General features: G+C 40.9%; 2 protein-coding genes across 4 annotated transcripts; one reads left to right on the top strand and one right to left on the bottom strand.

Moving 5' to 3' along the window:
- Positions 1-2,846: 2,846 nt before the first annotated feature.
- On the bottom strand, positions 2,847-8,123 carry dkk3a (dickkopf WNT signaling pathway inhibitor 3a). Its single transcript, XM_071515849.1, has 7 exons — positions 7,926-8,123; positions 7,489-7,614; positions 7,312-7,395; positions 5,598-5,690; positions 4,153-4,297; positions 3,195-3,351; positions 2,847-2,934 (listed from the first exon to the last, which is right to left on the bottom strand). The coding sequence occupies exons 1-7, from the start codon at positions 8,121-8,123 to the stop codon at positions 2,847-2,849; spliced, it is 891 nt and encodes a 296-aa protein (XP_071371950.1).
- A 10,039-nt stretch (positions 8,124-18,162) lies between these two features.
- mical2a (microtubule associated monooxygenase, calponin and LIM domain containing 2a) lies at positions 18,163-58,533 on the top strand. 3 transcript variants are annotated; one of them, XM_071515776.1, is made up of 20 exons: positions 18,163-18,277; positions 28,779-29,149; positions 35,099-35,306; positions 35,985-36,101; positions 37,789-37,890; positions 40,195-40,350; positions 41,202-41,302; positions 42,235-42,492; positions 43,189-43,304; positions 44,223-44,349; positions 44,507-44,597; positions 45,381-45,528; positions 47,424-47,623; positions 47,908-47,910; positions 48,381-48,484; positions 48,665-48,733; positions 48,828-48,962; positions 55,458-55,635; positions 55,748-55,824; positions 56,158-58,533. In XM_071515776.1, exons 2-20 carry the CDS (start codon positions 28,889-28,891, stop codon positions 56,578-56,580), a joined length of 2,874 nt encoding a protein of 957 aa, XP_071371877.1. In that variant the 5' UTR covers positions 18,163-18,277; positions 28,779-28,888; the 3' UTR covers positions 56,581-58,533. The 3 variants fall into 3 exon arrangements, with proteins under 3 accessions (XP_071371877.1, XP_071371876.1, XP_071371878.1); XM_071515775.1 differs by lacking the exon at positions 47,908-47,910; XM_071515777.1 differs by lacking the exons at positions 40,195-40,350; positions 41,202-41,302; positions 42,235-42,492; ... (10 more) ...; positions 55,748-55,824; positions 56,158-58,533 and adding an exon at positions 38,851-38,971.
- Positions 58,534-61,577: the final 3,044 nt, after the last annotated feature.

Genomic DNA, 61,577 nt, shown 5'->3' with positions numbered 1-61,577 from the left:
GTGTAATTGTGCAGACATTGACCAACTATTAAGAAATGAACCGGCTAACTGACACATCATTCTTAACATAGCAGGTCTCAGGGTTTTTGAACACACATGCATGATGTGGTACCAAATGGGGAGTATTCAACATGTTCAGAGTACCACAATGTCATCAAAAATCTAGGTAGAGCCTACTTAAAATATAAAGAAAGTCAAATGAAAATATCAAATCAAATTTCAAAAATTACATAACATTGGAATTCATCACAACATAGCATAGTGCACAATGCCTCCTCTAGTGTCGTTTATAATGATGGAGGCATCACATCTATGGCTACAACAGCATCCTGTACAAAAGTGCATCTTGCTAAATTGAATGATAATCTAAGAACGACTAGGATTAAAGTAAAACGATGCAGGTCGAGATGCATTCATATTGTCGGACAAAACATTCTACACTGACAAAGAAGCAATTCCAACAATATTGGAGAAGCCTGTCAGAGGTTTAGGAAGATTATCATGTGAACCTTACAGCCAAAGAGCAGGTTCAAGGGTTAAGAGGGGATGTGTAAGAGTGCAGAGAGAGGTCAATCTTACCAGACAAGCTCAAGCTGTGGTTTCTACACAAGTTACAGACAATAAGCTCAAATCGTTGCTGTTGTGTGAAAACCTCATGACTGCTATTTCGGCGATTTTCACGTGTTAACTAAAATTGATTGGGATTATGAAGCCTTTTCAAAAACCCAAATACAGTAAAAAAAAAACCTATAAAAATGCATTGTCATCAAGTGAAAAACAAGGCTGTTTTTCACAAAAGTTGACATTTTGGAGATACAAGGTTTTCGCCTGACAAAAGCGATATGTTAGGAAATAGCTATGAGTCACATACTGTCTAGTCATTGTAACACTGTATGGGAAGGGCGTCCTTGGGTTACCTTCATCTATCCTTGCAGATGAATTCAGATGCACAAAAGGAAGACCGGAGTTGATGCTATCAATACAATGCACAACAATAAACAGTGTATTGCCTATCCCAGCACCTTGATGGAAATGGACCCCTACACACAATCAGTACTTGTAAAGAGATGTTGTAGGGTTCAACATGGTGGTTGATGCCTGGGTCTTGGCAAAAGCAAACCTCCATGGAACAATGCAACGTCCTGAGAAACGAGGACATTGGCATTGGAGCAAATATATTGCCAGGATGAAGCAGCAAGGTGTGCCAGTGTCTCAAGGTAAGCAGGGACGACAAATGAAATGGTGAAGTGTAGAGGAAGAAGCTTAGTTAGAAAGAACTTTGGGATATGGAAGCATCTAGGATTATATTAATTATTGAAGCAACATATGATGTGTCGTCCCCCCCAAGACCAAGGTGAGGACACATGTCTGTTTTTGGAGGCAGCAACACTTAACCTTTCAGGATGCAAAGTTACTTTCCCAAGGGCGACATAATCAAGTGTTGAAGTCTCTGGCAGCAGCAATTTGAAGTAAACAAACAGAATTCTTTCCAGAAAACTGGCTTTGTGTGTGAAGGTGGACAGGTCAGGAAATAATTATTCAGTAGGCATAAGCCAGAGGCTCAACAGTGAGGCTGCAAAACCATGGTACATCCTGTCTAAGCTGTATGCCATGGATTTGTAGCCACATCCACCTCCAGTTTGCTCTGGGAGTAAGGGATTCATGGCCAGGGTGCAAAGGCAGGGTGCAGCAGGCAGCGGGAGCAGCAGAACGGAGCAGCCAGTAGCTCTGGTTGGCAGGAGAGCAGCCAAAGTGGAAGTTTATCTCATGACTAAGACAGGAAGCCTAATTTATCATATGATGGCTTAGCTATGGTAGCAGAAGTGGGCAGTCATATACTGTCCTCAACTTCAGGTATAATTGCTTTAAATAGTTAAGCTTAAAGTCATGAAATGAAAAATGTCTTTTTTTCCCTTTTTAGCTCATTCTATCATACCATACACCTATTTAACAAATCGTGTACCGTACATAAAATTTCCAACCAATAAAACCATCACAGATTTTTGAACAAAAAAATCTAATAAATCTGTGTTTTTCTCCCTAACTGATGTCCCATTGGTTTACACTTTTGAATGATTACTTCTTAATTATGTCCCGCCCCAGCGGGACGTTTCAACAGGAAATACATCACATTAATGAAGCAAGATGGTCTCAAAATGCTGTTTCATTGTGACTTTAACTGTTTGCTGGTGCAATTCATTTTCTGAACTGCTGAGCAGGCTGTTTCAAGACTGAGGGGTCAGCCATCTCTTTGGCCTTGTTGAGATCAGTGGTGAGGTTGGAAATTAGGTGAGATGTTATGGACTAAAGATGTAAGCAGAGATGTAAGTGCAGGTAGGTCTGATGGGTGTTGAGGGGAGTGGGTCTGCGAAGCCAAAACATACTATCACACATGAAGCATCATTTTGTCTGCTTCCTGGTTCCTCCTACTGCACCGTTAATGCCGTGAGACCAGGAACTAGGGGGCTGCATGGTAATGTTGTGTTTTTTGTCAATTTATATCTGACATTTTCAGAAACCTTTACAAGTGAAGGATTGTAATTAAGCCTCAGGTCTCAATTCCAGCAATTGTACTTTAAAGCACATTATACTACTTAGCACTCACATTTCTTCAGGAATTCAGGTTCAGTCATGTCCCATGCTGTAAAGCTCTACTGCTTTGGGTAAAGTTATCAAATTAGAAATGCTACTACTCTTTGCAACAAAGCACTGAATAAGCAATGACCAAAAGAGCAAATCTTAAATGTGAGGCACGGACAGGGGGGTGAACATCTTCAGTGCTGGAGTGAGTGGAGACCCCGCTGTCTTATTGTTTACAAGGCAATCTGAACCAAATCAAGCTCCGTCTAGACTATGTAGTCTATCTCTGAATAAAGAGAATCTGTCAGGTCCTCTTCACTCGAGTCCTGTCCCTTAAGACACAGCGACCCTCGCCTGTCAAAAGGGGAGAGTACAGTTTTTGAGAGCTGAACAGTGTAATATGAATGATAAAAGTTGGTGAGTGACATGCAAGAAAAGCTTCAAAGATCTTACACTTATCTGAGATATCTAGAACCATTTTTCACATATTACCGAATCATTCAGTCAATACCAAATGCAAGATTCAAGGTGTGTGGTGTCATTTAAGGATAAAATACAAGGATCACATTTTTGTTGACAACAATGACACGTGAGGCAGCGGCCGCTGTACTCACCCAAGGGGCTGGCACTGCAGATCCCCAGCACAGGGGCAGTGCTCCCTGGGCCCCTCTCCATCCATGTCCCAGGACAGCAGCTCCATCAGGTGGTTGGAGGCGCCAAGGCAGCGCTCACGCTCAATGGGCTTGGCCGAGCAGACGGGGAAGAGCAGGGCTGAAGCCACAAAGAGCACACACAAACAGAGAGAAATATTAGCTGATCCATGAACGTAAAACATGAATGCATAAATACTTTGAGAGGCAAAGTGAGTGAGGCAAAACATTTAATTTCTTCATCATGACCAAAAGAAAGGACGCAAAGCAAATTCAACATGGTATGACTAACTAGTATATACACTACCTGTCAAAAGTTTGGACACACATTTTTCTTTATTACCTCCGCGAAGGACGTTATGTTTTCGGTGCCGTTTGTTTGTTTGTTTGTCTGTTAGCAGGATTATGGAAAAACTACTGGCCTGATTTTCATGAAACTTTGTGGAAGGATGTAGCATGGGCCAAGGCAGAACCCATTAAATTTTGGAGCGGATCTGGATCCGCCTCATGAACAAGCAATAATAGCACGAACCTTGGCGGAGGTCTGCGCTCTCCGAGTACCCTTCTAGTTTTTACTATTTTGCACATTTTCGAATACTATAGACATCAAAACTATGAAATAACACATATGGAATTATGCAGTGACCAAAAAAATGTTAAACAAATCAATATTATCTTATATTTTAGATTCTTTAAAGTAACTGCCCCTTGCCTTGAAGGAAAGGAAAAGGCTTTGGAAAGAAATTCATACATAGGCTTCAACTTCACTATTTATATTTGTCTAAGAAACTAATTTCAAGCATTTAAGCATAAGCCTTTAGATCAAAATGGCTTTAACATAATACAAAACATAGTACATTCAATCAGGTGTGTCCAAACTTTGGACTGGTAGTGCAATTGTCGTTCTTGGGGGGAGATGTACCTTTATGGAAAGCACAACAGAGATCTGTGCTGCAGTCATTCTGGTATTGGCAAATGCTGCCAGGTTCCCCTTTTGTGGCGTTTTGGCTGCACTGGCCCCACACACACAGTTGTTCACCGCAGCACTCCTCATCCTTGGTACAGGGCTGAAACACACAGAGAAGAGCTTTAATGACATGATCCTAAGCCTCAGAGTCTTGCTGCTGGATTTATAAAATATAAATGAGATAATGAAGACACTGCGATCAACTGATCTCTGTCCAACAGTCCAATAGAAAATCTCCTATTACTGCACAACAGTGGTGGTAAAAGTACTCAAATCCTTTACTTAGGTAAAAGTAGCAATACCTTAATGGAGAAATACTTAATTAAAAGTAAAAGTTCTGCCTTCCACAGTTTACTTAAGTAGAAGTATAGAAGTATTAGCAGTAAAATGTACTTATGTATCAAAAGTAAAAGTACTCAGTCTGGAGAATGGTCTGTTTCAGAGGGTTAAATTATTAATGCATTAACCTGTAAGAAGTATTTTAATGTTGCAGATGGTCCAGGTGGCGCTAGGTCTAACTACTCCATATACTGTTGGGAAGTTTAAACTCTAACAATGCAACATATTTCATGAGCTTATTCTATGGTTTGAATGTCAAACCTTATTCTGCAAAGGAACTAGTAACTACAACTGTCAAATAAATGTAGTGGAGTAAAAAGTACAATATTTCCCTCTAGAAAATAGAATAAAAGTATAAAGTCTCACAAAATGGAAATATTCAAGTAAAATGCCAGTACCTCAAAATTGTACTTAAGTACGGTACTTGAGTAAATGTAGTTAGTTACTTTCCACCTCTGCTGCACAGTCTGTGCAAACCACAAACACAGGGATAAAATTAATGTACTGGTTGACACGATGCAGTGTTTTTCAGTGCAGCTTTGACAGCACACAGACTCGTCCTGTGTGTGTACTTATTATCCCAGATGGGTGGATTGCCAGTATCTTTATCCCATTGCTTTTTACTCTGCCTCACCAAGACCACTTCCTCCAAAGGAGACACTAGAGAGTTAGTAGTAATAACTAACACAGTCTTAAATAAGACCAGCGGGTATGTCTCTACTCTCATTACCATTGTTCTGTCTTTTCTGTTTGCCCTCTGAGAGCAGAGGGAGAGGAAGAGCTTCTATTTAACCTTGACACACGTGGTGTCCTTTGACGTGAAGCTCGCAGGACAGACTGCCCACAAACGATACACTCCAATTACACTTGTGGACGCACTGCAATGCAGTCAGAGTGAAAGACCGGCTGCAAATGAATGACTGAGTAGGTGTGTGTGTGGGCGTGTGTGTTTGAAAGAAAGACCGACCCATTATAGAGAAGAATTTAGAGAAAACTGGTTTAGATATTGACCAAAATAGTGAATAGTGAAGTGAATATACAACTAACATAAATTCACCTACCACATCAATAGCTTTGCAAGGCAGACACTTTGAGTTGTGTGTCTCATAGAGGCAGTACCTCCCCTTCTCACAGTCCTCATCAATGATGCACTCCTAAAGAGGTGGGAAAGGAGGGATTCGATAAACATTCAAGCCACGCTATGTTGAGCAGAGGAAAATGCTTAGGATTGTCATCAAGGGTCGAACAAACCTGTCATTGCAAAAGCATAAATGTAACATGTAGAGTAGGGCTAATATAACACCGAGCCCAAAGATATCCTTTTAAGTAACAGGCTTTGCTGCACATATAGGTGGGCAGGGAATCTATATTTATGAAGAGTCACGCATCTCTCCAGTATTATTTGTGTCTCATGTGAGTGGCCTTGCTGTTAAAACTGGGACAGACTCTTGTCCCAGAGTTAGCTAGCAAACATCAATTTCCCTCTCATCTTCCTAACACATACTGTATCTGATAGCATGCCATACAAAGCTCTCTCTCCTGCCAGTGAAGAGGTTTCACATGAAATATCCCTGAGTTATAAAAGCAATCAAATGAAAAGTACAGCATATTAATTGTATCATCGCTATTAGTCTGGGAGGTTGTTTTAATTAAATGTCACACACTGTCTTGCTTCATCTATTTTTGGAAAGCACTTTGTACTTCTTTGTACAACTCTCTGCTTGTAAAGAACTATATGAATGACGTTATCAAAACATTATTATTTGGCCATTTTACTAGTAGCCTACTGTGTTTTGTATCACATTCATACATTTGGATGATGGATAATAACTTTGCCAAATGCTGTGTTGTCTCAATGCCTAAGGATCTTTTTCCTTCTTTTGGAAACTTTAATGCTAAAAGTAAATTCCAGTTACAAGCAGCAAGAGCACAGAGCAGACATTGGGCTTATTAATCAACAAATTTGTATGTTAAGCATTTTACTACATGCACTGGAAATGTCAGCTGCTACTTAGACAGTGCCCAGCCTTTAAAAACCATCTGGCTCTACATTTCAGCATTGTTCATCTTTCGTTTTATACATAGACAAACACCGCCCCATTAACTGAAGACATGAAATAACACACAGTGTGTAGCCTACACAGACACACAGTCAACTTTTTCTTTTATCGATCGGTTTGACTAATTTCTCAGACATTATGCCAAATCAGCAGCTGTGATACTGCTACCTCACATTATGAATGGACAGCATGCAGCCTTTAAGAGGGTTTTTCAGCCAGCTAGTGCCAAGTACGTTTCACTCTGCTTCTGTACTTAAAGAACTTAAAGGACATGAATAACACCAGAGAATGAAAACTTATGATGCCATTAGCAGGCCAGTAACAATAATCATCAAAAATATGTTGTGATACAAAAAAGCAACAATGTGCACCATAGAAATTAAAAATGTAATGGGGAATAAAATCGTAATAATATATTTTTAAATTGTGTTAGTAATAGGGTGTATGTAAAAGTGACTGTACTCTCAAAAGTGCTGTTCAATCAAAAGAAACAGATTGATCATGATCAACCATCACTGACTGAGACTCTGACTCGAGCTTCAGGAGAGGCTTTTTCAGGTTCACAAATTAAGACAGAACAGTCAAAGATCATGGAAAGAACATGAATTTTGTTTCAGGATGGATTATCATTTTGATGTATGTGTGTAAGGCTGTATGGGCACCAAGTTGTATAACCAGCAGTTAATGCAAGTCTCATAACACAGACTTAACTTACATGGTAAATATTATTTTCCTTGCCACTGGACTGGATGGTTGTAGTCAGGTGGGTTTCCGTTTCCCTAGTTATGTTATTTGTCCCCTGTATGAGAATGAGACAGCAGTTTAGTTTGTATCATGAGGGAAACAGACTCTTTTCTACTTTTGTTTGCCCTTTGTGCAGGTAAAGACCTACCTGTTCTACTGTTTCTGAGCTCTGGACAGACTGATTGCCGATTTCTTTTTCAGAACCACTTTCATTATGATGACTTGAAGGAAGGTTATGGGGATGGAGGCTGAAATTGCCACTCTCATTGTCGCTCTGTAAGGATTGGATAGATCGTTTCAGGTTTCAGGTGCAGAAAATCAATACATGCATTGAGAAGTCACTTATGCGTTTCTCCTGCTACCTGCTCATATTCCAGTTCCCTACCACTGGTGCCTTTAAGCTTATTTGAATTTCTACTTAGTCACTGCAAAACTGATTAAAATGTTTAAAAAGTATTCTCAAAGGATCTTAAAAACACTAGTCATCAGTCATTAACTTCCAATAAAGGTGATGAGCAACTGAGGCACACTGATATACTGCTTTATCATGTGGATGAGATGCTGAGGTGTGTGCTGGCTGCTTACCTGCTGGACCGCGTCCACCGGTTTCTGCTGCGTGTCCTCCATCAGCTGCTCCACCTCCACATACATGTTGTTCAGCGCCGTTTGCCCCTGGGATGAATTATCCTCCAGGATCTGACTGATGCCCGAATCCACTATTTCGGGCAGGATGGCGCTGATGGGTGCTGTGAGACCCAGGACGAGCAGGGCGAACCGCACCATCATGCTGCTGCTGCTGCTGCTGCTGCGGCGCACTGAGCAGGGTGTGGTGATGCTGCTGGAAACATCAGCGTCACACAGCTGAGGCTCGTCTCCGTCACTGCAGGGTCAGCATCTGTAGAAATCTATATTTTCTGTAACAACTCGTAAATAGAAGTGCATATTAATCTCTGTTGTGCTGCTTGGTCAAAAAAGTGATAAAGGACCAGATACCCGTTTCTCATTTCAAAAGTTGCCTGTTATTCGTTAACTTGATACTCTCTGGGAGCAGTGATGCGTTACTCGTGACATTACTTCCCCATTATACCCCCCAGAATTGGCGGTTGCATCCTCTCTTACCGCCTGGTAGGACTTGCCTATACTTCCACAACTCTTGGTCACACAGAACGCGCACAATTCAAATTTTAATGTGTTGTAATACATCGAATATTTGCTTAAGAATAGAAAAAAATAATTGAGAAAATTACAGAATGTATGTCCATTAGCCTCCTTTTTAGATTAGCTACTGTAACATCATTACTGAAACTGAAATATTAATTTGTTACAGTATTCATCTCTGCTATAAGTAATACAGATACTGTAACGTCGCCTACTGAGTAATGCATTACCACTCACACTCCTGAGAACATCAATGCGCAACTGGGCACAAAGTTTCCCATGAGCCATGGATAGTTTAATCTTTTTTTATATATATATATATTTTTTTATTGTTTTTGTCTTTGCCATGCGACAAAGGTCCTATCCCGGTAGCTACATGGTATGCGCCAAAGCCTTAGCCAAATGGGCCACCAGGACGCCCATAGATAGTTTAATTCTACTTTTCAAATAATTGTGCCCAGCTGAAGGGAGCTGGGAAACAAGGGCGCGTAATTCGGACACCATCTAGGCTAAATGTTAGTCTAACTATAGTTAACCTACCTGGTCATTGCATCAATACAAATAAGATTCACTTCTTAAACCAGACTTTCTATTGGAGGTGCATGTCGCTACTCTGACCACTAGATGGGCTACTTGCCTTATACTGGGGGACTGGAGTTAGGCTACCACCAGGGAGTGCTGACTAGGCTCTGCAGTGTGCGTGCGTGCGTGCGTGCGTGCGTGTGTGTTTTGGAGAGAGGGTCTCACACTGTAAAATGTATTGTGTGCTGATGAAATCATTGGTTGGGGTCCGGGGGACTCCCAGTTGTCCCAGCTGTCCTCCCCTGCAGGAGGGACAACTAATTTACACAATGAGAGAATCAGGGTGACTGTATTGTAGGTTTCCCTCTCCATTACAATATAGACACTTGCTTGAAATTCTAAAGTTCTATTTCACGTTTTAAATCAAAAGATTCATGACTGTTGAAGTTGAATGCTACTTTGTTTTTTTTAAAGACCCTTTTTGGATGAGAACTTGCTCCTGCTGAAAGCCCTAACAAAAGTGAATTCCTTGTCAGAATCAGAAATGGTTTAATTCGCCCAGGACAACGGGTGCATTAGGAGTTTGACCTGGCTCCTGGTTTAGTGGTGCTGACACATTTCAAGACAGTTACACAATACAGGATTGACACGTTGTAGGTGCAGGACAAAGCATATCTATTACAGATCACATTTAGTGGAGACAAGACATTCTATATGACAGGAGACTAAACAGAAACACTACAAATACATTTACAGCTGAAGAATTGCTCCATTGCTCAACTTTTAACAAGTCATTTAGTCTCATATTCAGCCTTCAAATCGTATTTTTCTTAAACCAAGAAAACTTTCTGCCAGTGGGGTGAGATAACTCTTGAAACAAGTCAGAATAAGGCAGATCGCTGCATTACTATCACGATCATGTCGCTTGATTCTACAAAATTCTTGAAACAAGTTGATTTGCATTGGAAACTGAAATGTGAAATTATCTAACACCACATATGACAGATGTACAAAATAGCCTGAATAGTCTATTGCTATATACATGTGGCACATTCAAATTTTGGTTCACTTGCTGTTATTGGGTCAAGGCTGTATTGTGACCAGCACTGAAAAATATTTAGACTGACTCTGATCCAGATATTTAAGAAGCTTAGAAAAATGAAGCTAGTATTCTATTGTTTTAGACTAAATGAGCTTGGATCAGACATTACAGAGAAAGACAATTTTTATTTGGTGCCTAAATAGACTTCTACCACTGTCAAGCTGAACAGAATGACTTCCGATCACCATTTTCAAAATAAAACCCATATTGCTGAACATGCTGTGAGTTACAACTTTTTTGAGGACTGCAAAACACCAAGGTGCTACATGTAACATTTCAGTATCAATAACTAATTGCTACATTTCATTTTGGGCTTTTACTCATTTGTAGATTATATTTATGGAGGACCAAAATAGTCACAATTAAATAAATAAATATGTGTCAGTGAAATAAATAATTACATACATAAATACATAAATAAATTCATAATTGATTGATTGTTTTCCTTTAATTGAAAACAATATTAAATAATTTTATTTCATAATTGTTGTTTTCATAATAACATGACTATATTTAGTCCATCACTCCAGAGCCCCGTAGGCTTTGTGGAACTGCTTAATTTAACATTGATTGATTGATTGATTGTTAGGCTGACTCTAGTCAGGATTTTCATAGTAATCCTCGTTTTTTTTCATTGTGACCATGGCATCCCAGTTCTCAAGACTATTCTTGATGAAACTACCTGCTCAAGCCTTCGTTTGACATTTAGTCAACTGAGAGTTGCCTGTCTGTTTTACCTTGCATCTCAAACCAATGAATGGACATCACGATCAAAACAAAACATTTAATTCATGCATTGACTTACCTGCTATAGGTAAAATACTGATCTCCTGTTAAGTGAATGTCCACTGGCTGCAGCAAGGATCCTGTCCATGTGTGTGACCTCTAGCCTACTGCCTGGTGTACAAGTCAATCATGGGACATTTGGCATCTGTCAAATTCAGCTGAAACCATCTAAGTTTAGGCTAGTTGCTGTGGGTTGTTGAGTCTCGAAACATTTTGAAGTAGTTTGCCACCTTTTGCCACCTTTTACCACCTTTCACCTTTTAACCACTAGACCACAACAACTATAACAACTTAAATCTGGAGTCAATCGGATTTAAGTTTTGGTCGGTCGGTCGGTCGCATGCAACACATGAAATGAGTCATATTTTGGGCTCAAACATATGGGAGAGTCGTACACTTTTATTTTAACACAATACGTTCTTCAAACACAAAATGTTTTATGGTTTAGTACAATAGCCTCTTACTGTAATGTCTGACAAGGTTGGAGAACACTTTGGGAGGGACCGTGCCTCCATGCAGAACATTTCAAGATCCTTGATATTCTTAGGTTTGTGCTTGTGGACTGCCCTCTTCAATTCAGCCCGCAGATTTTCACTAGGTTTCTGGAGACAAGATGGCCATTGCAAAACATCAATTTTATGTTCCCGTGACCATTTCTGTGATGATTTTGATGTATGTTTGGGGTCGTTGTCTGATTGAAAGGTCCTTCCACGGCCAAGTCTCAACCTCCTGGCAGAGGCAACCAGGTTTTGGGCTAAAATATCCTGAGACTTAGTGGAATTCATTATACCATCGATCTTAACAAGATCTGGACCACTAGCAGTAAAACAGCCCCAAAGCATCAAAGATCCTCCACCATATTTCACCTTGAGCATCCTGTGCTTTTCCTTGTATGCAGTCGTCTTTTGTCGCCAAACATGCCAATGGTGTGCATGGCCAAAAAGTTCCATTCTGGTCTCATCTGACCACAACACACAATTTCAATTGTAGTTCCAGTGATGCTTGGCAAAGTTCAGGCGCTTCAGTTTATGGGTTGCACTCAGTAAAGGCTTCTTTCCTGCAACCCTTCCAAAGAGCTTGCTGACATGGAGGAGGCGTCTGTTGATTTTGACACTTGATAACCTCAGCATTCCACTCAACTGTGCAGTTGTGAAACTGTGATCCTTGGGTTCCTCTTTGCCTCCCTCACCATCTTCCTCCCTGTTCATGGGGACCTCTTCCTGGTGAATTTGCAACTGTTCCAGATTTCTAAAACTTTTTGATTATTGCCCTGACTGTGCTTAGTGGTATTTTACTATCAGTCTCCTCTGAGTTGAAAGCTCTTTGATTTTCCACAAAGTGATGGATGACAAATGGATTTTACATGTGCAACCTCATATTTTGACCCCAGTGAAACAGTAAATGATGAAAGCAGTACAGTTTCTGGATTCTGAGATCAATAAAAAAAATACATTTTATTCATTTTATACAATACATTTTGCTTATTTTCATGAAGGGTGACAATAATTCTAGAGTTGACTGTATAGATATGTATCATGCAATTCCTGTATGATAATTTCAGAATTTTATAATGCATCAATTCACAGTAAATGACTTGACTGACACAGACTGATTGCAATGCAACACTGAATTTATTTTTTGCAGTGGGATTTCAGTCCCTCTCTGTTTCCTCAGCTGTTTTCCTCAGTGTTTGGAACAGCCGACGGAAGAAGCGTTTCTTCTTCTTGGTCTTTTTGATCTCTGAAAAATAAAAGAGGACAATCAATGCCTCAGTTCATCTTCATGGAAGTAGACATGAGCTACAGTGTGAGCGGACCTGATGAAGAACTCCTACCTGATGTGGTGTCAGAGTATTGTTGCACCTCCTCCTTCTCGTCAGTGCCAACCAGGCTGCCGGTCAAGCCTTCCTGGACTGGAGTAATGGCAGGTGCTTCAGTAGGGATGGTCAGAGGAACCAGAGGAGCTTCAGTATAGAGGCTCAGAGGAACCACAGGAGCTTCAGTAGGGAGGCTCAGAGGAACCACAGGAGATTCAGGAGGGAGGCTCACAGGAACCAGAGGAGCTTCAGTAGGGAGGCTCAGAGGAACCAGAGGAGCTTCAATGGGGAGGCACAGAGGAACCAGAGGAGCTTCAGTAGCGAGGGTCAGAGGAACCACAGGAGCTTCAGTAGCGAGCGTCAGAGGAACCAGAGGAGCTTTAGTAGGGAGGCGCAGAGCAACCACAGGAGATTCAGTTGGGAGGCTCAGAGGAACCAGAGGAGCTTCAGTAAGGAGGCTCACAGGAACCAGAGGAGCTTCAATAGGGAGGGTCAGAGGAACCACAGGGGATTCAGTAGGGAGGCTCACAGGAACCACAGGAGCTTCAGTATGGAGGCTCAGAGGAACCACAGGGGTTTCAGTAGGGAGGCTCAGAGGAACCACAGGAGCTTCAGTAGGGAGGCTCAGAGGAACCAGAGGAGATTCAGTTGGGAGGCTCAGAGGACCCAGAGGAGATTCAGTTGGGAGGCTCAGAAGAACCAGAGTAGCTTCAGTAGGGAGGCTCACAGGAACCAGAGCGTCAGTAGGGAGGCACAGAGGACCCACAGCAGCTTCAGTTGGGAGGCTCAGAGGAACCAGAGGAGCTTCAGTAGGGAGGCTCAGAAGAACCAGAGGAGCTTCAGTAGGGAGGCTCAGAGAAACCACAGGAGCTTCAATAGAGAGGCTCAGAGGAACCCGAGGAGCTTCAGTAGTGAGGCTCAGAGGAACCACAGGGGCTTCAGTAGGGAGGCTCAGAGGAACCACAGGGGCTTCAGTAGCGAGGATCAGAGGAACCACAGGGGCTTCAGTAGGGAGGCTCAGAGGAATCACGGGAGCTTCGGTAGCGAGGCTCAGAGGAACCACAAGAGCTTCAGTAGGGAGGCGCAGAAGAACCACAGGAGCTTCAGTTGGGAGGCTCAGAGGAACCACAAGAGCTTCAGTAGGGAGGCTCAGAGGAACCAGAGGAGCTTCAGTAGGGAGGCTCAGAGGAACCAGAGGAGCTTCAGCAGGGAGGGTCACAGGAACCACATGAGCATCAGTAGGGAGAGGAACCAGAGCAGCTGAACCAACAGCAGAGTCCATTGCTGGGCTTGGTGTTGTGTCCTCTTTCAGGCCGGGCTCTTCGCTCAAATCTCCATCAAGGGGGGTGGAGTTCACGGCTCCATCCACTACAGCTGGCTGGGTGGAATCATCTAGTTCCACCTAAAGAGGGAGAGAACTGGTTTGAATTTTAGAAAATATTTTGTTTTTTTCTTTTCTACTATACAATATCTTATCCAGCTACTTGATCATACATCTGTGCAGGTCTTCTTACCTATTTGGAACCAGGCTAGGGCTGGATGCTTCTTAATCACAGTATATCTAATCCACACTCATCTGAGCCACACATACTTAAAGCCACACATACTTAAAGGACTAAAAGTGAGATTTAGATTATATTATTATTATTATTATATACTTGTGCATATATTTTATGATAATATGTGCATTTTACAGTGTATTTCATTTTGGCAAATGACTGCATTTCCTATGCTAAGTTTGAAAGGAGGATTTTATTTGCAACATGAATATTCATGTAAAGAATACATAATAGGGATTTCTGTGCACTCCTACCACTGACAATTGGTTTTCAAAGTATGCTGTCTAATGTCACTTGAATGACACTTCAATGATAGATATTCTACACCTGTACGGCAGGTGGCACACTCCTACAAATTTTAAGTGTAACTATCTGCCACTTGAGTACGAGTTGAGTATGAAACTTGGAATTTCATGAACATTTGCATTTTAACACTCAATGATTTCCTTTTAAGTAAAACCATTTTCCTGCTTTTATTTCAGCCCAACTTTAAGAGCCACAACAAGAAATGGCTGCCCACCAATAGCTGTGGGTTTTTACATGAATTGCCTTGTCACAAAGACAGCAAACCATAAGTACGCTGAATCTATCTGCAGAGCTGTAAGCAACAGAGACAGCACTGCACTAACATTGTTAAGTGGAGCCAAAAAACAATCTATGCACTGTACTGTAAGGTGCTTTGGACAGAAGCATCCACTAAAAGACACATATTATATTAACAAATATTGTGCAAGCCAAGCCCATTTCCACTCACATTGTTGATCCAGGAGATGTAGGCACTGACGCGGGTGAAGGTGGAGGGCTTCTTGAGGTAGTTGCAACCCATGCTGGAGCCGAAGCTCCCCACACCATGGACGTCTCAGGAGCCGTCAGGGTTCTGGCAGTTCAGGGGGCCACCAGAGTCTCCCTGAGGGGCAACAGAGCCAGACGTGATGTTCAGGCAAAGGGTGGCAAAAACGTTTAGTAATTGTACATATATAATAATCATTATGGCACTGTGTAAAACTATTCTAAACTGTAAGGCTGGTATATTTTCACAGGAACTCCATTTCTATATTACATGAGACTGTAGAATAAAATTTAGGGTTTGTGGGAAATGAATGTGACTCACGTTGCAGCTGGCCAGCTGTCCATCTCCTCCAGCACAGATCAAGTTCTTGGTGACCAGGCTGCCCGACCAGTCAGGCTCGGTGCAGTTGGAGTGGCTGACCACAGGCAGGAGGGCCTGCTGTAGGATGTCAACGATGGGACCTCCAGCTGTGGAAAAGAACAGGGCATTCAAATTTAGCGCTGTAGTCAACACCACCTTAATCGTCAAGTCAATTCCAAGACCAGGTCCACTTGAGTTCAAGTCAAGACCAGGTCCAAAGGGCGTTGAGGCCAAGTCAAAGCTAAGACCAAAATAGGTCATGTCTTTCCAAATGTAAAAATAAAGCTTAAGGAGTGTTTTAAGGATCAACAGAGATGATAGCTCTGGACTATACCCTTCAACATCCAACTAATTCATGTATTTTTTAACATCATTTGGCCCATGGGGCAAGACCAGCCTCAGAGCCAGGAAAAATAATCGATTGCAAAGGATTACCCAATCAGCAAATAGATCCCGCCCCATTCACTTTGACTGACAGACGGCTGAGACATTATGAAAAGTGACATTATGAAATGAAAAGAGTCATTATGAAATAAAAATATTTTTATTTAAAAATAAAAAGGGAAATAAAAGAACCACTTTGAAAAATGTAATTCTGAATAATATTATGTAATTGAAAATAAAAGCCATTTGAAAAATAAAAATAAGTTTTATGAAATATAAATACAACTAAATATAGTCATGTTATTATGAAAACAATTATTATGAAATATTATTATTGTTTTTGAAATTAAAGAATAAAATCAATCAATTATGAATTTCATAGGTGTCATTTACACTGGGGACACTGGGGACATGTCCCCACCACTTTTAGAAATGGCCGATTTTGTCCCCATCACTTTTTAAAAGCATAATTTGTTAAAAAATGTTCTGAAAAATAGCTTGCACCAAGAAATGTTAACTAACAAATGAGAACGCTTTGAGAAAGGTTTATTTGCACAATAAGAAAACATACAATGCAATGTAAATATAGAAGAAACAAATGCGCATTGTCCAAAAAAAGTAACATAAGCTAAAAAAACAAACAAAAAAAAAATCGCATATGTTGGAGACCGTTTAAAAAATGTTTTTTCATCTGAGCACTTATGTCCCCACCACTTTTCAACACAAAGTGATGCCCTTGATGAATTTATTATTATTATATGATATTATATATTTCTGTATTTATTTATGTAATTATTTATTTTACTGACACATATTTATTTAGACCACTTTTAATTTGGCTTTAGTTGAAAGACTTAAACCTGCAATAAGCGATTTCTGACCCTGTAACCAATCCTGAAACTAACGTGTACTATGTGGAGATTTCCATGAGACGTAATGATGTAAACAAACAGCCACACACACGGACCAGCTGTGTTGCTGTTTTCACTTCTTTCCTAAAGCTTGTTGTCAAAGTCGCCCCGAGTAGTGGCGAATCGATGAAGCGAGCGAGTAAACGTTTTCAACTAGTAAACTTGCTACCTTCCTCTTCACTTGTCCTTGTGTAACCTTCAGCGGGAGAAAAATCTGGCAAAGAGAGACTGGTAGATATTTCTCTGTAGGTACGTTTATTTTAGCCATTAGCCTTTATGCACGGTTTGTCCTTAAGGGCTTCCGTCGCCCAGTAGTTTTGCTGTGTGTGTTTACAAAATGTGTTACGGTTTCTGTCACCCTCTAGTGGTCAGAAAAAATCACTTATTGCTTTAAACTGAAAGTAATATTTCAGCATCTTTATTTTATTTGTTTATTTTATTAGTTCTGGAAGAAGTGATTATGGTATTAGGTTTCAGTTTGTTCATCACTCCAGTTTTTATTTTAGTTTACTTTTAGTCAACAATAAAATCTGATTTGAGATAAGATGAAACTTGATCATTTTGCCGCAACAAAAGTAAAGTGATAGGATGCAGAATGGAAAAAGAAAATGAATATAAGCGCAAAAACAGAATATAAAAGAAGCAATAAAAATTTGAACAATTCAAACAATAAAAGCGCTAAAATCATCTACTTGTGAAAAGTAGGGTACTGAAATGGCCATCTGCTATTGGCTGATCTTTGGTGCCAGGTGATGTCACCACCTGTTGTACTCTATAGAAGGTGACATCACCTGGTACCAAAGACCAGCCAATAGCAGATGGCCAGTGCAGTACCCTACTTTTCACCGTTAGATTTCAGGCTTCACCACAGATTTGGGTTTGGGGTTCAGTTAGCCTACTCTTTAAAGGGAAAATCCACCCTATAACACTTAAAACACTGTTAAAAAAAACAAACAAAACCCCCCCAAAACAACGTAGCCTACTTTGAATTTCTGTACTTTCCATTTAGTAGTTTGTTGTATTTTTCCTCTTGTTGGATAACTGGCCAATCGTAGACGAGATGAGGTCACTTCCAGATATTTCCACGATCATAGATGCATCCCAGTGTTCACAAACCGTTGGCTAGCTAACTAAACTAGGAATTGCCCATGAAACCACCTTTGATTACCCATTTTCTAAGGGTTGTCAAAAGGCATTCTGGGAATGTAGGAAATCACTAACTGCGGCAGAAGTAAACGAGGCAAGTTGAGGGAAAGTGTCACAACACTTAACAAAACAACAGCTGGAAATGCATCACAGATTGATGAGATGCATGAGAGAGTCTGAACCTCTGGATGAGACAGCAGCCGCGATGTGGGATGTGTCGGACTTTGAGCACCGCCCTCAGATAGTAGAGGCAGGCAGGTCCGGTACACAGAAACTACTGCTGCCTGTCAGACTGAGTGAGAGCTGAGGACTGAACTGAGAGACTGACACACTTCACCGCGCGGAGCCCAGCGCCTTCTCTCATTGGAAGAACTGCCGATTTTTGTTTTTGCGGGAATATGAAGTAAGTTGTTTACTCATTTTACTCGTCTGTCCAAATCGCTGCAAGTCAGTGGTCTGAAATTGAGACACCTGGCAGGAGTCTCAGCTGTTTGATCTATTTCTGTTACGAAAAAACAAAATAGTAGCATATTCTTACAATCAATTTTACATGGATGCTATAGAAATATCACAGCAAACCTATAAGTCAAAGTAGGGATATTATAATGATAACATAAGAGATGACAAAATGGGCTATCATCAAGTAGCCTACGGTAAGGTCACTAAATTTAGAAACAGTTATCTACCTATAGGAATATTAGGCTACAGGAATAAACTATTTGTATTTACGGCTGCCGGTTAGGTTATGTAGCGTTTTTCTGGTGAGTTTGGTGTCTTATCAAAACATGGGAAATCTTACGTTTCATGGTGAGTGAACGCTGTCCCAGGAGTAAAACATCTGGGCTGTTTCCCTGCTCATAGATAAGAGATCTGAGCAGCTCTCTCTACTTGCGCAACCCGCATTTTTGTTATGCCGATGTACAGTATGTTTCTGCGCCGTAAATCAGTTTTGAGTGCCTATGGTTGGAGTGTGTGTTAATTTACATTGACACCCGCTCAGTCTATTTCACGAGTCAAATGCGTTTAAAACAGGAATGGCAGCTTCTTTGTCTCTGTAACATTAAAATGAAAGAAAGAAGAATAGAAGAATTTATCACCAAATGTTAGAGACAGGTAAAACGACTCTCAGGCTTTTTTATTTAAATCCGACGATTATAGTATGACTGACCAGAAACGATCCTGTCAGTAGGCCTATCCAAGTTAATGAACTCTAGTCAGTGTTTCAGTTGTTTTCCTTGTTTCTCACACACACCCCCCACCTGGCCAGCAGCTTCCAGAGAAACACAGCTGTAAATGTAAGGAAACAGGTGTGGTGTTGACACTACTGTCAGCTCACTGAAAGAGCAAGGAGAGAGGGATTATGGATGAAGATCAGTGAGTGACAAAAATAAGACTCTTTTAAATGTTTCCATTGTGACTGAGTAGGTAGAAGGTTAATTGTCAGTGCGTGCTGTAGACGGCCTGCTACTGTACAAACAGAGATGAACTTGTGATAAACTTTAGACTTTTGTGTGTGTGTGTGTGTGTGTGTGTGTGTGTGTGTGTGTGTGTGTGTGTGTGTGTATTTGTATTGTACAGTATTGACAGTATTGTACCATACTGTCATAAGGACATGGCAGTGTCAGGATTGGATCAGAAAATTTTGGTTGACTGACAAAAAAGCTAAGGAAGAAAATCCTCTTCTATGATTAATATTTCCGCTTGTGTAAGCTATTCAACAGGATTAATCTGCTTCATGCTCTTCCATATTTCATAACGCTGCACGAGCCTAGTCTGGTCACAGTCTGGTGTGATTCATGATTCATGTCTTAGGAGATGATGCATGATTTGTTCAGGAACATTTAGAGAAGCTGTAGCAGGAGTCACACAAACAGTTCCAGTTTTTCCTCCCCGCTCTTGAGTGAGCAATCATTTCCTGTGTACTTTATGACTGCTGAAGATACTGCATGCCCTTCTCCGCTCAACTGTAAGATTCAAAGTCCTACTTTATTACAACGTGATTCACTGCCTTGCCAGTGAATGTGTTAACATCTAAACAGTCTCTCCCTAAACATTCAACTGTAACCACATTCTTCTCGTCTTTCTGGAATTTCCCGTATAGTGAGCCTTTTTTTTTGGTCATTCATGTGCTGCATAAGAAAAGACACAGTAAACAATATTGCTCAACAACATAAGTTTATTCTCTGTTGGCACATGCTTTGCTAAACAGAGTTTCTTGTGCTTTTGCCAAATAGCTGTAAGGCTTATGCTCACAACATGCACTGACAGATTAAGCCTTAAGGTTTACCTGTGATTCATGCTTTTCTCCTTTCAACATATATAATTTTGCCTTAGAACAGAGGGGATATTCAAAAATAATTGGACTTAGTTTATTTCTTCAAACCACATTCATTTAGAGACCACAAGGCTGTATATATGTAGAAATGTAATCATTATGGCCGGTCCCTAGAAGCAGGTGTAAAGATCAAACACAGACCAATTCATTAAGCTTTGAGTGGACATTTGCATGCAAGCTCACAAAGATTTTTCAACCTGTGGTGGTTGACTGTTGCCAAAAAGTAAAAAAAAAAAAAAAAGAACTCTTAATATGAAAATCTTAAAATCTCAGCACATTACAGAGATGCTTCTGTAGCTAATGCTCAAGAAGTAACTTCCACAACTGCAAATGTCCCTGCCAGCCTCTTATTTTTAGGTTGTAATTAGTGGCTTTATGGGACTTTAGCTTAAAAACAGTGTGTGCAGATAAAAACGGCCTTACAGAAAGCGGCGCAGGTCCCTCTAATTATGCAGCCAGACGCAGACCTACATCATGATGATCATCACAAGGAATCTTGAAATAATGCTGTATTACCAGGTCTGTCACATAACTTGAAAAGCACCAAATAGGCTGAGATGAACAAAGCATTTCAGACTCTCAGTCTTGTAAGTCATGACTCTGACAGAACAGTCTGTCACAGCTTACAGCCTTTACACTGTTGAGTTTTGTAGACTACTCACATGTAAGTTCCCAGCGCTGACATGACTGTATAAATCTTTAAGTTGCTGTAACCGTTGAATCATTAGTTTGTTGTTACAGCATTGGTATAGTTGTAATAAATACTAATAAATGTGAGGCATTTTGTCATACTTGTCCTAAGTTTTAACAAATAATTCAAGAAATTCAGAAATATATAATTAGATAGATCAAACAAACAAACAAATGAAAGAATGAATGAATGAATGAATGAATCAATCAATCAATCAATCAATCAATCAATCAATCAATCAATCAGTGAAGAACAATTTCAAATATATTTGCTCTATAACTCAGTAAGGGGCAACAGTGAAATTTGCTGGCTAACTATAACATTTCTTAGCTATTAGCTAACTAGCATTTAGTTGTTAGGAGTTATAGTCAAATTTTTATATCTCACAAAGTATTTCACACAAAATATATCACTGTGATATCACATATATTCTCTGAGGGAAAACAAATCAGTATTTGTAGACAAAACTTGTATCACCCTTGTACTGGTATCACATGAACAGTAGGCTGTAGTTGCAGTGTGTTGATATTTTCTTCTTTCTCAACCTTTTTTTTCCTTTTCATATCAAGGATTCGGTATACATTAGGGCCACGGACCCCCATTTGATCAGATTTTGTCTCTCGGACCCAAATCTGAGACTATTGTTATTGTTAGATATGATTTTGTCCAGAATCCCATGACTATCTGTATTGTAGAGAGATAACAGTGAAAGTATGATCAAAACAGTAATTCCTCTATAGTCTCTAACTGTGTTAACTTCTTGTAAATGAAATAATGGTGAAGTTTAACAATTCATCCATTTGCTGGGAACCCCCTGGAACCTTCTCAAGGACCCTGGTGGTCCCCGGACCCCACGTTGAGAACCACTGTGGTAGCTTACAGTTGAGTGTTTACAATGTTACTATGGCAACATACTGGACATACATTTGCCATTTGTCTGGGTCTTTTTGACCCACTTTATGCATTCTAGGGTTAAGGAAATGTGACTCCAAGAACTCCTGTGTTTTACATTATTCAAAGCCAAGTAACACCTCTCCACCATGCAGACACCTGAGGTTATCAGGCTGTGGACAAAAACAATGGAAAATGTGGTGCACACAGCCTGATTAAATGATTGTGAGGAGAGGCTTGTCCTCACTATTTCCAGGATGGTGCTGTAAACTTTCTCCTTCCTCTCTCCAATATGTTTCCTTCCTAGTTCCACACTGTAAAAACGGACACATGCTTCCAGGCATCAGCCACACAAAAGAGATGGGAACTCAGATGGGTGGGGTGTGTTATTCCCTTCAGCTAGTCTGTGCACTACCAAATAGGTTTTTGCTAATTTTCAATGAGATGTCTGTGGATATAAAGTGGAAAAGGCTGGCTTTCACACTGCATCATGCATAGATTATTGGAATCAGCTTGGAAACCTGGAAACTGTAATTGAGCCTTACTGGCCATTTTATGTCACTGACAATTTGTCATATTAGGTTGCCCTGAAAGGAACTATAGATATTTTTACCCTAATTGTGCCACACAGTTGCACTAATGATTTTGTTTTTATAGCTAGTCTCACTCTTTGCTTCCCCACTGTCGGAATAAAGACTAAAAATACAAAAAAATAATACGGTCAGTGGACTGTCCTATTTAAAAAAGAAACAAACACAAAACTTCAATCCATTCTCAATAGCCTTTCAGTGCCACAGTTACAGAAGACTCTTCCTGTGAAGTTGCCATGTTCTGGCCAGTCCGGATCAAGTACCTTGGCAAGGATCAAATTCAATCCCCGCAGGTCAGATCAAAACGGGAAGAGATATTTTTATGCTTTGCAAAGGGCCATGTCCATTCTCTTATTGCCTATTGCCACATTGGAGCATACTTTGGGACATGGCACTTATCTCAAGGCAACACCACAGCAAAAAGATGGAGTTACAGAAGGAGGTACCAAGCAGCATGTTAGCGGCACTAAATCCACCCCAGGACAACATTAACAAGCTCCCTCTGGCAGAGAGAGGGGGAAATTGAAAGGAGTTGCAAACATATCTTACGCTTTAAAATCGCAAAGCTGGAATTTTACAGGGGCTTCTGTCCCCCCAGCTTTGATCTGGACAGGAAAGCAGACACACACTCCACAGGAAGAGTTTGCATGAGAGGCGTCTCAGGGAGCTTGTTGCACTTCGCTGAGGCACAGAGCGTTATGAAATGTAATTTGAGACATGATACGTCTTTCTCAGTACATAATCAGGATTCAGTTTAACTACCTGGCGAGAATAATGCACTCCTGGCTGTTAACAAAGAGAACAGTATGGTGTATCAGTAAATGGACAATGCCCAGACAGTTATCATTTTCAACCATTAGTTTTATGAGTAAAGCGATGGTCTGTGTTGGCACCAGGCACCTGTCCTGTTTAATGGAGATGGATCAGTCATAGGGTTGAACTCTGGACATCTCTGTCTTGATTAGAACTAGTCTTGTTTACAGGTTTTCATTACAGCCCTGTTGACTTCTTCACAGGGTCATGTGCTGTTTTCCTCACGAACATGACACTTGTCTATTCTGAGCATGGCTTTACTGAAAGTTGGCTTATGGGCCACTATTCCCGCCCTGCAGTGATACACACTGTCACCCAAACCATCACTGTGCCATTCAGAGATATGGATCATTCAGGGCCTCATTGGACAAGTCAGGTCAAGTCAAGTTTACTTGTACAGCCTTTAATCACAGTTACAGTCTCACAGGGCTTCACATCTGCCACATTATGAAACAATCAATGAAAACCGACCCTACACCCTCAATGTCAGTCAGTCAGTCTAGAGGCAGTTTTTGTCTTTGCCTCTCACATTTTCCCTGTTTTCCACCACTTTAGAGGATCCATGTTCATTAATTTCTAATGGTCTAATGGCTCTATTTAAAAATGCATGGGTGCACTACTGTGAAAGTTACACACATTTCCTTTAGCAAGTTTTTTCCCCTTTATTTTAGATCACCGGACAGAGCATTTATACGCCATCGTGATAACGAATCCAGTCAACTATTTGCTCATTTATTGTAACAAATGAGGCAGAGAATGTGTGGCTGGATAGGGTCAAAATAATTGGTCAAGTGGATTATTCTTGTCAGACTTCAAATAGCTGGGCAGGCGTAATGCTTTGAGCTCAGAGTGACTGAAGTGTGTCCAGACAAATGGCTCTCCACACAGGACATGTGTTTAACACACTGCCTGGGCCAGATGGGCCTGCAGACAGCAGCCTGCACTCTTCAGAAGCCTGCTTCTGTTTGTGTAAATTAACAATTTTCTCCTCTGAAGATGATTGACAGTTATTGCGGCCAGCCAGTTGTTTGTACCTTGCTCCTGACAGTTCCTCTTTTGTTTTGGCACCGGTGGTTGAACGTGCCGCCAGATTTCAGAGAGTTGAGATAATACTGTGGAGTTTTGGGGCCTGGGGAGGGGCAGAGCCGCTGGGTTGAAGTCCACATGACTGCACTGTTTTCTGAGGCATGCTGCCTGCTTATCAGGGGCAGAGAGGGTTCCTTCCTGGTTTTCTTCAGTCCAGTTTGTAATTACTGTTGCTGGCCGGCTGCACTACAGTATGAGCATTTCCCAGCACTCCCAATGTTTTCCTTGTGTTGTCAGCTTCCCATTGTATTCTGACAGCCTGAGGCTATGTGCTCTGCAGCAACAAAAGGAGACATCACGTCACTGGTTTGACACCCATTGGTTCAGTTTCTTTGGTTTTTTTGGCTGTATAGTAGTGGTGAGGATCAGAGTCATACTTTATATAGCCTACAAACTATCTATTTACAAATGGTGCTCTGGTGATCACATGGTCCTGTGTATTAACTGGTTGGAGGTCGTTACACTAAATGTATTAACAAAACTTGACTTTGGTATTATTTCAAAATTATTAATTGCGTGCATGTGCATGTGTTTTGATTTTATTCCCCAGCAGGCCAGGTGTAACAGGTACATATTTCACATTCCTGACATTCCTCCTCCATCATACTGGAAACCAAGCATACTGAGTATACTGTGCCCTGTATGTGCACTGCATCATGGGATGGATCTGCTGTACTACACAGACAAAGTACAGACACTATTCTCTTGAGGCAGCATGTCTACGGCAAACTAATTACACAAATAATAGTAAAATAATATGTAAAGGACAAGGGTCACTACTGCGGAGTAACAGTAACTATTTGCTTGCATTCTTCAACATTAATAACAAACCACAGATATCATTATGTAAACTCCCAGTGTGTACAAAGACATTAATCATTGCCTTTGACTTTCTCAAATAGCCTCAGTCAGTTTCACTCAGTCAGATCATTTTCTAAACAGACAGGAGTCTTAAAACCTACACACTATTAAACTCTCCGATCCTTTTAAACATTATATGGCTCGCATGATCTGTGATGTATGGTGTGTATGTGTGTGTGCATGTGTATTCTTTCCGCTCCGTCTGTCATTGCATGTATTTTTACAGCCGTTCTGTGGGTTGGTTTTGTCTGCCCACAACTGACTTTCCATTCTGTCAGACTAAGATGGTGAAGTCATAGGACTCTGTCTGGGACAATATAGTTTGAGCGTTCAGCACTGAGTTGGCTATAAAGACAGTAAGTGGTACCTTTTCATTAATCCTCACAGACTCATACAACAGATGGTTCCAATGGTTGTGTCTTTTTACCACTTACTTGAATGGAAATGTGAAATCAGAACTGCAGTCAACATGTCTTTATTTAAACTTTCCACCAAAGCACAAATTATATTTATACTTTGGTGAAAGTTTTGATATTAGGAATATGTCCATAATATTTTGTACATTCATTTTTTCAAACACATTTACTCTTGCCAGAATGTAATATTTATTGAAGACACAACATCCAGTATAGCACAATAAAACCACATGGTAGAATACACACAATTTTCCCATCGCGGCCTCCTGCCATGCATGAATAATTAAAGCACCTGCATCATATATCTTGCCTGTCTCAGCTCACCACTCACCACTCATTCACAATCAGACCATAAAAGAACTACAAAAAAAACCTATGGAGCGGCCCCCATGGCATGAGCATGCCGCCGACTGGCTGGTTGGTGGAGCCACTGAGGGGGCTGGATGGGTGTAGCCGGTGGCCCCGTGCTGATGGAGCAGTTCAGAGCTTTTCTAGCCACGTGGCAAAGGAATGTGGGCTCATTGAGTGTGGGGCTGACTGTCTACTGTGAAAGGCATCCGGGGTTCATCTACACCACCGGGACAAGAGCTGCTCGGAGGCTACGAGGGCATATGGAGCTGTCTGGGGGTCAGCAGGGTGCGTAACTTTTCTCGGGGGACAGATGATTGATGTCCCTCTCTCTGTCCTTAGTATGGGTTGGGTGGTGTTGCTTTCTCTGGCAGAATCTTTCTCTGTAATGTAGAAATCAGATGAAGAAAATCGAGAAATTACACAATCTGTTATGCTCCCATATTTTAACAAAGTTGTGACATCATGAACAACTTTTTTAAAATATGGGAGGATAATAGTTTTTTCATCTGATGCCTTCTTCCTTAAGTTTTTGGGTGCGTGTCTCCAGCTCCTGCGTTCTGTAATGTAGCGTAACAACAGCATCAAAACAGGATGCAAACATACAGCCAAACAGGATCTTGTGCAGTAGAATAATGTTAATTTTAGCATAGTGACAGATTCTTTTGCTGCTGGGACAACATTCAACATCTCCCACACTGTACCACCAAAAACACAAAACCAAGACTGAATGGTCATTGAAGACAGTGACAAAATTTTGTGGTTTTGGTGTAAATGTGCAATTCTGGAGGAAACACTTTCTGAATGAATAGTATTTATTGTGTACATTTGCTTCACATAGTCTTGGCATTTCAGTTTGATGAGCCGGTAGAGTTATCTGTCAGCTGGACGCCCTGGGGTGTGAGAGCTAGTGGGACACTGTGGGGGACAGTGGACGTCTCACGCAGCTAGCCTGACCTCTCCTCTGGCCCAGCCCATCCCGCTCTGTGGGACATTAGAATATCAAAGGCAGGCTGCTTCCAAAACTCACAGAAGCAGTGGTCTCCACCCAAAAGAGCACACTCATACTTAATTAAGACATTTTCCACATTTTGCTTTGATGTTCTGCTCTGGCACAGATTTGCTGGCTTGATTTTCAAAATGTTTGATGGTTGATTTGAGTAAAGAGAAAATTACATTGTATTCAATTCTGTCAGTTCCCTTTTGATATAGGAATGTGCTTTAGTAACAGTGTCATTCTCATGCACGCACATATGTAAGCATATTGTATATGCACACATTTTAGAGAAGGGTGGAGCACTAAGCAGGCAAGCCCAATCAATCAGTGGTAATCCGTAGGTTGCCTTCCAACTTGTTTCAAAGAGTTACCTTTTTTCTGCTGGAAAAAAATCCCCTTTGTCTGGTTTTCAGCTGAGAGAGAAAACGCCACATGATAAATACTTTTTCTGTCTACTTATCCATGGTCAGTGCTGCACTCCAGGAAAGGAAGGTGCTTAACAGAAACAAACAGTTATTTGGCTTGTAATCATAGGGGAACTGCTTTTTCCTGCCTTTTTAAGATGCTATATAGAATTGTTATCACATTAAATAATATAGAACCAACTCAGAAACAAATGGTTCATTTTTATTTCATGACAAAGATTCAGCTGCTATTTGGACAGTATTGTGGACACTCAACAGTTAAAGCTCCAGAGTGGTTTGAGCCTTGGCAGAGATGCATAGGTTCCCTGGAGCCATTTGTGCTTCTATATGGAGGCTTTCACTCCAAAATCCCACCTATCCGTTTTGAGAAAAATGTATCACTTACAACTCTTGACTCCATCCCAAAAATATACAGCTGATCCTATCCTGGAAAATGTTACAAGTTCACAAAGGTCCTGAGATAGCTAACAGCTTCATTAGTATTCCATAGTTTTACTTTCCTATAAATAATTAGACTAAGTGTTCAAGTGGTGGATATCTAATTTTGGAATGAAACTTTGTATAGAACTGTTCTATATAAAGCCATTCATAAACCCTGAAACTGCTGAATAATTTGGCTCTATATTGAACCAGTATGTACTATGTATATAGAACCACAAATGGCTCTTTTTATAAGTTCAAGTGGTTATGCTTCCATAAAGCACCATTTAGCCCAGTAGTAAACTGACAATATCAAATTGGCTCATTTTTTTCTCTCACTGCATTTTCTGCCCAGTATTATCTCATAACCTTGCCTCTGCTTGGAATGTCGTCAATGTGGGTTTGAGTTCACTGCATTTCAAAATGCATGTTTACATTTTGAGATACTGAATGCTAGTCAGGACGGGTAGTGAGAGCCTTCTTGATAATTCACTAACGAAATTACAACCGGCATAACTTTTGATTTATTTTATTTATTTTTATCCATCAGCAAATAAAATTCTGGGTAACACTTTCTGTGTATTGGAAAGATATTTTACAATTACAAACAATTTTATAAGTACACAGTGTAGGTACTTATCCCAAATACATAATGTACTTACAAACATTTTAATGAAGCCATTTGAATGGTGTGTGTAAGTATGTATTTGGGAGATTTTCATCAAGTACCTACACAGTAATACTACTTTCCCATAGGTTAATACACAGGTTAATACACTAGAATAAGGATGTTGTTACCAAATACAGCAATGCTGTCAACTTAACTGCTTGTATCAAATTAGGTCAAGGTAAATGATCTAGTGTTCTATTCCATAAACCAATTCCATGAATCGAAGTAATGCAATGAACCAGGGCTGATTTTTTTCTAGGCTAATAATAGAAAATGGAAAAAACATCAGTTGCGTAAAGCCATCTGTGAAGGATTCTTTGCCATGAGATGACATCAGACTCTCTGTTTCTTGCCTCCTCAGACCGGGCATGACGGTGCGGGCCGAGCTGAGGGTGTAGCCACAGCTGGAGGAGAGCAGCGAACCAAACAGCAGCCTCAGCAAACCAAAGCATCTCCTGCAAACTGGGAAAGATGGGCGAGATAGAGGAGGAGAGGGATAATGTAGGGAAGCAGTTTGAGAACTTTGTCCAGGCCTCGACCTGTAAGGGGACGCTGCAGGCCTTCAACATCCTGTGCAGACAGCTGGACCTGGACCCTCAGGACAACAACTCCTTTTACACTAGTCTGAGGACTAAGGTCACCTCCTGGAAGGCCAAAGCGCTGTGGAGTAAGCTGGACAAGAGGATGTCCCATAAAGAATACATGAAAGGCCAAGCCTGTGTGGGCACCAAGGTAAGATCAATAATAGTTATTTTATGTATTTTATCTATTAGCTTATTTGATAGGCACAGTGCAAATTAACTTCAACTGGTTGAGGCAACTTTTGTTCTGCATATAGAGGTTATAGCTATTGCTAGTTTCCAACTCCTGTCCCTAGTTAGGCTTTTCTTAAAAAGACATGAAAAAGAAAAAATACAAGAAAAGTGAGATGAGGAATTCATAGAGGATAGAGAGAAGATATCACCAACTAGCATTTGTAAATTGAAGCAAGGGTCCATAAAACCCCAATTTGTGTTTTTATTCCTGCACATATACATAGATATAACCATACCAAATAGTATTCCATAAGGATTTTCTCATATTTCATTATGATTGAAGTTTCTGATCATGACTTTACTTGGTGGCAGAAGCTTTTGTGGCTGGACCTTGTGTGGCTTAGTCTTATCCTTTGTCCTTTAGTTTTCTAAATGTTTCAGACAGTCAGCACTTTGTCCCTCCTTAGGACAGGTCTGCTACAGTATATTGCAGAGTGCTGTGGCTAATGCAGTGTCACAGCCGTCACTTTAACCTCTGCCTGTCAAGACACATCCCATCAGCTACAGTACACACTCACTCTTTCTCTGCAGCTGCACCCTACAGACAGTACAGGAAATTAAAGAGTTATACAACGCTTTGCACTGATTCTGCATCCCCAAACAGGTGCTACATCACAAACCTATACAGAGCAGTCAGTCCACCAGAGTGTTTTTACTTTTTCATTTAAAAAACAACATATTGCATGAAATACAGACACTGAAACAAACTCCATGTGGAGAGCATTTATCTGTAAGTTAATATTATGTATGGTATGTTCAGTATGTAGGAACTTAACTATGTAATCTCACACACCCACCAGTGTGTGTGAATATACTGTATGTCCACCCATGCAAACACTAACAAAACGCACCACAAAAACATACTGCACACCAAACACAAGCCACAGACACCTACATATATTCCAAATAAAGAAAAAATGCAGAGAAACAACCATAAAGCAATTAAAACGTTTCAACGACTACATAAATACATAGAAAACCAACATCTAGCCCTATGGCCAAATATTGCGATGTATACACAAAACAGACAATTACATACAGAGAGAAAATTACAGATCGGGACATATTCCTAAAACACATGTAACAAGAGAGCTATTCTTAACTTGGTTTATGAAGATATACCTACAAGAGGGAGAGAGAATTGGGGGATGTATGGGTTATGGTTTGTGTCAGTGTGTCTTTATATGTTTGTGTGTGTGTGTGTGTGGGGGGGGGGTGGGGGGGGGGGGTGGCTTGGGGGTCAGTTGGCGAAGGTGAGGGGGCAAAGCAGGAATAATTGGGGGGGATGACAACTTCTCAGACATGCGTTCCTCCCAGATTGAAGGAGTGTTTTTATTGCACAGAGGAACAGACAGCGTCACTCAGCAAGTGTGATTATTTGGCGCAGGTTACACTGAGGGTGAGCTCTTTATGGGCTCCTCCAAAGAGGTTGGAGCCAGGCCCAGATTGTTATTAAAATGTGTTTTAAATGCTCCAGTGTGAGCGCTTAGTTTTTACAAGTTTTGTCTGATTCAAGCCACACCAAAGTGGTAATTAAGCTTTTTGAAGAAACTGCGATTGTCCTAACCTGTGCCAAAAGTTTTAGGTCAAATTTTGTCATTCTGACAAGCCGCAGGAAAGTGTTGCAGAATATAAAGTAGTGCTGTGTTTGAAAGTAGTAAACCAGATGTACAAACAGTGGATTGTGTGTATTATTAAAACACGCATAGTTACTGTAAGTTTATGAGGTGTTTTGTGAAAAGATTGCCTTTTTCTTTTGTAGGCCTGAGATTTAATCAATTGTTAGTTTCCACACACGTACAGTATAAGGGCAGTATGAAGCCTGTTCTCATTAATTACAGGACAGACAGTTATTAATTTTTAAAACCAGAGGGTGACGGCTCATGTTTTTATTTGAGCTCCACTGTTTAACGGTGAAAGATGTGATGTCACTCGACACCCAGCCTCCAAATTCCTGCTGCAGCAGCAATCTTTATAGGATGTGATGTCATCCTGTTTTATGGCCTGATACAGCTGGCTGCAATGACACTGACACACACCTATGGTTTGTTTGTTCTCTATACACTTTTTGCAAGTACCAACATGGAAGCCAATTACTCTTTTTTTTCATAATTCATATAGTGATATGATACATCGATTCACTGCTGAAACACGTTATTGAAACTTTGAGAAACATTTGCCTCCGAGATGACGGTTGCTGATGGTTGTCGTCTTTTTTATATATACTAGGTACATTTTCCTCTGCTCTGATGCTGTCTCTCTGTAAGTGGAATGGGGATGTAAAAAGTGAGAGTGAGAGATAGAGAAAGAGAAGAGAAGGGAAGTGAAGAGAGAGTTTTCCTGGGCGGCGGCGGCACTGGACAAAGCCAGATTGTAGGGAAACTATTTGAACTTGCTCTGACAACTGCACTGGGGCCAGTTTACACCAGCAGAACAAAGACATTGTTTTTCATGAAGGGACAGACTTACATACAAACACACATATGTGTCTGTGTCTGTGTATTTGTTGCACAATATGCAATTACAACTCATAACTTATCTCATTTAGCACTTTTGAGGTGAGTTCACATTCATCAGATCCATGCTATCATAAATGCTAAATATAACTTCCTCTTATATTGATAGCTGAGCAATGAATTAGTCTGATTTATGAATTAGTTTGGAAATATCTCATTTAGCATATATAGAAACAACATAAAACAAAACAAAACAAAAAAACAATTAATTTTACTTAAGCACTGTAAAGCCCTCCTAACTTGGATTGGCAATAACATTTAAGTTGATGTTTTCCATTTCTATTTCCCCAAGCCCTAGTATATCCTACAGTGTGTCATCAGCATTTCTATGGTCTACATCCTTTCTGGACAGCTGTGAGATCTTGACAGATGGAGCTGTATCCTTCACTAGATGATTAGGTGCCGTGGAAAAATCTCCCATCCAGTCTAACAGTTTCCATGATACATAGTTCTGTGCCGCACAGAACGACACGGTCGAAACGTCAGGATTGGGTGAGACTTAGTGCAACGTGGCTCTGCTTGGTCTACTTTGTAAGCAGACTGGAGTATTATTCCATTTCTGTTGTTCTAATCCCCATGAAGTCCCAGATGCCAGTCTGTGAGGGTTGCCAATTGCCCATTGTCAGCTGATGTTGTGGTTTCCCTGGTGGTCTGCCACACTTAGCTGAGAACCTTAAATCTGACATTTTTATCGTCATGGTGGCTTGAAACTAGTTAGACCAAACTATTGATGCAAAACAACAACAACAACAGCAATAACACAACTTGTTTATGAGTTTCTGAATTGGATATCAGGTTTTCAGGATATCAGCCAATTGTCAGGATGATATCTGCTTTTTTGGGGGGTTCCAGGATGCTTATCAGTGTTTAATGTTAATCTGTATGCTCCTTTGTCGAGACGTCGCTGCACTGGTCACACTATCTGAGCTCATCCTCAGTCTGTGCTAGACACAATGAGAGTGTGACTGACAGATAGGGTTCATTAATAAAGCTGAGGTGAAATGTGACCGGGGGGGAGGTGGAGCTGGGATGATGGGAAGGTCACAGGTGGGAAGCGGACAGGAAGTGAGTGTGTCCTGACTCAGCAGATCTGGAGCCGGCCCTCAGGAAAAGCCTCATATCTGTAATAATAGAGCAGAGCGTGGAAACCGGCTAAAACAAACAGCTCATCTCTTGTAGCCCCCGGTAGACAGATCAAAACACAACGTTTACATGAGGTTTGATGCAATCTGTGCATTGTGAGAGTACCTCTGAATAAATACTGGTAATACTGTAAGGCTGACACACACATTAATGACACTTAAATTATTAAATTTTTGGCTACTACAGCCCATTTCTGCTGGCTGCATGACAAACGATTCCCTCTTCTTGTGGGAAAGAGCCACTTTAATCACCCTTCATTGTGGAAAAAAACTAAATCCTGGGCCAGTGAGCAGGCCTGTCCAGGCAGAGCCGCCGCCACCTGCGTTTGCCTCACACCTGAGAATACCTCATCCTCATAACCTCAGGCTACACATGATAAAATGTTGTGTTCCTCATCAGCCACATCCTCCTGTCCTGTGAAACCACACTGGGGCCCAACCACACGCACAGAGGGGAGAATATAGAATGACTAAAGCCCAATCATCTTGTGATTGGTGGGAGCAGCAGGCCATTTAGGGAATGATCTGGGATTTTGGTCAGCTGGCACTGGGTGCTCTGTAAACAGCACCCAGGGAGACTTGCCGCTTTTAGCTGACTCACAGCCTTAATAGAGAAGCAAGAGAGAGAGCATGAAAGAAGCGCACATAGATCAGCCACATTCAGTTTTGCATAAAGCTACACAAACATGACAAGGTCCCAGCGGCCAGGACAGCCGCTGAAACACGACATCACAATATTGATGTGAGTGGCACCTCCCTCCAGGTGGACAGGCGCACAGGGTGACAAGAAGTGAGTCCTCCTGTTCCTGTTTGGCAGCCCTCTTTGCATACTGGGCGGATTTTGAGGTCACACAAAGGTGGTAGCTCTTTGTGCCGTTGGATGAAATGATGGAGTTAAGGCTTAGATATGAAGGAGTTGAAAGAAAACCTTAAGCGCTTATTGGTGAGGTCATCAAGACAGGAGACTGCCCACCTTGTTGAGCACAGCAGGGGCGACTGTTTGATTCAGGGGGTGATTTTTGTTCTGGATGAAATGCCAAAAGAATGAAGACACAGCCATGGAAACACACACAAACAATCCTCTGTTATTTCTCTCTATATATTTAGAGAGATAGGGGATGGAGATTGCCAGAGAGGGAGAGTGCAAATTCTCCCTTTCATCTCCCTTTCGAGAGGATGATGTCATGTTTGAATCACACATTCTCAGACAGATGCCGCAACCTCAAAGAACTGACTTCATGCATATTTGAGTGAGGCTGATGCATGAATAATACCTTTGAGATGAAAAGACTATAATAATGGTTTAAGGTTACAGAAGAAGGTGTTGGCAAACAAACCTCTGGGGAAGAATGCAGCTTCACCATAAATGTCCTGCTTCACGAACACCCATAAACTATTTTCCCCCCATCTTTCATCTCTTTTGCTAACAATCCTTACATATCTCCAGGGTGGCCAAGTGGGTAAAGGAGCCAAGACTGGAATGATCTTCACGAGAACCAATGTCCATCCTTTCTGAAGTTGTTTTTCTGTTTTTCCCATGTCATTACTCATGTTCTTGTCACTATTTTCTCGGCACCTATTGCACGCTCAGCCGTCCCGGTGGGTGATCCCTCTTTGACTTGGCCCGCCCAAGGTGTCTTCCTTTGTTTTTTTTTGCTAACAAGGTTTTTCTTGGAAGTTTTTCCTTGTATGCATTGAAGGTCTAAGGCTGTTAGGCTATGTAGAATAGGTAGCTTATGTCTTGCTACAATCTGCTTTTCTGTATCTTGTGCTTTTCCTGATGTTTGTTTCTGTTCTTAGGCTCATTCTCTGTCAAGTCCATTGATACATGCATGTGATAAAGGGCTATATAGATAAACATAGATAAACTTGAAACTTAAAGTCTCCTTGAATGAGACACTCACTCCTCTAAATGCTGCAAGGATACAGCAAAGAGCTGCTCCCTCTGATGATCTATGTGTATGTGTTGGCATATCTCACAGAGATAAAGGACGCGCTATGATCCCAGCTCATGATTATGATATAATGTTTCCTGGCATGCTAATAAACAAGTGGGATGTAAACCAGCCCAGTTTCATTTCACACTCTTCTGCAAAACCCTGTCTCCATCACCTATGATTCATACGACAAAGATGCGACCAGTAAGTGTCTCATTTCTCCGGCACTCGTGTTGATAATGGGATCTGTTTGTCATTCTCTCTCCTGCAGTGCCTCATCATCGGAGGAGGCCCCTGTGGCCTGCGGACGGCCATTGAGCTGGCCTTGATGGGGGCCAAAGTGGTGGTGATCGAGAAGAGAGACTCTTTCTCCAGGAACAACGTGCTGCACCTGTGGCCCTACACCATCCACGACCTTCGGGGCCTCGGGGCCAAGAAGTTTTATGGCAAATTCTGTGCTGGGGCCATTGACCACATCAGTGAGTAACTCTCAGTCATTCTGATGACAGTGCAAAACTATTTTAGCTAGGCTAATGTTTACAGTTTGCAGCAACAAGGGGTGCTGCATATGTCCATCTTTCCTTTTCACTGATCGGTGATCATAATGCTGCAATTTCACTTAGTTTCTCTTGTTTTTTTACATTAAAGTCAGTGGGAAATTGGAAATTGGAAAAAGTTACTGAAAGTGTGTAGTTGTTATCCTAACCTACAGTGAAGGGATGGTGATTTATATTTTTCTTTTAAACATCAGAAACTTGACTTGAACACTATAAAACCACCTATCTGTCTGTCTCAAACCCTAAAATTCCATTGAAATTTGTTAAATTGATTTTGGTTTGCAAAAAAAGTCAGGACAAAAGAGCGTGAAATGGAAAAAAGAGCACAAGAAATTTATGAATGAAAATAAAATGAAAATATACTCCTTTGTTTTCACATCTTTTGCGGTACTGATGCTATTTAACCTCTCCAACATAACGTCAAGACACTAAGCTACTGATGGTAAACCTGGCTTCAGCTCTTAGCAAAGATACAAGAGAGTGATGAAGTTTTCAAGAGGATACCAAATTTATATTTGTGCAAATAAAACAGGAACGAAATCTGTCTGGGTTTAACATATGTATACAAAAGCTCATTGTATCTGTATCTGTGTCTGATAGGTATTCAGCAGCTGCAGCTGATTTTGCTGAAGGTTGCCCTGATCGTTGCAGTGGAGTTTCACATCAATGTGGAGTTTGTCAAGCTGCTGGAGCCTCCGGAGGACCAGAAAAATGAAGGTATCCATCCACCCGTTCACCTTAGTTACAAGTCCAAACAATAAGTAAACAATGCTTTACAATGCTGACAGTAGTCTTTCCAGAGCTTTGGGAAACTGACGTCAAAAATTAAACAGTTGGAAACTCCACAACTAGACCAGTAAGTAGGCTGCGGTTGAGAAGTTTGATAATGTTCCTTGAGGAATGCATGTGTAAACTATCTGCAGTTCACATTTATATATGGGAGATATATTTATATATTGGGAGATACAGGGCTGCATCTGTCACAGTTGGACAGCCAAATAGCTTCTCGGAGGATCTAGGTTTCTCCACCAACTCTGCAGCTCGGTGCTCTGCTTCAAGGTCGGTCAGACAGCGAAGGACTTGACTGTCTCATTCTACAGTATTTAATTTCCTTGACAGCCACCAAAAAACAGGAGCAATACGCTGACTTTGATCTAGTTTTTCTTCATATTTAGAATCCAGTGGAAGTCAAATATGTTCCTTGACTCAATGCTTTAAATTCTTCAATCATCTTTATGGTTCATTACCTTCCCCATGTTAAGGTAGTTATATAACTGCTTAGCACATTAATATCAGTGAATAGACATTGCTTCTTTGTTTAAAAGAAAATCTGGTGATTTTATTTTTTTGCTCTCATCTCATGATTCTAGCCTGTGGATCAGTGAATACAGCACATTTTTGAGAATCCTATTTCAAAATTGCATCAACTTCTAGTGATCACAGGATAACATTCAGTTTGAAACTATCTAAGGACTTCAATCATTTTCCGTAGCAGAGGTCTGTTAACAATCGGCACAATACACAACTGCCTCCAGTTGTTAATGTTTTGCAGAATGTAAACTGCGCTGCTGCAGCAATCTGAAGTATCAGACATCCGACTATCTAGCCTACTTGACCCTCTCCTCCCACTCAGGACTTTAAACTCTCCGGAAAAATTCACATGCTGTTGTCAGGTGTTGTCTCTTCAGCTGAAATATCAACACACTGATAACAACAAGAGCCTTTCCTAAATTTAGAACCAGACTTGTCTCCCCTGCTTTGCTGTGACGGACTTAGCTGTGCCCTTGACATCATGGAATGCATTTTCCACATGGTGATGTTGCACAACACTCTGCCAAGCCGTTACTGTGTTGGTCTCACGCTCCTGCTGCCCCCATGCACCCGGTGCCACTGACACGCATAAACCACTGCAAACTGAAAATGACTAGTATTAAATCCAGAAAAACAGCATTTCAGGATTTAATTATATAGTGTTAGTTTGACAATGATCCACTATCACAGTCTGCAGAATAGATCCGGTGGAGTTTGCTGACTTGATGCATCTTTGCACTGCATGAATGTTTATTGAGAGCTGCAGTTCTCCTTGAAATATGATGTGAAAAGCCACATTTTGTGCTAGTGTAACTGAGTTCATAGCAAGCACAGTCTTCCTGAGACACAGTGACCCAAAACAGCAACAGAATCACTCACTTTCCATATACTGACAAGTTTACAAGTAGTATCTAGTTAGTAAGTAGAAAGTAAGTTTCTTCAGCCAGATGACTTGAGTCGGCAAGTGTCGACCCTGCTGAAGTGATCCTGCATGCTGAGAGAGGAAAAAGGGAATTTCCAAAAAATCAAATATCACATTAATATTTTTCTTAATTGCTCTCTCTCTCTCTCTCTCTCTCTCTTTCTCTCTCAGGTCTTGGCTGGAGGGCTGCAATCCGGCCTGGTGATCACCCTGTGGCTAACTTTGAGTTTGACGTGGTGGTCGGGGCGGATGGGCGCAGGAATACTCTGGAAGGTGAGAAGACAAGAGAAAAGGGGGGAAACAGTATAGTCGCCTGTACAGGACATACTGTCAGTGATCTGTTAATCCACAAAGGCTTATCTTTAGATCTATCATTTTCAAATGAATTGTGATGACAACCATCAGCTCTGTTGTATTGATGTGACTCGGACACTGCTGCAGACTGAACAACCATGTTTTATTTCCCCGACTTCGTGTACCAACTCTACGTCATGACGTCATACGCACTCTGACGCTACCCACACAATACATTACAAGCTCCACATCCCACAGCGCCTCTTGTTTTTGATGCGTAATTTAGCAATCTGTTGGCAGTCTATTCTTTGTTTGGATGGCGAAATTTTTTGTGCAAGCTTGTTTTAGATAAAATGCGTCATCCTAACTAATTTCACAAGATATTAATATGACAATACTGCATGTAGCATCTTTAAAATTTCAGCAGCTCAACATGTTTACTAAACAATTTCTCACTCCAAAGTTTTACCCTCGAGTTCATCTGCTTTTGTCATTTTGAAAACCTTAAGGCGTCATGCTGTACAAAGCCATGTTTAAGCTTTGCTAATGGCTTCAGTCAGATAAAAGCCAGGACACCTTCTGGACGCATTTTGAATAATTTGAACTGCATTGTCTCCATTCCGAAGCTAGAAAATGACTCCCGCCTTTTGTAAAGTTATACTCCTATAAAGTCATCGATCTCTCCCAGAGGGAACGGTTACACATGAAACCGCCACAACACTGTACATAAATAGAGCGGAGCTGAGGCCCGCTGCAGTCATGCTGAGGTCGTTCAGCAGCTGATACATGCATGTTGGACTCTCTCCATCTCTCTGTCTCACTGTTTCTCTCTCTCTCTCTCTCTCTCTCTCTCTCTCTCTCTCTCTCTCTCTCTCTCTCTTTTTTTTTTTTCTGTCCCTCTCTTTGAAATGTTGTCATCTCTCCACCAATTCACATCAGATGCTTATTCCTAAAAAGGGCATTTTTGAGTAGCATGAGAAGTTTAGCTCATTCAACAATTATGAAGAAGCCTGAGGGAAATGATTTCCCCCTCCAGTCAGTCTGCTTTTGAGCTAATATTGTGCACTGCCTAATGCAGAGTTAAATATACCCACCCAGATCTATACTTAGCTAATTGTTGCTGCATTTGGAAAAGAGCAATGAAGTGGCGGAGAGGAGAAAAGGCCCCCGTGAATTTAACAGTGACAGTAATGGAGGAGTCCTGGCGCACATTCAGATGCTTCCCTCTGCCCCTAGAAAGTGTCGTCGCAGTCTCATACATTATTTTGCAGTATGCAAGACTGAAAACGTTTATCTATTCATTTTTCATTGCCTTTCTGCAGTCACAGTTTTAGAATAAGTGACAACATACTTTATACTTTTCAGCGAGGCACGTCAGTGGACCCCTTCCCTGTCTTTAAAGCAGTTGTGATGATCAATCTGTGGCCTTTCTGTGATTGGTCAGCAAGTGCCAGTGTCTGTAGGGTGACAGTTAAACTATTTAGATTACAGTCCTTACATCATCATGAAATTTATAAAAAATTACATCACAATATTCTCTGTCACCAAAGGGTAAGCCAAAGAAGTTAAAGCCATTTAAAGTTGTTAAATTTTTCACTTAAATTGATGAAGTCTGCCAGTAAAATGTGGAATCCTGACTTCAGTCTACTTTGATGTCTGCATAGACTTATGATTGGCCTTGGATGAGACACAGAAAGTTAACATTGAGAGAATCATTTTTGGCGTGTCCCCATTTCCAGTTTATAAACGGTTGAAATACTGTAGATTGCTGTTGTCAAAAGAAATATTTTCCCAGTTCGTTGTAGCATCAGATTCCTTGAATCAGGGTTAGGGTTGAATATATGAATGAAGTTTAATTGATATATATTTCGGAAGATATTTTTTGAAACCTTGAAATATCAAACTATGAAGTAAATAGCTTATGGAATGAAGGAGTGTGGTATGGTATTAAGGTTTTAGGAGTGGCACATTTACTGCTGAACTTGCAGTTCTCAGAGTTAATTAAGAAGATGCCAGAAGGCATTTAAAATTAAATACCATTTCATTTCTTGTCCTTTCTCACACTCTGTGGCATTTGTTTCCTTGGTTATATAAAGCTCACCTTGGTAAGCTGCCTCTCTGATCCTAAAATATCTACCCTGTCATTATGGCTTCAGGCTAGATTTCCTTTTGGTTTAGCAGATAGGTAGATAGGTCTTGTTGGCTGGGGAAGACTAACATCCCCTCTTTCTCTTCCTGTTTCTCTGTTTCTTTCTCTTTCTCCCTCTTTTCTCCCTCTCTCAGGTTTCAAAAGGAAGGAGTTTCGGGGAAAGCTGGCGATCGCCATCACAGCCAACTTCATCAACAGGAACACCACAGCAGAGGCCAAGGTAGAGGAGATCAGCGGAGTGGCCTTCATCTTCAACCAGAAGTTCTTCCTTGACCTCAAAGAGGAGACAGGTGGGGAGAAAAACCAGACGGCCTCATCACACAGTCAAACCTTATTACACTTTTAGCTGTCGTGAACATGAACGTATAGGGACATCTGACAGAGTGAGCTCAATACAAAGGAAATACCTGCTTAAAAACGTTTCTCTAATGAGTGTGGTTGTGTAATGGCAGGTTAGTGTTTTTGTTCTGGTTTGTTCTTGCTATAATCAATGCTAACTGCAAAGGTCAGGGCTAATCACTGCTAATGTAATGATTTTGAGTGATCATCTCAATTTACTATCTATATCTCATCCTGGAGGGAAACCGCTGAGGACTCAAGTGCAGAGTGAGATAATTGTCTAGTTAGTAGAATTATTTGTTTATTTATTTAACCTTAATGTATCCAGGTGAAGTCCCATTTAAATTCAAAATCTCATTTTCAAGGGAGACCTGGCCAAGACAGCAGCAAAAAGCAAAGTTGCAGACAGGATAGCACATACAGCATACAACATCACATCAAGTAAAATCACATTAAAAAGAGTGAGAGGGAAAAATGAGAGACAGAAGGAGGGAAAGAGCGAGTGAGAGAGAGACAGAGAGAGAGAGCAACAACAAGAAGAGAGAGAAAAGGTGAGATAAGTCAAGTATTACATTATGCCAAGCATCTCATTAAAAACACTCACAGATTCCAATAGAGTCCTGTTCCATAGACCTGACAATTCTTTAAATCCGCTAAGAGTTATAAGTCCCTAGACTGTGATTGGTTTGAGTCAGTGACTTAAAATGCACATTACAACAGTACAGAATTGCTCACTGCTGTGGGGCATTTCGTTGGTGCTGCCTTCATTTTAGCCATACTCAAACCGTGTCATTTGTTGCAGGTATTGATCTGGAGAACATTGTGTACTACAGGGACAACACACATTACTTCGTCATGACTGCCAAGAAACAGAGCCTGCTGGACAAGGGAGTTGTCATTCATGTAAGCAAGAAGACATTGTTTTGGTCAACAGTGCGAGCAGAGGAGGGACTTGTAAGGCAGAAAGTGTGAAAGAGACACTGGATAAGGGGGGAGACGTGACCAGTAAAACACTGGAGGGGAGTGTTGAAAGGTCAAATGGTTTGCCAGTTACACAGAAAAGTAAAGAGACTCTGACCTTGGCCTCTTCATACACAGTGATGACAGCTAACTGTTCTAAAAATTCCTAAAAGAGAGAAAGGTTTGCTGAGTTATGATTCTGTGCTGGACCCAGAGCGATCTGAATTGGCCTGGCTCTATATGAGTCACCATATTCATTAATTTGTAAAAAAAAAAAAAAATACATAAGGAAATTGAACAATGGAGGCATTGATTCAGAGTATAAAACAGGTATTTTGTATATGTTTGAAACAGGTATTGTACAAACACAAATCATAAATGTTCATTCAAATTTATTGATATGAAATTTTCAATTAGTGTTCAGTGAATATAGCCCAACATTCTGCGGCCAAAATTCATTCTCTGCACATAAATGAACGACGAAAACTAAAATATATTTTTGTTTTAAGATAGTTTTAGTTCAGTTTTCCTTTTTACACAAAGTCTTTATTTTTATGTCATTTTACGACAATGTTTTTTAGCAGCTTGTTTTAATCTTAGTTCTAGTTCACTATAATAACCTATTAGGAATAGTCTCAGTATCAATGATACATTTTACTTTGGACTTACTATTCATATGCTGTTTTATTTTCCCACACATTTAATTGTAAAGCCTAGATTTCACTTTTGCTTGAAGCATTTCAAAACTCATTCTTTACACTTACTCATGTTATGAGAGCAGAAGGTAGAGAAATGCATCACGGTCTCTTATAAATGCTAAGCTTGGACATTACTCTGTTTGAATTTCCCCTGACTGTGAGGCTTTTGTTTCACAGGATTACATCGACACCCAGATGCTGCTGAGCAGTGAGAATGTCAACCAGGAAGCTCTTCTGTGCTACGCCCGCGAGGCTGCTGACTTTGGCACCAACTATCAGCTTCCCACGCTGGACTTCGCCATGAACCACTGTGGGCAGCCAGATGTGGCCATGTTCGACTTCACCAGCATGTACGCCTCTGAGAACGCTGCGCTGGTCAGGGAGAGATTTGGACACCAGCTGCTGGTGGCGCTGGTCGGGGACAGTCTGCTAGAGGTACAGAGAGATGGGCAGTATGATTATCGCTTTTATGTGTCAAATTATTTAAGGTGGAAAATAAACGGTAACTGAATCACACTCAGGTGATACTTGATTACACACATAATAAGGCAAAAGAGCTGTCCAAATGCTCTACACATGGTTTCAGTCTCAAACAGTTCAGCCTTTTCTTCCCTTTTTCCAGTGGTGGAAAAAGTACTCAAATCGTTTACTTAAGTAAAAGTAGCAATAAATACAGTAAGTAAAAGTAAAAGTCCTGCATTCAAAAGTTTACTTATGTGAAAGTATATAATTATTAGCAGCAAAATGTACTTACGTATCAAAAGTAAAAATACTCATTCTCTAACAATGCATCATATTTTATGAACTTATCATATGTTTTGCCTGTAAATCCTTATTCTGCAAAGTAACTCCAGCTGTCAGAGTAAAAAGAACAATATCTCTCTCTGAAATGTAGTGGAGTAAAGGTATGAAGTCTCACAAAATGGAAATACTCAAGTAAAGTGCCAGTACCTCAAAATTGTACTTAAGTACAGTACTTGAGTAAATTTCCTTAGTTACTTCCCACCTCTTCATACAGTGTGCATATAGCTTCTCAGGTTTTTCCACCATTCATTTTTTCAACAAAAATGGTTTTACCAATACATTACATACATTGACTCACATTTATATATGCTGTGTGTTCATGTGCAGCCCTTCTGGCCCATGGGGACGGGGTGTGCCAGAGGCTTCCTGGCTGCCTTCGACACAGCCTGGATGGTGAGGAGCTGGGCTCAGGGTCGGCCGGTACTGGAGGTGCTGGCAGAGAGGTACTCTCTCTCTCTCTCTCTCACACACACACACACACACACACACACACACACACACACACACACACACATGTAAACAGTGTATTTGAGTTTAATGTTAGAGTCACATGAGATTTTCCTTAGGGCAAGATTCATTCTAGGCAGAGTAATGTGTCTCTTCTGTCAATTTAGATAATGTACATTTGTGTGTTGTTCCTATTCAGACTTGGAACATTCAGTGAACATACTTTGAATTTTAGGTGTGTCTTTACTTTTGAGACACTTTATACAACATCCTGGGTTTCCTCCCACAGTCCAAAGACATGCAAGTCAAGCAGATTGGAGTCTCTCAATTGCCCATAGGGGTGTATGTGAGAGTGAATGTCTCTCTATCTGTGTTAGCCCTGTTATGGACCGGCGACCTGTCCTGTGTTTCCCTGCCTTCCACCCAATGCATGCTGGGATAGGCTTCAGCCCCCTGCGACCCAGCAAAGGATTAAGCAGGTGGAGTGAATGAATAGAAAGTTTTGTAGAAAGTTTTAGGAATCTGTCCCAAAACTTTTTACAGCTGAATAAGGACAAAACTGAAGTTCTTGTTCTGAAAAGTCTCTCCTCTCTTAGAGTCTCGCTCATTAAATAGTAGTGGCCAAGTGAAAAATCTGGGAGTTATCATAGATGCAGACCTGGATTTTAAGTCACATGTCAGCAGCATCACAAAGTCTGCTTTCTATCATGAAGATGTTTATATTGTCTACTTGTTCCTTCATCCATTCATTGTCTTTTAGTCCTATCTGTTCAGACCTGTGCACACCCTCACGGTTTGAATGTGCAGTGAAGTCCATATGCGAAAAACCCAATTTAAGCACCACTGTGTTCTGCCTAATGTGTGAATGTCGCCCTTTGTGATTTCTTGTTTGTTATTCAATTGTGTGTCCACAGGGAGAGCATTTACAGGTTACTACCGCAGACAACACCTGAAAACCTAGGCAAAAACTTTGAACACTACACCATCGACCCTGGGACTCGATACCCCAACCTCAACTCCTCCTGTGTCAGGCCACGCCAGGTGAGAAAGACACACTTTACTTCATAAGACAACATCAGATTCCTACTTTCTAAACAGATGAGCTGTCAGTAGACTTATTACCCTCGTTTTGAAAAGATATACATAATCTCATCTCTCATCACCTTCATGATTACTTTCTTATTTCTGTCTCTTTCAGGTGCAACACTTGTGCATCAGTGGAGAGCTGAATTCTTGCTCTCTGGAGCGCTCTGCTACTATTCGTCGGCCCGTCAACCTGGCCAGACGAGGTAAGTCTGACGCAAATGGGAACAGACAGATTCCTGCGGTGCCTACAATGAATCTGCAGCAGAAAGGCATGCATGCTGCAGACTCATCTTTAGGTTAGGCAGGGTAGCGATCTGAGTGCTTAACTTGATATTTTATTAAAGGTTCCTCTCGTCTGGGATTTTGAGACTCATATGGACACTGAACACTAAGGAGATACAGTCCTTTCCTTCTCTAACTATCAGGAGTAGCAAACTGAGGGATTCCAGCTGCATAGGGAATCAGTCCTGATCTTAGGTTTGTTTTTACATGTGGATTCATTGTGAGGCTGAAGCTTTGAAATGCGAACCCCTGGACTGTGGAACAAGTAGTCAGACACACATATCTCTCTCTCTCCGTGTGCAACACCACTCAATATTCCTGTCTTTACAATGACCCTGTATTTACATTCATGATCTTAATCCTGGTAGAACCAACAATAAAGACACATGCTCTACATACTGAACTGAGCCCCACGTTAAACAGCAGTGAGCTAAGTCACTAGGTGGTACAAGTCCTGACAGAGAGTCAGAGTGTGTGCATACCTCACTACCCATTCCCCCATTTCCACTCACATTGTTTCTGTCTTAACCTTATTTGTGCCTGACATCATCCTCTTTGGCCTAAATTTTCTGTGACTCCCTCTCTGCATTCCTGGGTGTTACTTGTTTGGGCAATTACATTGTTTTATAGTGCCATTTTGAAACATTTTCTTCAGAAGACATTTATTCAGTTTACAGTGAAATCTGACGTACTTTGTTGTGTAGAGTCTGAGATCCGACCAGGGAGACTGCTGACCTGGTGCCAGAAACAGACTGAGGGCTACAGGAATGTGACAGTGACGGACCTGATGTCCTCTTGGCAAAGTGGCACCGCCCTCTGCGCCCTCATCCACAGGTTCAAACCCCAGCTGATGTACGTAAGACTCTAAAGATAATATCATTACTGGCCTGCCGGTGAAGCTACAGTGCTACAGTAGGACACAGCCTATGTAACACCAGCATGAATGACATCACTGCGCATTCTCTCTCCCTACAGTATTCACTACATGCTCACATTCACATGAATAGACCTGGTTCTTGTAGTTTCATTGAGTTCATTAAAACCATTAGGCTGACTTTTAAATCAAGGCGCTGGTGATTGCAACACAGCACCCTCCATGTAATCGCACAACTTGACGTGAAGGAATCCATGTTTCATGGGTGTGTGAAGTATGCTTGGCATGAGAGTGGCCCATTCATGTGTGTGCGTATTTTCTGCTGCACTCTCCGTCCTTACGTCCTCCTCACTGCTTGAGTGACACTTGACCCTGTTTAGAGTGCTTTGCCGATGCTTAGTGTGTAGTCTCTCGCTTACTGATAGGTGTGAGGAAGCACAGCATACAAAGCCGTTCTGTATGTCAAGCCACCTGGATGTATGGCGGGCAGACGGGATAGTTTGCACAGTGTAGCTGTGTACATTTCACAGTTTTTTTTTTTTCTATCAAGGGCAGTTTGTTATTCCTTTGATCCTCTCTGTGCTGAAATAAACGCTGGTTGTTCTGTAACATCAATGCAGATTTTAGGGATTGATATTTGAGTGACTAGTATTTAATTAATCCCAAGAAACATCCCTTTCCTCCTGGTAATACTGGGGTCCTGCAGGAAAACAGCAGTGACATTTTAACTCACGTAGGACTGAACATGTTTTGGTAGCCTGCCAAGAGGACGACTTCTTTCTTGAAAAACAGAAACAGCAGCTTAGCAACCTCTGTCTGGGGTTAGACTGTCTTACTCAGCATATAATTAGTTGATATAACTGTAGATTAGGACATGTACAAATCTAATTATAATCTCTGAACCCTTAATTACTGCCTTCCCACCTTGCCACATTCCATGGCAATCTCATGTGGTCCTATAACTTCACAGTAACCACTGGCATTTTTACCCTTCTCTGCTCCATGTATACTTGTGGGCCCACTGCTGAGAGTGGAGCCAGTTGTTAGAAAAGGAAGAGAGGGAGAAAGTGAGAGAGCTGCAATGCAAAGGATAAAACCGCTGTTTGTGTGTCATCTAGGTTGCTCCTTTCCTTTACGTCATTCCTGATCAGCACACTGTCAGTATAGTTGGAGATATCAGGTCTCATTTTCCTCCCTTCAGAAGAAGCCATTTGTTGTGCAGTATGAAAAACTACTGAAAATTGCTAATTGATAAAATAAAAAAAGATAAAATAAAATAGATAATCCATTGCCAGCAAACTTCCAGTAAACATGAATCCTTATTTGGTTTGTTGAGTGTTTCATATCAGTGCGCATATTGCGTTACGCTCTGCTTACTGCTGTTCACCTGACACCCAGGTTACAAACTATATTGTTACATCCATGTCTTTTTATTTGGGGCGTCTTTGTTAGCCAGGGCAGCAGTTCATTTCAAGCTGTTTGACACTGTAAAGTTTGCATTTTAAAAGCAACAAAAAACGAGTACCTGTTAAAAATCCAATTGCATACAGCATGCATTGCAAAATGACTAGGGAGAAATATAAAATAGAAGTAGGCAGAAGTAAATGGACAATAACTCTAAATGACACCGGTATTCTCTTTTAAAAGCTACACCATATCCATTTTCAGTGCCAAAAAAATCAAGGAAACAACTGTTACAACTCAGGATAACATCAGAACGAGAACTGAAACCCTAATGTGGGCTGACATGGTAGCCATATATTTTCCTCAGTGGCATTACCATGACATGAAACCATATGAGTCTGAGTCTGAGTCTGAGTCTGAGTCTCACCACCTGCCTCTTACTCCAGCCACTATCGCCTTTCTCCATCAGAGATTTCGATTCATTAAATGAGGAGGACTATGCGGCGAACCTGCAGCTGGCTTTTGACATCGCCGAGCGGGAGTTTGGGATCCGGCCATTTACGTCTGGGAAGGAGCTGTGTGCCGGCCAGGAGATGGACAAGACCAGGATGATTATCTACCTGTCCAAATTCTATGAGCTGTTCCGTGGTACACCTCTACCTGCCTCAGGTACTATACTCTTTAGTCTTTTTCTCCATAACAGATTTTATGTACGGGGAGGAAAGCCTCCGCTGTACACAGTGAACGCCCTGTCACTGTCATCCCCTAAGGCCAACCCATCCACAATGTCTGCACTCCTTTCCAGTACGAGCTCCACCTTGTTATGTGTAATGTTTCACAAGTTATGGACAATTCTCAGTATATATTTGTCTTCTTCTTTGTTTCTGGGTCCACTCTTATTTACGGTATAGTATGGCTAAGCTATGTAAAAAGCACTTTTTCTATTCAAAGAGAAGGTATGAAATTTCATTTGGTTTCCTGTGAAAGGATGCCTGTGTTGCACAACCCTATTAGTCAAGTGTAGTGGCATGAGAGGAATGTCTATCTATACCAGTAGTAGAGTGTAGGAGACTGTAGGACTGAATGAGGCGGAGGTGTCTGAAGAGAGCGACCTATCTCTAAAGCACGGCCAAACACTTAATTCACAGCAGTGCTATTTAATACTTACCTATATGTTGTATTATTGAGCCGTAGCCATCCATCTACATTCCTCTGGCCTGCAGCTGAGTGCTTCCAGTAATGCTTTATTTATTGGTGGAACATTTCTCTTGGAAAAAAAAATCTGGCCTCCTCTTGTGTGTTTTTGTGTGAGTCATAACATATTAGTGTAAAAGGACATACAGTATGCAGTGACATTATTTGTCATTTATGGCTTGGTGCTGTGGAAAATATCAACACTTTAATGCAGTCACATGTCGCACTGCAGGTTCCAGAGGAGCTGATGAAAACAATGAAGATTACCCATCAAAGGAAGTCAGAAGTATTAATAACGTGCTCAATCTGACGCTGCCAAGGAAACGGGTGCCAAAGGTAATTCCACTTTTCAAGTTAAAGTCTGATGTAATTAAATACCAGAATTTGAGAGTCTGTCTGCCTTCCAGTATCATTATTTACAGGTCATGTAGGATTTATTATATATACATACAGTATGAACTTCTCTGCTTGGGACTGTGAGATATTCAATCTTGTTTCCTTGTGCTGAACTTCCAGGATGAAAAGAAGCTTGACGGTACAGATCCCATTTACAAAAGGAGGCGAAAATTCAGTTATTTGGAGGAGGTTTGTTAAGCTTCCTTTCAATTTCAAAATGACCCACTGTATGGAACTGCTTGACCTTATTAGGATCCCCCTATTTCTCTGTCTCTGCATACAGGCCACCAATCTCTCCAGTCATGGCTCCTCCATGGTGCGAGAGGAGCGGGAGCCGAAGGAAAACAAGGTGCGCTTCATGGCTACTCAGCTGCTGGCCAAGTTTGAAAGCAACCCCACCTGCACCGTCCGGAAACAGGTAGACAAACAAATTACAGAACAAATACTTCTAGGTACACCTTTCCTGACCTTGAGAATAGGACCGTGTCTTCCTTTTCCAGGATGGTAGCTTCTGTTTAATAGATTTTTTAAATATTCTTAGATGTGAGTCAGCTCTCTTTCAGTGGTCTGCAGTTTTTTATCTAAGACAGCGTTCTTTTGGTCAGTGCCAGGATGTCCGCTCTTGTCTGTTATTTCTCGCATGTCATCTTTTCTGCCTTTTCTTCTTTCATGCCTTCCTTTTAACTCTTTTCCTAACCTTTCTCTGGGACTGACAAAATTCAGTCCTTCTCTGAGAGGTCGTCCCCGCTACACACCTCTGACCTGAGTGAGGCTCCGTGCGTCAAACTCAGGCCACCAGTCCCACCTAAACCTCCCTCCAACACACAGGTAGACTGGAGCAGCCACAGGGAACAGCGGAAAAACACACACATACAGACAGTAGCAAAAGGGTTGGGACAGTCTTTGAAATGGGTTGTCTTTGAAAAAAAGGAATAAGACCTGAAAGACTTTCAGCAATTGAGTCCGCTGTCTTTGCTTAAAACATGTTAGGCTGTTCCCCCAATGAGTATTAATATTGGGAGAAATCAAGCAATGTTGAGTTAATTTTGTCCTAATACTGTCCCAATACCTGCCCCACTGACTCTGCAACAGCATAGGCACATGAAAGTGCGCACACACACAAACACACACATTTGCAGGCATGCATACACCACACACACTCACAAATACATAGACACACCTCACACAAATACGCACATGTAAATGCACACACAGGTTAGTTGTGTGCACATACACTCTCTAGACACAAAAGGGTATTATTCACCTAGAGGGCTCTTTGAATATTAAGTGATGCAAGAGCCTCTAGGTGGACTAAAAATAAACTCAAGCGTAGGAAACAGAGCTTTACTTCACAACACATCTCCACTGTTCTCTGTAGCCTGTTTGGTTGCTTGATGGTGAGCTTTACCACAGTTCACGTATGCAAAATTTTTCCACTTTCAGTCTGCAACCTGTGTCAGAAACGCAGCAGAACACATAGTCCGCCTGCCACCTAAGCCACTGCCCAAACCCCAGCCCCAGTCCCAGCAGCCCTCCAGCCCAAAGTCTTCTCTTAGGAGAGTCAGACACGCTGATCAGACACACGCTCAGACCCAGCCCCAGCCTCGGCCCGAGAGCGCAGACTCCCCTGGTTATTCTCCCTCCTGCCACTCAGCAGTCCTAGCCATGTCAAGAATGCTCCAACGCCTCAGGGAGGTGGACGAACAAATCTCTGAGGTGAACACTATCTCCTCCTTCAATCTCTGTCTTTTAACTGTTTTTCTCTCTGTTTGTTTTGCCTTCCCTCCTTTAAACCTTGTGATTCTTACAATGTTCTGATCCCCAAAAAAGGCCCCAAAGTGAATGCTGATTATATATTATGCCCTGATTATATATTCAGGCTTGTGTAATGTGTAGTCAGATGGTGAAGTCAGCCCCTAATTATCCAGCCTGACCATAATGGCAAGAGCAGGCCTAGAGACCTGGCACCCGCTAAGACAGACGCAGGCAGATTACTGGCCAGTCCAAGCCCTCGTGGAACAGTTCTGCCAGGGTGAAGTTTCCTGACTCCCAAACTGCAGGCAGAGGCTTAGATCTGCAAATAAGCTGTTTTGATTATTCAGAGTAGCCGATGGGCTGCTTTGTGTTAGACCAACACTGCAGAAATGATCATTAACGAGTCTAAAAAGTTCTTTGTTGAAAAAAGTGAGAAAATTAAAAAGTTTCCAATGCAGTTTCACCTGTATTGAGAATTTCTTGAAACACAATATCTTGAAATAAGGGAGATCAAGATCAAGAGTATCAACATAATGACTCACTTGACTCACTTGACTCAAGAAACTCTAATTAATTGAATTTGCATTGGAAGCAAGTGAAATTACCTCACCCCAATAGCAGATTTCCTCACTATTATGGTGGATATTGTTTTGCAGTGAATCAGCGTACTTCAGTAGAGGGCCCCCACTGTCTCTACTCTCTCTGCTAGGTCTCACTCTACTGTTCCAAGAGCGTAGTATGAGCAGTCGCATCAACTCGGGTGTGAAATTAATGTAATAAAGCTGCCTTCGTACTTAACAGCAAGGTCATTGTTCTCCTCCGCACAATACACACTTAGCTGTCAAAGCCTGCTCCTTATTGGGAAAGCAGAACAGAAGGGTCTTTCATCTTTTTACAGCGCAGTCCTTATTTAGCGGTTATTAGTCTGCCTAATTATGTCTACAGTCAGACCTGCTCGTGTGTTGGTGGGAGAATGTGTCTTACTGTACGGAGGGGGCGAGACTGATGCCTCTTCTTTTGTTCCTGTCATCCCGCAGAAGAAAGCTCAGACACAACACGCTAGAGAGTTTCACAAAAAGAGTATAAAGGAGAAAGCTGTTCACCTTAGTGGGTTGTTCTCAGGGGAAAACGCCTCTGTACCCAAGGTGACTATCTCCAGCTCGATCTCTAACCCCCACCCCCTCCTGCACCACCTGTCCCTCACAGTGTGTTTATTTGCATGAGAGAACAGATTGTGTTTGGCATGACAGCTGTTGCATGTAGTTATTTTTTGCTGCATGTCACCCTAGATTATTCACCACTCCATTATCCCTAGAAGCATAATATTTTCTCGTAATACTTCCATGACTGTTTATCCAAAGCAAAGACTTATGTTTACTGTAAGGCTTTGTTTTCTGTAGCTTGCTGTAGCCGATCCGATTCAGAATAGACAACGTTTCTAGTATACGTTTTAATCACCTTCATATAATGCCTAGTGTGTGTGTGTGTGTGTGTGTGTGTGTGTGTGTGATATCTTTCAACAACACAATATTTCGAATCCTTTGCTCTGGCAAACTTATTCTCAGGCAACTCGTTTGTCCTTGTTACATTCTGATCTGTGAGAGACAGACTGTGGAATAGAGCTTGGACTGGGAGAAATGATCTCAGGTCTCTTTGAAGGTACATAACATACTGTAAGATTTATTTTAAAACAGCACCCCATGCAGGCTCAAAGATGAATGACGAATCTGAATCAAAAAGACAGAAACTGCCTCCACCCCTTCACAGAGCGAAACAAATGCAATCAATTCGCAAACGGTGAAACACTGATTGTCAGGAGTAGCATATTTATGATAGAACCTGCAGAGGTTATTCATGTTAATATGGTATGACTTCTATAATAGTGTTATTAGAAACATGGTGTACTGTAAAGTGCAACACAGCTAAAAGGGAAATGGTAATGACTGGGGTTCAGTGTGGGTTACACTCTATAGATATCTATAGCTATAGATTATTATCATCAAGGTTAATAATTTTGCTATGGTACATAAAAACAGATGATGATCATAAACAGAGCTGATGACCAATACAGTTATCTCTCCCCTACATGCTGTGTTAGGTCACTCTGCTTTACTCTCTATATTAATACTTGACTTACCTGTTTTTATCTAATCTCCCATGTAATTGTCTCTACCCTGATGTCTCTACCCTGTTCTGGATGCTCATGGTATTTTCATTGTGGCTCTACTCTGGGCAGACCCTTCCCTCTGATCCCATCCTCCCTCCTCCCTGTCCTAACACCACTGGCTTACACCTTCAACCTGACATAAACTCCACCTCCATCTCACCTCCTCAAATCTTTTCATCATCCGTACGGTCATTCTGTCTTCACCCACAGGTAAAACAAAATAATCTCTCTCTGTTCTGTCTGTCCATTTCTATGTATGGCAGTATGTACCCTGCATGCATTTCCCATCTGTGTTAGTGTTATTTAGTATTTATATATAATTTCTGGGCTGTACTGATATTCCTCTCTTTAATCACTCCCCTGTCTTTAACCTGACTTTCTCGCCTTCTTGTTGCTTCTCTTTCCACATGGAACTCAAAAGACGAGTACACTGAAGGTCCTTGATATGCAACTTAACAAAAAGCAAATACAAACAGAGCATCTGAATCATTCCTATGTGGTGAGTGGCCCGCTGTCTCCTGTACTTCCAAAGTTGGGCCATTTATCATTACAAATTTTCTATATACTGTATGCAGAACCTGTCTCTAATAGACCAAAACCAACCTTATGGCCTGAAAATGACTACATGCATTTATTCAGTAAATGTATTTCTACATCCAAACTTTATTTTCCAGTAATTGCTTTAATTAAGTTAATAAGGTCATAAAAATATTTCTATTTTACTCAACATGTGTATCCCAAAGACAGCACACAGAAATGCTCCAGATAAAGAGAGAGACCATTTTTAAAAACTTCAAACAAGCATCTTAGCCGCAGCTTTACATTTTCCTCACGTAGCCTCTTAATCATAATGGGCAGATATAGACAAAAAAACCTTGCTTGGCATGTCAGCTTTGCTTTCAACTGCCGCTGCCGCCCCTTGTGCTTTTAGTTAGCAGCGTTCCTCACAGAAGAGAAGTGTGTATTTTTGTGGTGGCACTTTTGTGGGTTCCTCTGCCCCTCCCATCCCAGACGATCTGCTCCAACTCAGCGGCCAGATGTTCAAACAGGACCTTGTCTTAGTTTAATGTAAAGTAACTTCACTCCCTTTACTAGGAGCTGCTCTAATCAGAGCTCCAAGTAGGAAAATCATGTGGATGTAATTGTCAGAACAATTGATCACGGCTCATTACACGCCATGTTCTTGATTTTTGGATTAAATATAATTGTTGAAGAAGAATTAGGGATCTACAGTATTTACACTATGATGTATACAATTTTCCCTTCTCACTCTCCGTGTGTCTGTGTTTGTCCATATATCCTTACAATTCTCTCTTTGCTTGTTTTCACCTCTTTTCTATCATTTTCTGACATGCCTCTCTTTCCTGTCTTCTCCTCTGCACTGAATGCAAGCGGTCAGTTGGGAAGTTGTCTGTGGCTGTAAACACTGAGGCAGAGACACTGGTCACCCTCTCTGAAAACACAGACCACAGACACAGAGCCTCCCACCGCTCGCCCCCACCGTCACCTCAATTGTCACCTTGCTTGTCACCCCAAATGTCACCACCAACATCTCTGGTAAGCAGGTCTGTCTGAACAAGGAGACGTTCAGGATGTGACGGTGTGAAAGAAAAGCCTTTATCTGGGTGGAGAACTTAAAGAATTTCTTCATCCTGCACCCAACTTCTCACATCATTTCTCTTATTGCACAGACTCATACCCACCACTGTTCCTACTACGCATGCCCACACCTCCAAGAGTAACTAATTGAGCAATGGCAGAAAATAATCTAACAGGCCAATTTCATTTTCTGAATTCAAGCAAAATGCTTCACGTGAAGCTGCAAGGCAATCACCATGACAGCCTCAGTTTTGTCTAAATTAAGTTATTATTATTATTATTATCATTATTATTATTATTATTATTATTATTATTGTTTACAGGTGGACCTTGCCTATGGATAGGCATAGACATGTACCCTAAATGGCTGTGTCTGGTGAAGCCACAAAGCTACACACACAGAAATGGTCCTTACTCCGTCATTTCTAAACAGCTGGAATGTTGATCAAGCTTAAAAATATTCAGTTTTCAATTCTAATCAATTATGTTATTCAGTCATCCACAGCACTTTGGTAACCTTGCATAAATGAGAGGTATAGGCATAAAACTATGTCATTACACTGTAAGAGTCTTTACACCAACAGTATACAGATAACAGCTGCAACACAGCACCTAAACAAGCTTCATAACAGCTACATGGCAGAATATGAACAGTGATTCAACACTTTAGTCATATTTCATGAGGTAAATGTCAGGTTATCAGGGGAAAATGTTTCAGTTAAAGTACTGGCAATTACTGTTTCTTATTGGGAAAAAAGCATGCATTGGGTTTGTTGATGAAAGCCTCTTCAAGTCATTACGTTGTTAGTGACATATTGTGTTATATTCACCTTTCTCCAAGAAATGTCACCTATCTTTCAAAGCATTTATGATCCTTTACCTTTGTGTTGCTTAACTTGTTTTTTTGCTGACACTAATAAGGAGTATAAAGCCCTTGATGTGCTAAAAGCACCAACATTTAATAATATCATGTTCAGGTGTAGTTGACTCATAACATCATTTCATTTTGATGCATTTTCACATTAAGAGCACTCCTCTCTTATAATCCAGTGGATAAACCCTGGGAGAAGTGCAAGGATAGAGGATATTATGTGTTGAGAAATGGAAGTGAGACTCTCTTTGACAGTGCTTCATAACGACAATAGGTTGAGCAATTTGCAAGGAAGAGTTTTATTTTCATATTTTCACCCAAAGCGCTGACACAGTGTTTTTAAACCAGGTTTAAAAACATTGTGAAAGAGTCTGAAAGAATCTTTCTCCCTGCTGGAAGGTTAGGGTTTGTGTATGTCAGGCTCAATTATGATGAGATGGAGAAATGTAACTCCATAACTATCATCATTTGACTGTGCTGACCATCATCTCTATTAACCAACACTGCGTTGTGTTTCCCAGGGATCTGTGCGCAGGACCTTCCCCCAGTCAGACGACAAGTGTCACTCATGTGAGAGGCGTGTTTATATGGTGGAGAGGGTCTGTGCCGAGGGCCTGTATTTCCACAGGGAGTGTTTTCGCTGTGACACCTGCAGCTCGGCCCTGCGCCAGGGAGCACACGCCTTTGACTCTGAACAGGGTACGTGTCATCAAATGTCAGCAGAGAACACAACAGAGATTGAACAGAGATTATTCAGTATTCAGTTGTCTTTTCTGAAGTACCTTGTATGATAACTGATGTAATCTTACAGGTAAATTATACTGCAAACTTCATTTCGCTCAACGCCAAAATGGAAGAAACCAACAGAGGAATTTCTCTGTGCACTCAGTAAGTGCCTTGCGCATCTGATAATTAATTTGTTTGTTCATTTTCATCTTATTCTAGCAATATTTACTATAACGATATATGTATATTTGCACCTCCAAAAACTGTCTTGTACAAGTGCGTCAGATGAAGGTTAACAGTTCTTAGTAGAAAGAATCACGCACACTGTTCTTGCAACTTATCACCATTTAATACTTTACTGACATTTCAGTCTTACTAGACCTTCTTCAAATGGTGATAAGTTGGAAGGACAGTGAGCAGGATTCTTTCTACTAAGAACAGCACTATTTACAATGAAATTCATTCCATCCCACTCTGTCTTGCCCTCCCTGTCAGAGACGTTCTGGATCTGCGGTCCAGGACAGATCTGCCACCCAGGCCGCTAACGGAGACGGCCCTCATCCCAGAAGCGCCACCGGCCTGCAGAGCCCGTCAGCAGCAGCAGCAGCAGGTACCTTCACCTCCTTCCTAAGGAAGCGCCTGAGCTGGCCCCTGAGCGTGACTCGCGCTGTGTGTAACTCCCCCTGGCTCCTGGCCCGCTGTGTGCGTAGGACAGCGCAGGCCCTCGCTCTCCACCTGAGGGACAACGCCCAGGACTATGCATTCCTGTATGAGCTACTGAGCATGAGCCTGCCCCTGCTGCTTGTGTTACAGGAGGTGCTGCTGCAGATGTACACAGAGGCTGTGCCTGCTGGGTCGAGCTCTCTACAGCCTCTACTGCTGTGGCTGGAGGAGCATATTGGCCACAGGCTCATGTAGAGGCACAGCAGCCCCCTGTCTGTTAGTCCGTAAACCCTGAACATTATTCCCAGGGCTGTTGGGTCTGTGGCCTGGTGTGTTCTTTGTGTCATACTATGATGGGCCACTTTGTGACTGTGCACAAGCACCTTTTTAATGTTTACTTACTTATTACAGTGATACTGTGTGTACATTTAGCTCTCAGTGTGTTAAATGTACTTCTGCATCAGCCAAAGAACAGACACTGTAGCAACGTTTTGCAATTTATTACAGGATTAGTGTTGGGGAAATTCTTCAAATACTGAAGCTGCATCAAATAGTTTTGCAGTGGGTTTGTTGAGGAAGCTGTATTTCTGATTTCAAACTGTTGAACAACTATTGCATTCAAATAGGTTAAAAATAAATCACATACAATTAAAATACATTTCAAGAGTAAAACAGGCCAATATCAGTGCAATCCAGACTGCACCGAGACTGCTGAAATATCCAATCATCATTGCTGTAGAATTGAATCTTTATATACTGGCTTGGAAAATGGAGCCAGCAATTAAGTCTCTTAACTCAGGTCATTTAAAATGATATGTGAGACTAACTTGAAGCACTTTATCTTTGGGAACTGCCTGAGCTCATGCCTGGTGGATGTGGTGGCAAAGTGTTGCATTAGATAAAGGCGTGATCGCATGCTGAGGCTCACTCCAGTCTCCAGGTTTTGGTTTGGGCATGGATATGTGCTCCTTTCATCTGTTTTATATGTGTGTTTTACACCCATGTGTTAACTGTTCTGACATTATCTTTATTATTCTCTGACCACACTAAATGTTGACTGTTATTTACTGTTTTTACTACTATGCATTTTTAATTGTTAACTCAAATTCCCAGAGTATCTCTAGTGTGGGATTTGGGTTTTGTTCTCAGAATTTTGTACTACATTGCTGCCATCTACTGTTGACTATCCGAAAAAGCATGAAGGCAAAACTAAATCTCCCCCCTTTTCATCTCCCCTCGTATAATGTCATTTAGTTTGAATTTATTTAGGAAATATTGTCCAGTTTACTTTAGACAACAGAAGCTGGGTAGTGTGCTGTGATATGTTTGTATCTGAATGTGCTTGCTACTCATTGCCACAGTTTTAAAGCATGGTGTTGAAGTGCAAGATCAACTGCAAACCTCTTTGACTGGAAGCCATCCAGTTGCTTCTTATTCAGATACACTATCTGATCATGCTACTGAAGCACTTTAGAGTTGTGGAGTATTTTGTTTATCCCTAAGAATATTTCTCATACAACAAGAGTGAAAATGCCACTTGCAAAACTTTACACGTTGGAATAAATCAAGGCAATCAGTTTACAACATGACATACTGGGTATGCAATATGATATTTGTGTTTTGTAACCAGCTATTTAATACAGCAATAGGAGCTAGCCTTCTGGTTTACAGTACAGTTGGAAGACCTCAACGTTATCAATACCCACAATGGACTATTTTCGTACAGATGGACTGAACCTGTATAACATACTGTATATTTTACTGTATACACACCTGTGTAACAAAAACAGTCATGCAAACTGTAACTGTCATGTACAACAGTGCCAACATCAAAATCTCTTTTATTTTATGGATGTCAGCTTTTCATTTTGAGAAACATTCACTACTTTTTTTGTGCCTTTAGTTATTTTTTTATTCATGTCTTTCTTTTATGTTCTCTGTGTTTTAGATCATTTTCTCTCTGTCATCTCTTTCCCCCCAATCAGCTGAAGCCTTTTATGACGTTTGTGTTGCTGAACCAACTGGATGGTTAGGAGAAATTACATATTGAAGGTGATCACCTGCATGGTCACAAGGTCTTGTGGACATAATTGTGTGGCTGCAGATACTGACTTTTCATTCCTGTAACTGACCCATATGTGTCTGCTTTTACATAAGCTTTACATTACTAATGACTGAGGTCTGCCAAAACAAGACTGCAAAACAAACCGACCGTACTGTTATGTAATTAAAGATACGTCTTTGAAGTAACACTGAGTTTCAGCATGACTAATGATTTGCCTCAATGCTTGTTATTGATCCTCCACTAGAGGTGTTTTTGGGATTTGAACCAGCGCTGGCTGGTTGGGTAGGAGCAGAAACCAAGGAGGGGTCACATCAAGTTTTTTAACCCAATATTCTTTGAATTCATCAGAAAGGTTTCTGCTTAATGGGATCAGAATTGTGGTTGAAAGATTGGGTCAACAAACCCAAATTAGAAAATCAGACCTCAAAGTTTCAAATCTCAAAATCTGTAATGAATATCAGTTAGGTGGACTGACAAGTGCTGTAACTATTTCACTAATATTTTGTAATTTGTAATTTGTCCAAAAATATCTTCAGGCACTTTGACACTTAATGATAATGGATGACCTCCCATTATCACACTCCTTTGCATAGGCAGGTAATTCCAGTCAATTTTTTGGAAACTTTCCGTGGTAATTTTTCATTTCAGGAACTTAGGGGAGTTGCAGTAATCTAAAATGAATAATGTTTTACACAGATTTAAAAATCATGCATATTGAATAAAATACATTTCTCCAGGACTGTCCAAACTCTCATTTCCAGATAAAGAAAATCACAACAATATCTCATCAAGATTTGTCCTCATAAGAGGAAAATAAGAACACCAGCCAACAAATTTACTTACAAAGTAAGTTATGCAGGTAGTTTTTTATGTATCTCATCAACCTTTTCTTGGTCTAGGATGGAGCACAACTTGGCCCGTCTGAGAAATTATCATTATCCAAAATGTGTGGCATTTATTTTGAAAGAAAGAAAATAAAGTTGGTGGACTGCTTAAAAAGATTTTCCTTTTGACTATTTTTATCCTTAATAGTTTGATTTATCTAATACTAAGTCACAGTGAAATATGGCTATAGGGACATTCAACATAAATTCTGAAAAGTTCTCAAATTTTCCAGTGTTTCCATATTTTTACCCCGCTTTCAACTCGATTATTTCATGTCTAAAGCCTTTTATTAAGGTTAACTGTGCTTCTGTATGTTCTTGCATTCTTGCCTCACTCTGAAGACATGGTCCAAATCAATGGTGAACTAAAGTAAAATATTCAAACCCATATGGCATCAGCTGCCTGGAAACGCATTTTGTAAGTAATTTAAATCCATAATCCTAAAGAATTTCAAGATATGCTACTTATGAAAAGTTCTTCTCCAAATCTGTCCACAATTATGTTTTGTGAGCTCATCTAGAATACAAAAAGAGCTATTCCTTATAAAGAGTGATGAAAATAGTTCATCAAGAGAGAGGGATCTTTAGACTCAAATCATCACTTCAGTTCATCACACAGGGTTATAAAAATTAAATATTGTAGAGGGCAGTATTACTCTATTTTCCCAATGAACAGCAGCTACATGTTTAAAGTGACATAAAGGTGTCTTTTATCTAAAGGTTCCCCTTTTCCAAAAATCTATTTTTCTTTTTTTTTTTTCTATCCAGAAGCTGCAACCCAAGAGAGATTTCTCTTAACCCACTCCAGACTGGGAATTAATACCACTAAGAATATTGAGGATTATTCAAGAGTATTTTTGTATAAAATTGTTCATAATCCACAGTGACTTTTGAAAGTGTGTTATGGGTGTTTCATTTTTTTGAGTAATTCCTGTGTTGTGCTGTGTTGCTTTTTTGTTGCTTTTGTGTTGCTTTTTTAAACCAATAAATGTAAATAGCACAGAATTTGAATTAATAAGGCCTAGGCCTTATTGACAGATTGCTTTAATTTCCCATTTACATTACTCTTGAGAACTTTCATTTGTTGTGCAACTCCTGCTTCAGGCATCTGTTTCATTATTAATTTAGAAAATCAGAAGGCTTCGTTGTGGCTTCTTTGCAAGTAATCCTAAAATGACTTTATGAGTGTATTTATGTAATTATCCTTTGCATTATGGGTTCAAAGAATAGTGTCTAGCATTGAATTTACAGCATTATGTTAGAGGATTACATGTAGTCCAGCTGAGAGGATGGAGAGTTATTTTGAGATTTTGCCAAGAGATTTGCAAATTACTGTTTTGGCTCGCAGATGGAAGGGAGTGTACTGACATCTCAGACCACATGACAGATCTGTTTTTTCACAGGTAGTTTACTCCTTGTAATCTCTGCAGCCCTGCTCTGCTGCCATGTGATTCAGCATTCTGTTCTTGTGCTAGTTTTGATTTGTATGGGGTCTGGGAGATGCTGAATTGTTCTGTGTAACTATAGAGAAAGAGACGGCAAGCTCCTCCCTCTGCTGCTCGCCTTCACTCCTGAGAAAATCCAAATTCATTTTCCCACTGTCAAATACAAGACAATTTCTCATGAACAGTTAACTGCATGAGCTTTACCCTAACAGTTGTTTCTGGATAGACAAGGTTATAAACTAAGTCCACTGCAATAGAATATTGTAAAAACTCACTTGAGGCTGCAAATAATTATTCAATAAAGGTTGTTTGTATAAAAACATTGGAATCTGTCTGTTTAATTCAATGTTCTCTGTAATATATTTTTTAAAAGAAACAAATCCCATAGATAAGTCAAACCTTTCCTTTCCTTTGAGCTTGGAACAAACGAACATGATAACTCTCCCTCTCCATTCACAAAAAACAAAAACAAACTAGAAATAACCACCTCATGGTTGTATGCCTCCGCCAACAAGTCAAGTTGCAGTTTACATCCATGTCTGTCCAGACTCATAAATATGTAGTGAAGACTCTGAAGGAATTTAATAAAAGGTTTAGACATTTGTGTGAAATTTTGTCATAATTAGCGTATGAATTCTTGAGTTATGGCCAAAAACGTCTTTTGTGAGGTCACAGTGACCTTGACCTTTGACCACCAAATTCTAATCAGTTCATCCTTGAGTCCAAATGGACGTTTGTGCCAGATGTAATAAAATTCCCTCCAGGCGTTCCTGAGATATCGCGTTCATGAGAATGGGATGGACGTGAGGTCACAGTGAACTTGACCTTTGAACTTTGACCACCAAAATCTAATCAGTT

This window comes from Centroberyx affinis, unplaced genomic scaffold (genome assembly GCF_046629955.1).
Source record: "Centroberyx affinis isolate AG114_WGS23_722 - 3 ecotype Tasmania unplaced genomic scaffold, CSIRO-AGI_Caff_v1 ptg000369l_1, whole genome shotgun sequence".
Classification (NCBI taxonomy): Eukaryota; Metazoa; Chordata; class Actinopteri; order Beryciformes; family Berycidae; genus Centroberyx; species Centroberyx affinis.
Note: the sequence above shows the minus strand (reverse complement) of the source record. Positions and strands in the feature narration are given on the sequence as shown.

Excerpts from the sequence above, each read along its gene's own strand:
- dkk3a (XM_071515849.1), bottom strand. The coding sequence starts at position 8,123 with ATGGTGCGGTTCGCCCTGCTCGTCCTGGGTCTCACAGCACCCATCAGC. Across the intron at positions 3,352-4,152 it reads CTGTTGTGCTTTCCATAAAG|CCCTGCTCTTCCCCGTCTGC; the intron begins GTACATCTCCCC and ends TTGTGGCTTCAG. Across the intron at positions 2,935-3,194 it reads CTGCAGTGCCAGCCCCTTGG|GCGAGGGTCGCTGTGTCTTA; the intron begins GTGAGTACAGCG and ends CCCTTTTGACAG.
- mical2a (XM_071515776.1), top strand. The coding sequence starts at position 28,889 with ATGGGCGAGATAGAGGAGGAGAGGGATAATGTAGGGAAGCAGTTTGAG. Across the intron at positions 42,493-43,188 it reads TCGGGGACAGTCTGCTAGAG|CCCTTCTGGCCCATGGGGAC; the intron begins GTACAGAGAGAT and ends GTTCATGTGCAG. Across the intron at positions 55,825-56,157 it reads GGAATTTCTCTGTGCACTCA|AGACGTTCTGGATCTGCGGT; the intron begins GTAAGTGCCTTG and ends CCTCCCTGTCAG.